This window comes from Ranitomeya variabilis, chromosome 5 (genome assembly GCF_051348905.1).
Source record: "Ranitomeya variabilis isolate aRanVar5 chromosome 5, aRanVar5.hap1, whole genome shotgun sequence".
In the NCBI taxonomy this organism is placed as follows: Eukaryota; Metazoa; Chordata; class Amphibia; order Anura; family Dendrobatidae; genus Ranitomeya; species Ranitomeya variabilis.
In genome coordinates, this window is record NC_135236.1 from 38,458,922 (window position 1) to 38,531,010 (window position 72,089).

At 46.0% G+C, this 72,089-nt stretch overlaps 1 protein-coding gene and 2 non-coding genes across 3 annotated transcripts; all 3 read right to left on the minus strand.

The window, feature by feature from the left end:
• Positions 1–10,930: 10,930 nt before the first annotated feature.
• Positions 10,931–11,012, minus strand: TRNAS-CGA (transfer RNA serine (anticodon CGA)). Its single transcript has one exon. It is a non-coding gene; the product is annotated as a tRNA-Ser (tRNA).
• A 12,858-nt stretch (positions 11,013–23,870) lies between these two features.
• LOC143774822 (transcription factor HES-7.1-B-like) lies at positions 23,871–27,105 on the minus strand. The gene is made up of 3 exons (XM_077262591.1): positions 27,064–27,105; positions 26,700–26,795; positions 23,871–24,770 (listed from the first exon to the last, which is right to left on the minus strand). The coding sequence occupies exons 1-3, from the start codon at positions 27,103–27,105 to the stop codon at positions 24,378–24,380; spliced, it is 531 nt and encodes a 176-aa protein (XP_077118706.1). The 3' UTR covers positions 23,871–24,377.
• A 20,060-nt stretch (positions 27,106–47,165) lies between these two features.
• Positions 47,166–47,237, minus strand: TRNAW-CCA (transfer RNA tryptophan (anticodon CCA)). Its single transcript has one exon. It is a non-coding gene; the product is annotated as a tRNA-Trp (tRNA).
• Positions 47,238–72,089: the final 24,852 nt, after the last annotated feature.

The following is a 72,089-nucleotide window of genomic DNA, read 5'->3' on the forward strand; positions in this document are numbered from 1 at the left end:
GCTGGAAGGTTGATTCCACAGAGGATCCAGGAGCGGCCTCTCTGCACTTTTACACTGACAAAACGGCTCAAAAACAACATGTCCACTTTTTACATGGAGAGGGAAATCAACTTTGGCAGTCAATGACATAAGCCCTTGTGTCTGGACATTGAGGATGGTTTCTGCACCCTGATTGGCTGCCTGAATATCTGCACATTTAGCTAATTTAAAAAAATACAGTTTGCTGCCCCTCTGACCTCCGCATGTGGGGTCTAGGTCCTCATCATTCCTCGCATCATCTTCTACCCACTCCTCACTCCTGCCCTCCTTGCTGGTCTTTACCTTGCAGGAAAATGCTGCAGTTGGCAACTGTGTTGTGTCATCCTCTGACACGTGCTGTGATGGTCAGCTGCTTGTGTGCACTAGCCCTCCCACATACTCAAACTCCAACATAACAAGTGGTTGGGCATCAGTGCACTCAGTCTCTTCTACTTCTGGAGCAGGGGCAGGTAGATAGGCCATGGAACCTCAACCAGTGGAGTCACCAAAAAGAAGAAGAGACTGCTTCATGTATTGGGGCTCAGACTGCTTGGCTAATCTGCAAGGGGGTGAAGTGAAAGCTGGATGACCGTGGTACTGAGATGCCAACTGTGCACTTTCTGCAGTGGATCAGGTGGAAGATAAGGTGAATGAACAGGAGATACTCTCAGTCATGCAATTAAACACTTCTTCAACATCTGAATGATGGACTCATCATTCATGCAGCGGTACTCGACCCTACAAAATGACGCAGAATGTTCTGTCACCTGCATGCACCAGTGGAAGGTGTTTAATTGGGCACATAACAGGCACAGAAAAACCACATCCTCTCCCTGTAGCAACTACACCACCAGCAACAGCTACACCATGGATGGTCTCATCATTTTTGGAAGTGGCTCTTCAGCACACTACTCACACAGAGATGGCTGCAGAGTATATTCATTTTGTAGTCACACAAAAGTAGACAAAGTGGTACAGTAAAATTCTTTGTTTGGCGTACAAATGGCAAAGAGATGTCTGCAGAGTAGAATTATTTTTTTGACACACTACTTGTAATAATAATAATTTTGATCTACATAGCACCAACATATTCTTCAGCACTTTACAATTAAGTAGCGACATGTACAGGCATTTCAACAGTTTCAGGAGAAGCGAGGGTCCTGCTGCTCGCAAGCTTGCAATATGTAAGGAAATAGGGGGACACATTAAGTAGAACGTGCTTGTTGTGTATAGTCCGGACATCATTATAATAAATAAGGGTTTTCCTATTCCTGATTCGGTCTCCGGCCAGGATCTGTCTCGGTACAGTTGTGTGCTATTGGATGCATGGAGGATGTGGAGACTGATGAATTGGAAGGAGCAGATTATGATTAACACTTAGGAGGGAACAGGGGGGAGTTAGGTTAGTGAGGTGAGGTGATTGGCTTGTCTAAACAGATGTGTTTTTAAAGCACATGTAAAAACATGGGGTCTAGATATTAATCTTTTGGAGTAGTGCATTCCAGAAAACTGGCGCAGCACGGGAGAAGTCTTGGAGCGCAAGGTTTGGATTATGGAGGATGTCAGAACTGATGGCACAGGAAGGGTGATGGACAGAAATGAGGGATTAGATATAGGGCAGTAGGGAACTGCGGAGGGCTTCCTGAGAGAAATACAACCCCGAGTGCTGCATTCAGGATGGATCGGAGAGCAGAGAGTTTGGTTAGATAGAGACCGCTCAGAAGAGAGCTGCAGTAGTCCAGATGGGAGTGAAAATCCTCTCTCCAGCCTTGCTGCACAAGATGGTACTGACCACAAAAAACAGGATGTGAGGAAACAAGATAGGAAGAGTTACAGAAAGAGAGAGGCATCTAGGAAAATACAGCTGCAATTACCTGAAAACACCTTATAACAATAGCCAGTAGATGGCAGTAAAGGAACACAAACGCCATCATGACACTAGAGACTGAAGACATGTTATATTGCGCATATGTCTCTATAATGGCTGAACAGCACACATATAATGTGCCGGAATACAAGAAAAAAGTCCAAGCATAATGAATGATGAAAAACGCAATCTTTACTCAGTTCAGTCTACATAGAAAATAACCTGGGGACATGATTTTCCATGTCAGTACGATTACTTATATTCAGAACATTATATAAAAAAAAAAAAGATGTTCTGTGTCGCTATTTTTTGAGCCCCGTAACTTTTTTAATTTTCCACCTTTTTTACTAATGTACTTTGCTGTACATAAATGGCTTTTATTATTTTTCATTGCATTTTTTGGGAGACATTTTGGGACCAAAATACTGCAATTTTGGTTTTCTGATCTTTTTTTCTTTTCTCCATTTTATCGGATAATGTATTGTAAATATTTATTGATCTGACTTTAGTGGTCACAGCGATGCCGAATATGCTGATGTTTTAACCTCTTTCCTACATAGTCAGTAATAATGCGTCCACACGCTGATTCTGACAGCAGACACCCTGCACTAAGTGCCAGGAGGGGTCCCGCACCGCTCCCACCACTTTAACCCCCTAAATTCTGCAATCGAAGAGGCATGACAGCTCCTCTGCCCTTGGATCGGAGACTCCACAGCGGTCCCGATCGTTGCCACGGTGACCCAATGTTGTCATGACGACATCCAAATCCCCAGCTCTAAGAAAGTTGCTGATCATGCGCAGTGCATGATCAGCAACTTTCTCGGTCAGTGCAGAGCGGACAGTTTGCATATCACAGGGATGCTCCTTCATCTCCATGCTATAGAAGTGATCAGCCTGCAAAAACTGATAGTCCCATATTGGGACTAAGTAAAAATTAAAAAAAAGTTTTTTTTAATAATTGTAAAAATATTTTAAAAAATAATGAAAAAATAATAATAAAAAAATCTAAATATATTGTATCCATAAATAAATATTTGTAGGAAAAAAAATATAAACAATGAAAGTACACTTATTTGGTATCACCGCGTCCGCATCAACACGACCTATAAAACTGTCCCACTAGTTAACCCCTTTAGTGGGCAACATAAAAATAATAAATAAAAATCAAGGCAAAAAACAATGCTTTATCATCTAACCGCCGAACAAAGAGTGGAATAATACGCAATTAAACAGACAGATGTAAATAACCATGGTACCGCTGAAAGCATCATCTTGTCCCGCAAAAAACGAGCCGCCATACAACTCTATCAGCAAAAAATAAAAAAGTTATAGTCCTCAGAATAAAGCAAAGCAAAAATTATTATTTCTTTCTAGAAAATACTTGTAGTTTTCATTGTGTGAAAGTGCCAAAACGAATGAGATATCGCTGTAATTGTACTGACCCAAAGAAAAAAACTTACCACACAGAGAACGGCGTAAATCCCCCCTGAATTGCTGATTATTTTCATTCTGCCTCCCAAAAATCGGAACAGAATACGAACAAAAACTGTCATGTGCCCGAAAATGGTATCAATAAAAATGTCAGCTCGTCCCGCAAAAAACAAGCCCTCACATGTGGGCCAAAAAATAAAAAAGTTATAGCTCTCAAAATGTGGTGATGCAAAAACTATTTTTGGTAATAAAAAGCGTCTTTTAGGGTGTGACAGCAGCCAAAAATAAAAACCCGCTATAAATCTGGTATCGCTGTAATCGCACCGACCCGAAGAATAAAGTCACCTAATCACTTATACCACACGAGGAACGGAGTAAAAAATAAATACCATATATACTCGAGTATAAGCCAACACGAGTATAAACCAAAGCACCTAATTTTGCCACGGAAAACTGGGTAAGCTTATTGATTCGAGTAAAAGCCGGGTATGCATCGTCCCCTCATCCCTGTCCTGCTATGCTTCCTCTATCCTGTCCTGGTATGTGGCTCCCCCATTTAGTCCTGGTATATGTGGCTCCCCTGTCCTGTCCTACTGTGTGGCTCCCCCATCCTGGTCCTGCTATGTGGCTCCCCCATCCTGGTCCTGCTATGTGGCTCCCCGTCCTGTCCTATGTGTTGCTCCCCTGTCCTGTCCTGGTATATGTGGCTCCTCCTGTCTTGTCCTGGTAAGTTGCTGCCCCGTCCTGTCCTGGTATGTGGCTCCCCCTGTCTTGTCCTGGTAAGTTGCTGCCCCGTCCAGTCCTGGTACGTGGCTCCCCATCCTGTCCTATGTGTGGCTCCCCCTGTCCTGACCTGGTATATGTGGCTCCTCCAGTCTTGTCCTGGTAAGTTGCTGCCCCGTCCTGTCCTAGTATGTGGTTCCCCTGTCCTGTCCTGGCAAGTGGCTGCCCCGTCCTGTCCTATATGTGGCTCCCCCTCTCCTGTCCTGGTATGTGGCTCCCCCTGTCTTGTCCTGGTAAGTTGCTGCCCTGTCCTGTCCTATTTGTGGCTCCCCCTGTCCTGTCCTGGTAAGTGGCTGCCCCGTCCAGTCCTGGTATGTGGCTCCCCGTCCTGTCCTATGTGTGGCTCCCCCTGTCCTGTCCTGGTATATGTGGCTCCCCTTGTCTTGTCCTGGCAAGTTGCTGCCCCGTCCTGTCCTGGTATACGGCTGCCCCATCCTGTCCTGTCCTGCTATGTGGCCCCCCCTGTCCTGTCCTGGTATGTGGCTCCCCCGTCTTGTCCTGGTATGTGGCTCCCCCTGTCCTGTCCTGCTATGTGGCTCCCCGTCCTGTCCTGGTATGTGGCTCCCCCTGTCTTGTCCTGGTAAGTGGCTGCCCTTTCCTGTCCTGTCCTGCTATGTGGCCCCCCCAGTCCTGTCCTGGTATGTGGCTCCCCATCCTGTCCTGGTATGTGTCTCCCCCTGTCTTGTCCTGGTAAGTGGCTGCCCCATCCTGTCCTGGTATGTGGCTGCCCCGTCCTGTCCTTCTATGTGTGTCTCACCCATCTTATCATTGTATGCATGGCTCACCCACCCCCATCCTACTCACTCTCCTCGTGCTGTCGCTGCATCTCTGTTGTTCCAATGTGGTAATGAATATGTGCTCCACGCCTATGGGAGTGGAGAAGCGTGCATATTCATTACCTTAGTGAGCAGTACCACGTGACCACTCAGCGGAGGAAAGGAGAGCTTCCGGCGCTGGGACAACAGAGATGCAGGGATGGAGATGCAGCGACAGAGGGTGAGAATAACGTCTTCTGTTAGCCAGCGGCTGCAGCTGGCACTGTGCCTCAGCTGCCGGCTCCTGCCGCTGTTCCACCGCTCCCCCTTCCCCAACGGCTTTCTGTTCAATGACTCGTGTATAAGCAGAGGGGGGCATTTTCAGCACAAAAAAAGTGCTGAAAATCTCAGCTTATACATGAGTATATATGGTAAAACCAATTCTTCAACTTTTGTTGATTTTATCATTCTGCCTTCCAAAGATTGCAGTAAGGTTCAGCGCACATTTATCCTGTGCTCTGCTCTGAGCGCTTGCACCGGAGTATCTGTGTAAATCTCTGAAATACGTGATTCAGATGGAACCTCTGGCAGAAGATTCCCTATAATGAGGCAGTTGGAGGCACTGTGGATGCCATTGGACCTGTGATCTGGCGGTGTCCTTCTTTTTAGGATTACATAAAAGTGCCGTCGGCCACAGGTTTGTGCACTTCTAAAAAAGACACCGCTGAACAGAGGCCAGACGGAGCCTCAGTAACTCTGCTGCCTCATTATAGTGAGTGGATCCCTCAGGGATTTCATCTGAATCACATCACTCAGAGATTTAGATGGAAACCCCAAAGTAATTGCTCAGCGTAGAGCGCAGGATAAATGTGATCCCAAACATTATGTAAAATGTTCCCAATAAAAGCTTCAACTCAGTCCACAAAAAAAAGTTCCCACTCAGGTCCATCATCTGTCAATGGAAATATAGGGGGCTTCCATGTTACTGGTATTACAAAGGCTCTGAAAAGTGAAATGGCTCCCCACCTGCCAAAAAAAGGCCGCAAATTTTGAACTCCCAAATCCAAATGCCCCCTCCCTTCTGAGACCCACAGTGTACCAGACAACATATAGCATCCACATGTTTGGAATTTCTGAAGCGATGAGCGCCCACCTAACTTACAAGTACCGTATTTTTCCGACTATAAGACGCACTTTTTTTCCTCCAAATTTGGGAGGAAAGTGTGGGTGCGTCTTATAGTACAGATATAGCATGTGGGGAGGGGGGCAGCAGGGAGTGGGATCGCACTGTTATCCCACTTCAGGATGTCCCCGCTGCCCGGAATCAGCTGCTGTGGAAACCACATGGCCCGCTGATTAAGTGCAGTGAATATTTATTAGCGGCTCTCCGCCCACCGATCAGCTGAGCGGTGAGCGGGGAGCAGCAAATGAATACTGCACTTAAGCAGCGACACACAGTTTCCCCAGCACTGATTCCGGGGAGAATCTGTGTGTCCAGGGGAGGAGGCAGCAGCAGCAGGGGCCAGGAGATAGCTGCATACCTGCCTGTGCTGGACACTGAGCTGTCTGTGGTGCACAGGGAGGACCTGTGTGATGTCAGAAGTGGGCGGGCTGGAGCATCACATGGCAGCTCAGAGCCCTCCCTCTTCTGACATCATCACAGGTCCTTCAGACTATCACCTAGAATCTGCAGCTTCCTTTTATGTCCTGCGCTGTGGAAAGGCAACAACAACAGGGAGGGCTCTGTGTGTGCAGCCATGGGATGCTCCAGCTTTTACCTCACCACAGGCTGGCTGCCACAATTAAGAGGTCAGTCTTTACAAAACACAATAAAGCACTCTGCCACTCCTTTGGTGAACTATAACTCCCAGCATGTCATAGGATCTGCAGGACATGCTGGGTTATAGTTCTCCCATGGGATTTTAAAGCAGCACTCCAGTGTTATTTTGCAGTGCTGGAGTGGTGCTTTCACTATAAGCCCTGTGCACCCATTCTTAGGGCTCATTTCCACATGCGAGGCACACGTCCGTATCTCGCATGTGGAAACCAAGCTGTGGAGCCGGCACTCCAGAGTGGAGCGTGCTGCCGCATAGGAACACATGGAGCTGCACAGCTCCGCTCCAAAGTGCCGGCGCCAGAGCTTGGTTTCCACATGCGAGATACGGACGTGTGCCTCGCATGTGGAAATGAGCCCTTATACTCACCCTCCAGCGTCTTCATATCGTACTTCACAGACACCACACTGGTCCCGCAGCTTCCAACATAATAACATACTATTATATATAATAACACCACATATAATAGTATGTTATTTATGTTATCAAATATTTTACCACATTTTTTTTGCTTCAAATATTTTTTTCCCTATTTTCCACCTCTAAAACCTGGGTGCGCCTTATAGTCCGGTGCGTCCTATAGTCCGAAAAATACGGTATGTGTCTCCAGAAGCATGGATTGGGCTTAACGTGCTGGTGACTGCAATGTACTGGTCACTACAATGCAGTTTGCAATTTTTACTCGACAACATTCATTGCTGCTTGTTTCTTGTTTCTGGAAATTACCCATGGAGTCAAAATTATCACTGCACCTGTAGATAAATTTCCTAAGAGGCATAATTTCCAAGATGGGGAAACTTGAGGGGGGATTCTGCTTGTCTAGCAACTGGGGCTCTGTACATGGAGTCCGCAAACTGTTCTAGGAATATCTATGCTCAGGGGGCAAATAGCGCTGCGTCCCTCCCGAGTCTCCCCGTATAGCTAAGTAGTATTGTACAGCCACATATGGGGTATTGCCAAGTTCAGGAGAAATTGTTGGACAAAATTTGGTGCCATTTTTACTCACTTCTTGTGTGAAACTAAAATCTGGGGCTAAAACAAAATTTGGTATTAAAAATGCAGTTATTTTTTCTTTACTACCCAATGGTAGAAAATCCTGTGACACACCCGTGGTGTCAATACGATCACTGCACCCCTAGATGAATTAATTGAGAGGTGTAGTATATAAAATGGGGTCACTTATGGGGGTTCTGCTGTTCTGGCTCTTCAGGGGCTCTTCCAGTGGGTCATGGCTTCTTGCCTTCGGAGCTTTGCACTGTGCCTGAAAAATATTTCCCGATTACATGTAGTGTTTTGACACTCTGGAAAAAATGGACCTCGGATTGTTGTAAAAAATGTCCTATTAGCCCTTAGAAAAATTAAAATTTAGGACTAAAACAACATTTAATGCTAAAAAATTTAATTTATTCTTTCTTCATGTGGTGTCAACATGATCACTGCACCCATAGATGAATTCATTGGGGAGTGCAGTTTGTAAAATGAGTTCATTTAGGGGGTTTCTGTAGTTCTGGCAACTCAGGGGCTCTGCCAATGTGACATGGCACCCTCAACCATTCCAACAAAATCTGAACTCCAATATGGTGCCTCTTCCCTTTGTATGGGGCAATTTATCCTGTTACCCTTATGAAAGTGCATCATTTGGGGCTAAAACATATTTGTGGGGAAAATGTGATTCTTTCTGTTTTCATAGCTCAATGTTATAAACTTCTATGAAGAACCTGACGGTTCAATGTGCTCACCACACATCTAGATCAGTTCCCTGAGGGGTCTAGTTTCCAAAATGGTGTCACTTGTGGGGGATTTTCATGGTTTCATGGTTTAGGCACATCACTAAACTTGACATGGCGTCCACCAAATCTTCCAGCAAATTTTGCATTGAAAAAGTCAAACGATGCTCCTTCGCTTCCTAGCTCTGCCATGCGCCCAAACAGTGGTTTACCCCCACATATGGGGTATCGGCGTACTCAGGAGAACTTACACAGCATATTTTGGGGTCTGTTTTTTTCCTGTTACCCTTGTCAAAATAAAAAAAATTGTATCTGAAGTAAATTTTTGTGAAAAAAAGTTAAATGTTCATTTTTTTTCATATGCAAATTGCCTCTTCAAAGAAAAAGAGGACTTGAACTCTATAGCGCCACCTGATGGAAGTAGCGATCCTACAAGTCACAATCAACCCTTTATCCAAATCAGTATCTCAATTTTTTCCACATTCCAAAAACTCCTGTGAAACAACTGAAGGGTTAATAAACTTCTTGAATGTGGTTTTGAGCATCTTGAGGGGTGCAGTTTTTAGAATGGTGTCACTTTTGGGAATTTTATATCAAATAGACCCCTCAAAGTGACTTCAAATGTTAGGTGGTCCCTAAAAAAAATGGTTTTGTAAATGTTATTGGAAAAATGAGAAATCGCTGGTCAACTTTTAACCCTTATAACTTCCTAACATAAAAAAAATGTTGTTCCAAAATTGTGCTGATTGTTGTGAATTAGACTTTTTTCGCTCCCTCTAGTGGTTACTAGTGATATGACTCTGGGATTTCCTTCCCTCTGTTTGCACCCAGCTGGGTCGTTACTTCAGGGGTGTTGCTATATAAACCTCCTGGAACCTTAGTCCAGTGCCTGGCATCGGTGTTATCAGACACATTCTGTTTGCTCCTGTTTGCTGGTCCTGGTTCGTGCAAAATTAAGCTAAGTCTTGCTTCTTTGTTTTTTGGGTTATTTGTTTGCTATCATTTTTGTCCAGCTTGTACTAAATGTGATTCCTGACCTTGCTGGAAGCTCTAGGGGGCTGGTGTTCTCCCCCCGGGCCGTTAGACGGTTCGGGGGTTCTTGAATTTCCAGTGTGGATATTTTTTAGGATTTTTTGCTGACCATATAAGTTATCTTCCTATATTCTGCTATTAGCTAGTGGGCCTCTCTTTGCTAAATTCCTAGCTCATTCTTATGTTTGTCTTTTCCTCTTACCTCACCGTTATTATTTGTGGGGGGCTTCTATCCAACTTTTTGGGGTATTTCCTCTGGAGGCAAGAAAGGTCTTTCTTTTCCCTTCTAGGGGTAGTTAGCTCTCCGGCTGGCGCGAGACATCTAGGATCATCGTAGGAACGTTCCCCGGCTGCTGGTATTTGTGGTGCTAGGATTAGTTATATGGTCAGCCCAGTTACCACTGCCCTATGAGCTGGTTTTCTGTATTTACTGACTTAGCATTATTCCTGAGACCCTCTGCCATTGGGGTCATAACAGCTGATGTAAAGTAGACATGTGGGAAATGTTATTTATTAAGCATTTTGTGTGACATATCTCTGTGATTTAAGGGCATGAAAATTCAAAGTTGGAAAGTGGCAAAATTTTCAAAATTTTTGCCAAATTTCTGTTTTTTTCACAAATAAACGCAAGTCACATCAAAGAAATTTTACCATTATCATGAAGTACAATATGTCACAAGAAAATAAAGTCAGAATCAGTGGGATCCGTTGAAGCGTTCCAGAGTTGTAACCTCATAAAGGGACAGTGTCAGAATTGTAAAAATTGGCCCGGTCATTAACGTGCAAACCACCCTTGGGGGTTAAGGGGTTAAACTTCTTTATTTTTGCATTTATAATTTAAGCTTTTCTGCTATTTTTTAGTCCTTTCTTAAACTTTTCTTTCATCGAAGGTTTATACTATACACTGCAATAATTCCTCAAAGTTAAAAATCTCCTATGAAAGCCCAGCTAAGCTTCACACAAATACAAAGATAGCAACCATGGGGGTCTTCAGTAGATCCTCACTTTTCATGGCGATCCATATACCCCCTCCTCAGATTGCAACACTTAAATGTCGCTGTCAGAGATTAACCACAGCATTTGCGTAGTAAAACTGCAGCGAACGGAGCCAGCTCTAGTTGCTGCTGTCAGAGGCAGGTTCTGGCTGTAGAGCACAGCTGGCACCTACCTTGTATGGTGTGGTCTCAGCTCCTGAGCGCCTTCCATACACCAATATCTGTTATACATTTATAGTGGATATCCAGAAGGAGTTAAAACACTTTGTTATCCCGCATGATGAACGCTATAAACAAATGCCAAAAATTTTTTTTTTTTAATTTCTGTGTTTTATTATTTATCCTCCCCACTTGTCACGTTTGGTATTTGTATTTCATCGCAATTTACTTTAACTAATTTCGTAAACCTCTTTTAATTAAGTTCCCTTTATTAATTATCTATGTTTATTTCGTTAGAAAACTTTTAAAAAAAATTCTACAAAATCCACGCTGTGAACAGGATTTGAACCTGTGCGGGGAAACCCCATTGGATTTCGAGTCCAACGCCTTAACCACTCGGCCATCACAGCTTTGTATGTCCATGCTTCACCACGCACTCAACCATGACTGGTCACCGCTGGACTTTGGAGAGACCTAGTCGACCAGTAGAACTGGCTTTTTTAGCCATAGATAAGTTTCGATGCTTTTTTATTTTTTGTTTTTTTTAATTGACTGTGAATGTTTTGCTGTTGGTTATTACCACCACTACATGGTGACAACATTTTTTTTTAAACCCCTTTTTAATTCAGCAAAATGGTAAATTGTTTACATTTTTACTTGGTTTGGCCGAAACAAATTGAGAAAATTTAGATTTCGGCAAATCTGAATTTGCATATTTCAAGCCGAATTCGATTTGTTTCAAATCAATTCAATAATTTAATTATATTCCTTAATAGTGCCAGTATGCTGTCCCCAAAAAATGTAGTATCCCTAGTACTGGGTATTCTAGTACTTACTATAGGGGTCGAATCAAGACTGAAGTAGTGCACACTCTATAAGCGCACATCAATTAATACATTTGCCACATCTTCTGAGTGGTGAGCGCTTCCGTGCGCGGGGCCAGAAAACATTTCTGGCTTACAAAATTTGATAAATTTGATGGGTGGGCATGGTCTACACCCGGTTGGCTCCTCCCATTTAATTGGAGCTTATTCAAACTGGCGGGAAAAGGCCAAGACATTTTGTGTGATTTTCTGTAGGGTAAAAAAAATTGAAAATGTTCTGACAGTTCATGTCACTTGACGAGTCGGCAGCATAGTTGACAACAGTCCCGGTTTTCACAGGACTATTGTGCTGAAAAGGGGTGTGGTGAATGTTAAACTAGCTCCAAAAGTAGGGGTGTTCCCAGGAGAGCCAGAGCTTAAGTGTCCCCTGAAATTACATTTGAAAGCACACAGGCCTATGCTGCCCCCGACCCACAGTCTCGGGTAGGAGTCTTTATCACTATTATTACCTTGCCTGGTGGAAATCAAGATTTACTACCAAAATTTCCAATAATTCGACTGATTACTATTGATCATTACTTACAACCACTGCACAAGAACTGACATCATTGACCACATAATGGTAATATCAGTTCTGCACCAGTGCCCTGCAGACCTTATATGTGTGGACTGGGCAGGTTCTCACCAGTGATATTCTCACTCATTGTTGTCATTCATTTACCTTTTTCTTTTCTATTTGGCCCAGACCATCAAGACTACTTCTTCCATCTATATCTCGTCCCTGCAAAATATAACACAGATACATCTTCCGCTCAGTTTTTTAACCCCCTCTTCGCATTCCACAACCTCTACACAACTCATATACCATTACGAGTGTCCTAGACAGTAATAATGCCCCTATGTGCCCTATATAGTAATAGTATCCACATATTATTACAAGGAGATCATTAATAATATTTTTTTCATAATAACAATGCTGCCTCCTGTGCTCTCCCTATAATGATAATGATTTCCCAGTGTGCCTCCTTATGATAATGCCCCCCCCCCCGTGTGCCTGCTTATAGTGATGTGCCCCTAGTGTGACCATTATAATAATGACCTTTATTGTAATAATGCCCCTAAATGTGGTATACATAGAGGTCATGGGGTCCCAGAGTCCTGTTACGGCACATAGGTGCAGTCACAGAAGGACAAACCTCCCAACTGTTTAGGACATGGAGAGGGGTATATATTGGAGCATTTCCACAGTAATTTTGCCCCTACTGAAGCCACTTAATGTTTTCACCTTCTATGATACCCCATTATGGTCCCCTTAGAGCCACCCACCCACAGGCACAAAGGCTAAACATGCACATTTCCAGGCTGCTTTCCGTGGAAATGTTGCCATTTAGACTTGTTGACATGGAGGATTTTCTGTCAACTCATGGAGGCAGCCATCCCTCAGCACTCGGTACCCAGCTTCCACTTTTTCTCCCAGTATGGCGTCCCCTCCTTTTACGAGCACTTATCCAAGAACATCACCCGTACCCTTACCAATGCTATAGCTGGGATTGTCCACTTAATGACTGACACGTGGACAAGCGCTTGTGAGCAGGGACACTACATTTCCCTGATGGCACACTAGGTGAACATCGTGGAGGCCGGGGCCAAGTCTCACCCTGGCACGGCACATGTGCCCCGGACGCTGGCCCTATTTCTATCAGGATTTTGTCCATATGATACATCAATTTCTGCACCCTCTCTTGCTTCTCCTCTTCCTCCATCTCAGATGTTATCTCAGTCATTCACATCAGCCAGAAGCTGGAAGCTCTGCAGTACTGACTCAGTGAAGCAGCAACAGGCTCTGCTGAAGCTAATTTGCCTAGGAGACAAACCGCATACTGCGGCAGAGTTATTGAAGGAATAACAGATCAGACAGATTTGTGGCTTTTGCCACTGAACCACCAACTAGACATGGTCTTGTGTGATAATGGGCATAACATGGAGGCAGCTGTGAGGCTTGGCAAGCTCACACAAGTACCCTGTTTGGCACCTGTGCTCAACTTGGTAGTACAGCAGGCTCTGAAAACATGCCAAGATTTGCCAGAGGTTTTGGTCAAGGTACGTCTCCTCAATGCCCATTTCCTGCAAGTTGGCACAGCTGCTGACACTCTAGCAATACTAAAGCACATCCAAGTGTCATCTCACCAACTGGTGAGTAACCTGCCCACATGCTGAAACTCTACACTGCATATGCTCGCAAAGCTTTGTGAGTAGCAGAGGCCAGTTGTTGAGTATCAGCTCCAACACACCAGTCGGTATTCTTGTCAGCCTCCGCACGTAACAACTGAAGACTGGGCATGGATGTTTGACATTTGTGTGGTTCCCCAAGACTTTGAGGACTCCACAAATATGGTAAGTGGCAATGACACCATAATCAGTGCAACAATCTCGCTTCTGTGCCTATGTAAATAGATGTTGCTCACAATTAAACATGAAGCTTTGCAATTGACCAAGTTGGGATGGAAGAAGACACAATACAGAAAGATTGTAGCCAGCCCAGCCTCATCTCATCTGCTCAGCGTGGATTGGGTAACAATCAAAAGAGATGGGTGCTGAGGAGGAGGAACAGGAGCTGGTGGCTAGCTGAACAGAGGCTGGAAGCCACAAAACCTTTGCCCCGTCTGTCCTACATGGATGGGCTGAGGATGGGAATGAAGAGGAAGAGGAGGAGATGGAGAGTCATCATCATGGTGGAGACAGGGAAATGTTTGCTGTAGAGAACTTTGCACATATGGCTACCTTTGTATACCGCTACCTTTTTTGTGACACTCGCATTATATTTATCTTGGCCAAAAAAGAGTACTGGTTGTTCACCCTGCTAGATGCACACTACAAGGATAACTTTGCTTCTCCTTCCTGAGGTGGAGAGGTCTTCTAAAATGGTGTTATTCCAGAAGGCCCATGTGGAAAATATGTTGGAAAAATTCACATCAGACAAAGCTAGTTGCAGGGTGCAAGCTTGCTCCTTGCCCAACCAAGGAGGAGGTGCGCTACGGGACCACCATCCAGGGTCACACCATGACTGCAGGTATCGTATGAGCCTTTATGGTGAACTTTAGCGCTTGTATTGGGTGACTATTCGGAAGGTACTATACCGTTGTGCTACCATTTATTTAGCTCTGCTATGCTTTAGGGCGAGTACTTTTTAGGGACCACTGAGCCATTGCCTGGCTTTGCTTATATTTTGACAGTAATTTATAGCCATCACTAGATAGTGCCGCTGGTACTAGGGACCCCATGATTCACATGCTAGATTGAGTCATTGTTGACATACTGACTTGTACTAGTGGTTTAACGTATATGTAGGCAATGGTGTATACTTTTTTGTGGGCACAATTATCTCTTGGTTTCCATTTGCTCTATCTTCAGCAGTGGTGGTGTGAGCCTGGGTTGGTTTTTTTGGCCCCATCGGTTTTTTCTCTGATACACAGCCGACTTTATTCTCCTCCTATTTTTAGGGTATTGTTATGTAATTGTTCTGTACATTATCTATGTTATTTGGTATATATATATATATATGTGATTGTTGATATGCACTATTTCAATAAATTTATACTATTTTAACATATTTGTACCTTCATTGTTCTCAATGGGTTACATATTGATAGTTGAAGGGATCACTTTGTGATCATATGTTGGGTCTATCGCTTTTAGGTGTAGTATATAACATAGCCCACTAGTATATAGCACAGCCATGTAGTATAAAGAACAGCCATGTAGCATATAGCACACCTCACGTAGTATATAACACAGCCCACATAGCATATAGCACAGCCCACGTAGTATATAGCAAAGCCATGTAGTATATAGCACAACCACTTATTATATAACACAGCCCACGTAGTATATAGCACAGCCATGTAGCATATAGCACAGCCCATGCAGCATATAGCACAGCCCACGGGCACATAGTACATAGCACAGCTGAGCCCACCTAGTAAATAGCACAGCCCACGTAGCATATAACACAGCCACATAGTATATAGCAGTGTGGGCACCATAACCCTTTTAAAAAATAATTAAAATAAAAAATAGCTATATACTCACCTTCTGGCGGCCCCCGGATCTAGCCCAGGCCTTAGCGATGCTCACGGCAGCTAGCGTTCCCAGTAATGCCTTGCGAGACAATGACCTGTGATTACCTGTGCGTCATCGGGTCATTTCACAAAACATTACTGGGAATGCTAGCTGCCAGCAGCATCGCGAGCATCGAGAAGGCTGCGGGGGCCACCGGTAGGTGAGTATAGCACGATTTTTTTTTTACTATTATTTTTAACATTATATCTTTTTACTCTTGATGCTGCATAGGCAGCATCAATAGAAAAAGTTGGTCACACTTGTCAAAATGGGCCCCCCATCTCGCTAGGGCCCCGGCACTTGCCTGGGTGCACCAAGTGCTGACGCCAGTCCTCTTTGGGACCCATCATAACATCAACTAGCAAATAGTAGTGATTGAACACTTACCTTAAAGGCTGCAAGAGCTGATGGCTGGAATCAGGGTCACATTAATAATAATAATAATAATCTTTATTTTTATATAGCGCTAACATATTCCGCAGCGCTTTACAGATTGCACACATTATCGTCGCTGTCCCCGTTGGGGCTCACAATCTAAATTCCCTATCAGTATGTCTTTGGAATGTGGGAGGAAACCGGAGTACCCGGAGGAAACCCACGCAAACACGGAGAGAACATACAAACTCTTTGCAGATGTTGTCCTTAGTGGGGCTTGAGCCCAGGACTCCAGCGCTGCAAGGCTGCTGTGCTATCCACTGCGCCACCGTGCTCAAAATGGAGGGGCAACATTGATGGTATGCAGAGGATGTGATCCAAGAAGGCAGGGAGCAGGATGAATCCTTCTTGAGAATTTAACGGGCCTGGGAGAGGCTCCTCGAGGTGGCTCAAGACAGGGCTACAACCACAGAGAGATCAGACTATTCTTGGGGTTTCCCACCTCCTATGTGAGAGCAGGCGATGGTGCAGGTGACACAGGGGGCTGTTGCCCATTTTTACATGCTGGGGATCTAGCACTACCCAAAGCCATAGAAGAAGAAGCTAACACCTGAAGAGGATTACTGTATACGTCCTTATAATTTTTTTCTTTATGTGTAGAAGTGCCACAACTACACTTTCTTAAATTTTTAAGAGGCAATCCAGTTGGTGTATGTATTGGATGTATGGATTACCCTGCTTGTAATTTTGAGCAGGATTTGCACACATTTATGTCTAATACAGGGTGTATCCGAGTCCCCCTTACAACACATTTTTGGCAGTTCTTTCTTCCTTCACAAATTACAATGAAATTACCAATTTTCTTTATATAAAAAATTCAGTTTGGGATTACTTAAATTATGATTATTTTTTTTAATCCTTTTGAAATGTTGCCTTATATACAAATCATTATACAGGATGGAATGTTTCTTAACATTTTTTCCTTTAAAATGCAATTTCTCATCAATTTGAAATATTTTATGGTCAGTCCTCAAAGTACAGTAAAAGCGTGACACTATTGTACTCAGCAGCTATCTGGGGGTCAGAGATGCTTCAAGGGGTCTTCCCCATGTCTTTCTCCTTTCATTCAGCACTTTTTCCATCCATTTCAACATTTTCACTGCCCCCAGACGTATTTGTAGAGTCTGCCGGAAAAATTGGCTTGCCATTGACTCACATTATACTTGTTACTCAATTGGAGTAACGAGCATCTGAACGTTTTAGTGCTCAGCTCGCTCATCTCTAATAACAATCCACCCTTTTCTCTGTTTTACCAAATACTAGCCCTTCTCCTAATGGCCTGCAGGTGTCACTGTTGGATGTATTAAGACAAAGATTCTATCTGCTGCTTTAGCTTTCATGCTGAAAATGGGATCAGACAAATAAAATGACAGAAAAAGCCTAAAGTTCGTGATTCAAGAGTTGGGTAACTCCTAAATGATCTGGGAAGTAAACTTTTTTACCAAAAAATAAAAATTATTTTTACTTTGTATGAAGGCTAGTTTTTCACTGGACAAGTTCCAGTTTTCAAGGGCACCATTTTTGGAGAAAATTGAAATTATTAATAAGCTTTTGTTAATGTTTTTGAAATAAATAAAAAATTAATTTCTCAATTTTTATATAGTGGGTTTTTGTTTTTTTTCCCCTCGTAACTATGTAGTAATAACATAAGTAACCTTCATACTGTTGGCCAGCACAACAAAAAACTTTTTTAAACATCTTTGCTCTTTTCCATTATCTTTCCACTGGTCACAATATATTTTTTTTTATTTTTTGAATGATAAACAACTTTTTTTAAAAAAAATAATTATTTTATGTATTTTTAGAGAAAGAATTGTTTGTTTTTTTTTAAATAAAACTGAACTAAACCTTTTTTTACAACTTTGTTTTTAGAATTTGCTAATATATACACAACACAACAAAAACGAGAATTTACATGGGTTTCAATACTGGAAAGCTTGTAATTGCTCGCTAAATACTTGTGGTAAGAGGACTATGCTGACCATAAGAGCTTACACTGTACAGGAGAGAGAGGACCCCACTGACCATAAGAGCTTACCCTCTACAGGAGAGAGAAAGAGGACCCCACTGGCCATAAGAGCTTACACTGTACAGGAGAGAGAGGACCCCGCTGACCATAAGAGCTTACACTCTACAGGAGAGAGAGGACCCCACTGACCATAAGAGCTTACACTGTACAGGAGAGAGAGGACCTCACTGACCATAAGAGCTTAAACTCTACAGGAGAGAGAGAGATGACCCGGCTGACCATAAGAGCTTACAATCTACAGGAGAGAGAGGATCCCACTGATCATAAGACCTTACACTGTACAGGAGAGGGAGAGAGGACCCCACTGGCCATAAGAGCTTACACTCTACAGGAGAGAGAGGACCCCGCTGGCCATAAGAGCTTACACTGTACAGGAGAGAGAGGACCCCACTGACCATAAGAGCTTACACTCTACAGGAGAGAGAGGACCCCACTGACCATAAGAGCTTACACTCTACAGGAGAGAGAGGACCCCGCTGACCATAAGAGCTTACACTGTACAGGAGAGAGAGGACACCACTGACCATAAGAGCTTACACTCTACAGGAGAGAGAGGACCCCGCTGACCATAAGAGCTTACACTCTACAGGAGAGAGAGGACCCCACTGACCATAAGAGCTTACACTCTACAGGAGAGAGAGGACCCCACTGACCATAAGAGCTTACACTCTACAGGAGAGAGAGGACCCCGCTGACCATAAGAGCTTACACTCTACAGGAGAGAGAGGACTCCACTGACCATAAGAGCTTACACTCTACAGGAGAGAGAGGACCCCGCTGACCATAAGAGCTTACACTCTACAGGAGAGAGAGGACCCCACTGAACATAAGAGCTTACACTCTACAGGAGAGAGAATACCCCACTGATCATAAGAGCTTACACTCTACAGGAGAGAGAGGACCTCACTGACCATAAGAGCTTACACTCTACAGGAGAGAGAGGACCCCGCTGACCATAAGAGCTTACACTCTACAGGAGAAGGAGAGGACCCCACTGACCATAAGAGCTTACACTCTTCAGGAAAGAGAGGACCCCGCTGACCATAAGAGCTTACACTCTACAGGAGAAGGAGAGGACCCCACTGACCATAAGAGCTTACACTCTACAGGAAAGAGAGGACCCCGCTGACCATAAGAGCTTACACTCTACAGGAGAAGGAGAGGACCCCACTGACCATAAGAACTTACACTCTACAGGAGAGAGAGGACCCCACTGAACATAAGAGCTTACACTCTACAGGAGAGAGAATACCCCACTGATCATAAGAGCTTACACTCTACAGGAGATAGAGAGAGAGAACCCCGCTGAACATAAGAGCTTACACTCTACAGGAGAGAGAGGACCCCGCTGACCATAAGAGCTTACACTCTACAGGAGAAGGAAAGGACCCCACTGACCATAAGAGCTTACACTCTACAGGAGAGAGAGGACCCCGCTGACCATAAGAGCTTACACTCTACAGGAGAGAGAGGACCCCACTGAACATAAGAGCTTACACTCTACAGGAGAGAGAATACCCCACTGATCATAAGAGCTTACACTCTACAGGAGAGAGAGGACCTCACTGACCATAAGAGCTTACACTCTACAGGAGAAGGAGAGGACCCCACTGACCATAAGAGCTTACACTCTACAGGAGAGAGAGAGGACCCCGCCGATCAAAAGAGCTTACACTCTACAGGAGAGAGAGAGGACCCCGCTGACCATAAGATCTTACACTCTACAGGAGAGAGGGCCCCACTGACCATAAGAGCTAACACTCTACAGGAGAGAGAGAGGACCCCGCTGACCATAAGAGCTTACACTCTACAGGAGAGAGAGGACCCCGCTGACCATAAGAGCTTACACTCTACAGGAGAGAGAGGACCCCACTGACCATAAGAGCTTACACTCCACTGGAGAGAGAGGACCTCACTGACCATAAGACCTTACACTCTACAGAAGAGAGAGAGGAGATTCCGCTGACCATAAGAGCTTACACTCTACAGGAGAGAGAGGACCCCACTGACCATAAGAGCTTACACTCTACAGGAGAGAGAGGACCCCACTAACCATAAGAGCTTACACTTTACTGGAGAGAGAGTATCCCACTGACCATAAGAGCTTACACTCAACAGGAGAGAGAGAGGACCCTGCTGACCATAAGAGCTTACACTCTACAGGAGAAAGAGGACCCCACTGACCATAAGAGCTTACACTCTACAGGAGAGAGAGGACCCCGCTGACCACAGGAGCTTACTCTCTACAGGAGATAGAGAGAGAGGACCCCGCTGACCATAAGAGCTTACACTCTACAGGAGAAAGAGGTCCTCACTGACCATAAGAGCTTACCCTCTACAGGAGAGAGAGAGAGGACCCCACTGACCATAAGAGCTTACACTCTACAGGAGAGAGAGGACCTCACTGACCATAAGAGCTTACACTCTACAGGAGATAGAGAGAGAGGACCCCGCTGACCATAAGAGCTTACACTCTACAGGAGAGAGAGGACCCCGCTGACCATAAGAGCTTACACTCTACAGGAGAGAGAGGACCTCACTGACCATAAGACCTTACATTCTACAGAAGAGAGAGAGGAGTCCCCGCTGACCATAAGAACTTACACTCTACAGGAGAGAGAGAGGACCCCGCTGACCATAAGAGCTTACACTCTACAGGAGAGAGGGGACCCCGCTGACCATAAGAGCTTACACTCTACAGGAGAGAGAGGACCCCACTGACCATAAGAGCTTACACTCTACAGGAGAGAGGACCCCACTGACCATAAGAGCTTACACTCTACAGGAGAGAGAGGACCCCGCTGACCATAAGAGCTTACACTCTACAGGAGAGAGAGGACCTCACTGACCATAAGACCTTACATTCTACAGAAGAGAGAGAGGAGTCCCCGCTGACCATAAGAACTTACACTCTACAGGAGAGAGAGAGGACCCCGCTGACCATAAGAGCTTACACTCTACAGGAGAGAGGGGACCCCACTGACCATAAGAGCTTACACTCTACAGGAGAGAGAGGACCCCACTGACCATAAGAGCTTACACTCTACAGGAGAGAGGACCCCACTGACCATAAGAGCTTACACTCTACATTAGAGAGAGGATCCCACTGACCATAAGAGCTGACACTCTACAGGAGAGAGAGGATCCCACTGACCATAAGAGCTTACACTCTACAGGAGAGAGAGAGGACCCTGCTGACCATAAGAGCCTACACTCTACAGGATAGAGAGAGGACCCCACTGACTATAAGATCTTACACTCTACAGGAGAGAGAGGACCCCCTTGACCATTAGATCTTACAATCTACAGGAGAGTGAGGACCCCACTGACCATAAGAGCTTACACTCTACAGTAGAGAGAGAAGACCCCGCTGATCATAGCAGCTTATACGCTACAGGAGAGAGAGGGGACCCAACTGACCATATGAGCTTACACAATACAGTAGTGAGGGAAGACCCCGCTGACCATAAGAGCTTATACGCTACAGGAGAGAGAGACTTACCCAGTGACTGTGCTGTACATACTGAGCTGCACTGTACAAGGTGTGATAGTCAGCTCGATGTAGCTGCAGAGCATTATGATAAAGTCCACGTGGCAACGTAAAATGATGAGCGCCGGCAGCTTGATGCCTCAGTAATGTGGGAAATGATGCTGGGTACTTTTTTTTTTTGAGAACCACAAATCACATCTCAAAATGTTGGAATTTATGTGAAACAGTGAATTTCAGAAAATTCAACTTGAACTCAATCCTAATTGAATTAATCTTTTTATCTCTTCCTACTTTGCTTTATCTTCCACTATAAACCATTCATTTCAACCAGTAAAGGCCCCCAAAAACATTAATCTAAAATTGGTGGAACTTGCCAATAATGATGGGAACGGTGTGCACTCTAATCTGTATGATGCCCTTTGACTTTCCCTTAAGGCCAGTCTCACACGTCCAGATAATTCCTGTACCGGAGAAATCGGTAACGGAGTTATCCGTGTCCGTGTGTCCATGTCTTCACGTGGCACATCAGTGTGGCACACGTGCGGCAGCCGTGTGCCGACTGAGGACCACACGGACCGTGCAGGAGACAGCGCTACAGTTAAGCACTGTCCTTTGCTTTTAGTGCTGAAGCCGGCATTCATTCCTTCTCCCCAGCAGCGTTCGCTGGAGAGAAGGAATGAAAAATCAAAGTTTTTTAAATTTTATTTTGTTAAAAATAAAGTTTGGGGTCACCTCCCGCCTCCCACCCCCCGTGCGCCCACCCGCTTGCAGAGAAACACTCACCCAGCTCCTGTGATGCTTCCTCTCAGTGCCAGCAGCCTGTCCTGTGTGAGCAGTCATGTGATACCGCTCATTACAGTGATGAATATGCGTCTCCACCCCTATGGAGCCGCAAACTTTATTTTTAACAAAAAAAATTTAAAAAAACCTTGATTTTTCATTCCTTCTCTCCAGCGAACGCTGCTGGGGAGAAGGAATGAATGCCGGCTTCAGCACCAAAAGCAGGGGACAGCGCTTAACTGTAGTGCTGTTTCTCCTGCGGTGGTACGTGCACACGGAGGAGAGTGCACACTGTTCTCCGTGTGCACATGTGCGGGATGCTTTGCGGACCGTGCTGCTGGAGAAAAGCGGACATGTCTCCTTGTTTTGCACACGGACACAAGGTCCGCGAAAACATGTGCAGAGAAACATTTATTTTAATGTGTCTACGTGAGTCAGTGTCTCCGTTACGTGAGGAAACTGTCACCACACGTACTGGAGCCACTAACGTGTGAAACCGGCCTCACAGATGATTTTGGGGGAGAAAAGGAACCGGCTTTTTGGATTTTCAACAACCAGTCCTTTAATTCTCCTGAAACAATTGGCAGAAAATGTTGGACGATTTAGAGGAATCTGAAGAACACAGAGGATTCTGAAGAAATAAGAATAGTTTGAATAACACACAGCAGTCTGAAGATGCAGAGGAGTCTGAATGACACAGAGGAGTCTGGGGGACACAGAGTGGTCTGGAAGACACAGAGGGGTCTGCAGTATGTAGAGGAGTCTAGAGGACATAGAGGAGTCTGAAGGACACAAAGGAGTTTTGAAGAACTCTAGACTGCTTTGTGTCCTTCAGACTCCTCTGTGTCCTCTAGTAGAGGACACAGAGGAGTCTGAAGGACCCATGGAGTCTGGAGGATACAGAGGAGTCTGGAAGACACAGAGAAGTCTGGAGGACACAGAGGATTCTGGCAATTCTCACATAGAAAACAAAGGAGCTTTTAACCTGTATGCTGGGGAATCACCTAATCAGTTGTTCGCCTGACAACTAATGTTTTTAGGGAGCTTGTGACCCTCAACAATCATGCAGTGAGGGCAAAGTTGTAACTCTGTAACCTCACTGCAAAGTCTGTAACAGGGCCACATACTATGTACCATTACTCATTCTTAATAATTCTTAAGTTGCACACATTGGCCTGTATTCTCCCTTAGGCTATTGGCTACGCTAAGTAAGGGTTTTAAGCTTAGTCACTGAGCAGGATCAGTAGACCCAAAGCTCCTTCATGAAAGTTCTCCCAACAATCAATTCAAATCATGACTCCATAAGTAATATAATTAGCTTTTTTGTTAGACATTCTACATATCTCCATTACACAACGTGAAAAGACTATCATAGAACCTTTGCTCTTTGTCAAAACTTGATGTGGACAACAAGCAATGACTTTGTGCCCCTCTCCCAGGTCTATTTATAGAGCATACTATGAGAGCCAGGGTCTTATGTCTATAGAAATTGTTCGTTACAGTAAGCACAAGACTTTCAATAATTGGAAGCAGTTCTATTCAAAATCAAACCCTTCTTCGTGTTCTTCATGACTTCAGAAAATGCCTTGTTCTTATTACTATCACGATGGTTGCTCAAACTGAGATAAGTGAGATACCAGCCCATAATGTTAGACGTGGTGGGTACAGGTTAATCTCTTCTTGCATTAGATAGGAATATTTGATACATGATGGACATAATAACCCTGGGTAGAAATATTTGTGTTGGAGGCAATATTAGACCTTATAATTTTGACCTTACCTTTAGGTTCTTCTGACATCTTTTCACAGATCTTAGTAACAAGTACGGTACTTTAGCTCAAAAATAAATTCAAAATCTATAATGAAATAGTCATGATGAGCATAGTCAGCATACAAAGTCTCAATAACATCTCAGTCAGAAGTGTCACTCATGCTTCAAGGCAAAATATTGTAACATGGCCCTCTCCAAACATGCACCATTTATGATACTGGTTTCTTAAATGGCCTTCAGACCTCCTTATGCATTAAGGCTCAAGTGCAACCGCAACAGTCTTTAGCTTCAGTTCCTCGGTAGAATTTAATGTATAAAGAAATTTACTTACAGCCACGGTCTCCACGACCTACACATTTGGTCAGAATGGCAGTCACTTTGGTTATCAACATTATTTACAGCAAATGTGTAGCTATGATGATTAAGCCATTTAGATGTTTCAGGAGAAGTGGGGTGCAATGGTCTACGGAGACAATGAGAATAGAGGTGTACTCCAGAAGACAACTGTTTGAAAAATAATTCCTTGCTTGAAGGAGACAACTGTTGATTTTGGGTGATGAAGTTCACAGTGGTTTCAAGACATTTATGAAAGCCAGATCTGAAATCTATGGATTGAAGGACTTCACGGGAACTCTTGACAGATGTCATTCTGGACTGAAGAAATTCAACTGTATATTCCAGAATCTCTGCTTTCTCCATCTTTGGATTTTTTAGCTTCTTCTACAGTAAAGTGAAACCAATAAATTATTTCTCATATATTCGTGATCTCAATGTGTTAAAATACATTTTTGTAACTTTTCAAGCAAGCAATAAACTGAAAAATTCTGTGGGCTAAATAAACATCATACAAGTATCATACATGTTCACACGATCCCAGAGAAATGTACGACTCTCGGAGAAAACGTATCACCTATGACTAAGCCGAGGGAGGAAGATGATGGTGGAGAGGCTTCCCAGCATGCTTTGCTCCATAGTACCGTAAGTTGGTTCAGCTCGATCACAATGGGAAGTCAGTATTGGGGGAGGGGTGGGGGACTGTGCGACGTTTGGATAATCTACCATTTTAGGTCAGTATTTGACCCTTTAACAAGCTTTGCATTAGCAAAAATAGCCAAGCCAGATGACCATTTGTAGACACCTGTTTTGGGGTGCCAGCCCCCAATCACTGTAGGACAAGGTTTAGCTGGCAGACTGAGATACCTTTCAGCTTTGAGGGTGGCACTGTCCTCTCACTAAGTAGGTCAGTCATGCAAGGAGACCAATGTGCCATGGGAAAGTACATCTCATTCGCCAGCCCTACCTTGTCCTATAATAATAAGACACAATCACCCCTCGAATGCTCTGCAGATGGGTATGAGCTTGGTTTAATGGTTGTTAAAGGGTCAAACATTGATTTATGTGATAGCTACCTACAAATTGTAGCAAGGTATATTTTTCCTATGGAGAATTATCAATGGGACTGCATACTAGACTGGTAACCTTAATGAGAATCAATATCCCTCTGCCATTCCCACTCCCAAAACTATAAGGCACGTTTTTTAGCATTTTTTATTCAATAGATTTCCTTAAAGTGGCCATTCCCAATAGCTTAATATTGATAGAGATTGGAGTAAAAAGGATCAGGCTATTGGATGTCAACATGTCCAATTTTTTTTTTCTTCTCCTGCGATATGCAGTTTCTGGAAGCATATTATTTATCTTCTACAATTGATCATTAGATATGGGTAAGCCGAATTCGTTAAGATTTTTTTTTTAAATCGAATTCGGCAGAATACATTTTCTTTTTTGCAATTCAATCAGTTCTACCATTTTTCGGCGTTCTTTTTAGAGCCGAAAAAGAGATAACAAAAATTAAAAAAGGCAAATTATGACAAATAAAATAACAAATCGAAATAAGTTTGATTGCCAGAATTAGAATGTGGCAGATTTGGTCTAATTCAGCTGGAAAATTCGATTTGCGTCAAATATGTTGAATGTGCCACGATTGGCAATAAAACATTTTTTATTATGGTTTGAAATCTCTCGAAACCCCACAGTTTAATATTGCGTCTACCAAGTGTCTGGTTCTTCACATCTACTATCCAAGCGTATAATAATCAGAGGGGTAGAAAAATAGCAAAAATGATACCCACCTTGATTCTCTCATGTCCCAACTCTTAATTTTCCCGCTTGTTCCTACACTGGCTCCTTCCTTGTCTGGTCTTCTTCCATAAGGAGGGAGCCAGGGGAGACCGGATGGGTAGCTTCGGCTAGAGTATAATTTTTTTTTATTTTGTGACACATTTATTTTTTATGCTCTGGGGTCTAAAGAGAACTCAGACCATAATAAACTTCTTTTACCGCCCACTCCGACATATTCAATCCTCATCAAATAAAATTATGCAAATCAAATTTTGTGCCAAATTCGAGAAAATGTGCCAAATTTGAATTTTGGCAAATTTGCTAATTTCCGTTGATAATACCTAAACCATAGATGGAGCCTAATGAGCATATCTATTGGGGCGTTATGGTCCATAAGATCCCACCAGACAGTAAACTTACAGCTCTACATGTATATCATAAACTCATCATATAAAACGCAGATCTGTATCTGCCACAGGTTGATGAGTTCCATAACTTATATGTTAAGTTTGTTTTCTCCGACCTTACCTCATTTTTCATGGCGTCAGCTAAGAGAAGTCTCAGTTTCTCCAGACAGCTGTTAATTCTCTCTCGTCTTCGTCGCTCTACCATTGGTTTCAAGAGCTGCCCAGGATGAAAATATATTACTAGAAATCTGTTCTCCAACCGGCCCGGACCTTAATTAACCCTGGTGTGACCATAAGACATTACATTGGAAAAGCTAATGAGTGTGTTCTGGAAGGTTTTAGAGCTATCAGTTTTACCTTTTTTTCAAGATCTCTGTTTGCCGTAAGTGAATAAGAACTTACAGAGATAGAAAACTTACCAAAACTAATATGATTGTAGCAAACCCTCAGCTATGATAAGAATTAGGTTGGTATGATAGCATTACCTTTCTTCGGGTCCCTGGTGGAGACTTCTTCTCGCCTCTCATGGTCCAGACATACAATGTGTCCTTATCTTGCAGAAATGTACAATTTTCCTACCAGAGCCACACAGACTATTTATATGGACTGGCTCCACCTGAGTATTGTATGCGCTTTACAATCAGATGGCCAATTGGTAATAATTACCCTCCCTGACCAGTCACAGGAGGACGGCCTGGCCAGTAATCCCATTTACTCACTCTCCGCTCCACAGCTCACTGACTTTCCCTGGAGAAATTACCAAGTCTAAAGAGCCTTTTACACAGAGAGATAAGCAGTTTGTAATTTCTGGCCAATGTAGTGGTGATCAGGGCTGGTGGAGAGAAACAGCTCAGACTGGATCCATGTGTGTAGAGGAGGTCTGCCGAGCCTTTATGTGCCCTCTCAGTATAGGGACCGGGCGCTGCCGGAGGTCAGATGTTTCCTCATCATTACAATGATAATTAAACTATTGTGATTTCTGTCAAAAAGCGAAACTTGGCTCAGGTTCATTACTCCCTCTAATGTGAAGGGAATGGACTAAAAGGAGGCGACAAGGGGAAATCCAAAGTATGTGCAACTGTAGATGCTGATGTAATGGTCTTATCTATCTATCTATCTATCTATTATCTATATTATCTATATATCTATCATCTATCTATCCATCTATCTATCTATTATCTATATTATCTTTATATCTATCATCTATCTATCCATCTATCTATATTATCTATATTATCTTTATATCTATCATCTATCTATCCATCTATCTATCTATCTATTATCTATATTATCTATATTATCTTTATATCTATCATCTATCTATCATCTATCTATTATCTATCTATCCATTATCTATCTATCTATCAATCATCTATCTATTATCTGTCTATCATCTATGTATAATCATCTATTAATCTATTATCTATCTATTATCTAGCGTCTATCCATCCATTATCTATAGTTTATTTATTATCTATGTATATATCATCTATTTATATATTATCTATTATCTCTCTATATATCTATCTACCTATATATTATCTATTATCTATGTATCTACCATCTATTATCTATCTATCTATCTATCTATCTATCTATCTATCTATCTGTTATCAATCTCTCTATCTATAATCTATCTGCCTAATACCTATGTATTATCTATCTGTTATCTATTATCTATCTATGTGTTATCAGTCTAACTGTTTTTATCTATTATCTATCTATAATCTGTTATCTATTATCTATCTATTATCTATCTATCTTCTATCTATCTATTATCTATCTATTTATCTATTTTCGATCTATTTTCTATTTGTCATCTATTTATCCTCTACTATCTATCATCTATCTATCTATCTATCTATCTATCTATCTATCTATCTATCTATCTATTATCCATCTATTATCTATCTATCTATCTATCTATCATCTTTCTATCATCTATCTATTTTCTATCTATCGTTATTTATCTATCTAGTATTTAGTGACTTGTGACTTTTTTTGTTGTTATGATATGCCCCAATTTTATTAAACACTTGTGACACATTTTAACAGTTTTTTCTTCTGTTGACAGATTTTTATTCAGTTTTTAAAATTAGGCGCATTTTAGTTTCATAGATTTTTTTCTTAATTAATTTATCTTGCAAAAATGGTTACAAAATCGTCCCAGTAGGTGGGGGGTGAGGTGAGGTGGCATCATAAAATATAGAGTAATAGTTAAAAAACTGATGCAAAACACAATGACTTTAATATTATTTCTATGTCCAATAAAATGACCTTAGAAAGCCCCAGACAATAATTCGTCCCAACTCCCATTGACCGGTGGCTTGGCTTCCAACTGCTTGCCTGTGCCAACCTTATGTGTTACCCTGATGAGTACTGTATGTACTGACATGTCAGACTTCTTATATCAGACCTCGTGGTGCATCTGACTCCAGATCAGAAGGTTGCGTGTTCAAATCATGTTGGGGTCAATTGTCAATTTTTATTTCTGTAACGTCCAGCAGCTGCTGATCGTGGACAGGCCATTGTCAGACCTCCACCGATCCAATATTGATGACCAAATCCTAAGAATTAGGTCATCACCATTTTATGCCCAGAGACCCCTTTAATTCATCATCTATGTATTGTATTGATCCCCCCAGACTCAGGGGCTAGACAGAGGCTCCTCGATGCCAGAAGCCTCCGGTGTAGAGAGAAGATGGTGAGAGAAGATGCCGCACATGGTGCTGAATGATGCCAGAGGCCGCCGGCAGCTACTCACAAGGCTGGATGGGGAACGGTGTGCTGGGGGGCGAGTATTAAGTTTTTTTTTCCCCACTCTCCTTTCCTGGCCCTCTACAAATTCTCGAAATAGTGGCCAGGCAGACACATTTTTGTTGGATTTCCATGAAGATTTTAACAAAGATTTAAGGCAAAATCAACTAAGTCCCATAGATCTTTACTAAATCCTCTTCTTTTTCACTTCCTGGGGTAAACGGAGCTGTTCTTCTGGTGACAAGATCTCTGGTGAGAATCTCCGGGTTCCTGTGATGTCAAGTCAGATTCTCCCTCACTTCCAGGCTCTGGAAACTGACATGAGGGAGTGGCTTGCTGCACGGGTGGGCGGGGCCACATTCAGCAATGTTGGCGCATCTATATTTTCTGGCACCAAGGGCAAGAATTCAGATTGGTGCCCCATTCCTCTTTCCCGACACCTCAGTCGGTTTGAGTAGTCGTCATGTGACTAATCATTCATGTGTGATCATCCTTGAGCATTTATGGCAAAACCAGTTGCTGAGTGGACAGCCTCTTTAACATATTCCTCTCTAAAACTGTGCTGTTTCATGTATGTTGTTCAGTTTGTATGTATGTTGTTATACTTTTCTCTGCTGCCACCCAATGGTCCCTTTCTGTATGGCAGCTTGTTATTCATTTATTCTTGGGCATGTCTTTCCCTTCCAGTTCAGGGGTCAAGTCTTCTCTTCCTCTGGCAGCCATTTCATTTTCAGTTTCATGCTGTTGTGAGAGGACGCTTTTGAACCGGGCTTAGGCTACGTTCACATTTGCGTTGTGCGCCGCAGCGTCGGCGCCGCAACGCACAACGCAAACAAAAACGCAGCAAAACGCATGCACAATGCTGCGTTTTGCGCCGCATGCATCCTTTTTTTCATTGATTTTGGACGCAGCAAAAATGCAACTTGCTGCGTCCTCTGCGCCCGGACGCGGGCGCCACAGGGACACATGCGGCGCAAAACGCAAGTGCGACGCATATCCATGCGCCCCCATGTTAAATATAGGGGCGCATGACGCATGCGGCGACGCTGCGGTGCCCGACGCTGCGGCGCCGACCGCAAATGTGAACGTAGCCTAAAGAAGGCATCAGTCTTTCGACCACACTCTCTCTTGCTGCTCACACTTGCAGCCATACTTGGTGCTACCTCTTACTGTACCTTGTCTACCCCTGCATTTCTGGACAAAGTACTGTATTACCAGTTATACACTGTATGTCCGGATTTACAAATAAACAAGTCTGGATTGCACAATCCCTGGTGTGCTTCATCTCTTCGGACGCTGAGCAGCAGTGGTCCTGTCTGCCTCACAGCAAGGAAAAAACTGAAGGTACGAATCTTTCTCACAACACCTATTAGTCACTCACACCTCCATTCGCCTCATGTGGGGACAGAACAGTCGAAAGACTGCCTTGAAGCCCGGCAAGAATCGTCCGTATATCCCTATCCATGTGCCCACGCTCTGCCTGCTCACAAACTGCAGCCCTGCTCTGCTAAGAAATCTGCAGCATCATCTCAGACCGCATTGTGCACAAAGACTCTCTGTGTATTATACCACATCGCTGCAGATTGTCTAACCGCAGAACCCCACAATTCTCCAAAAACACCTTGGGAATCTTATCAGGGGGTCGCAACTAAGCTGCACCATGATTTCCAGCCCCCAATTAAAAAGTTTAGTTTCTTAAAAGGACAACGCAACTTAAATCAAAATGGCTTACGCAGTTCCCCAATGCTGAAACAGAGCAAATACAACCTGACACTGTCTATTATGAAGACCAGGAAGCAGAGCTGGCTTCTGCATCAGACCCAGATGCACAACCAGTACACTCCATCAAGCCAACATTAAAGGTCCTCGAGAATTACTGTTCCACAAGGGATGAGTTCAATGACAACCTGGACGACCTATGGGAACGAGTCGCTTCCCTCATGTCAAGCGTCCAACGCCACAAAGATGATGCAGTGAGTTTACAGGACACTATAAGACAGCTAGACATGGCCCACAGCAGATACAAGAGACTGTCCACAAAGTATGCTGCCTTCTTAAAAGACTCTAAAATCGATGAAGCCCTATCAGAGTTAAGCAAGGCAGACTCCACAGACAGAGAAAGGGATGCCGACATGTAAGACACCAAAGATAAAGTGGAGCTTCGTATCACCCATCTGCAAGAAACTAGATCGCACAGGTCAGCCTCGTCTAAACACTCTGTCCGGTCATATAAATCATCCTGCTCAAGAACTTCAGCCCTCAGTGACAGAATCCTAGAGGCCCGTTTAAATGCAGAGCGGTCCAAACTAAGACGTTCATACACAGAAAAGAAAGCAGAAGCAGAGGCTAAAGCAGAAGCAAAAAAAGTAGAAGCAGAGGCTCGAGCAAAGATTCTTCAAACAGAAGTAGAAGCGAAGAAAGCAGAAGCAGAGGCTCGAGCAAAGATTCTTCAAACAGAAGTAGAAGCGAAGAAAGCAGGAGCAGAGGCTCGAGCAAAGATTCTTCAAACAGAAGTAGAAGAGAAGAAAGCAGAAGCAGAGGCTCAAGCGAAGATTCTTCATACAGAAGCAGAGGCTAGAGCAAAGATTCTTCAAACAGAAATGGAGGAAGAAATCGCATTAGCTGTAGTAAAAATACTTGAGCAAGCATTGAAGCATAACCTCGACCCAATTTGCCTGCCACCACAGGAAGAAGATGACCCAGCTGTTCGTACCAGAGACTACGTGCAGAAACAGATACCTGCAGCGTACACCTTCTCCAGAGACGTTCAAACCAACATTGTGGAAACATCCAAATCAGCCCAACCTATGGTGCCAGTATCACCCACAGCCCCTACAGAGACCCAAGACCAACGCCGTGATGCACCCCCTCAGGAGCAGTCATCACCGCAAGACGACCACAAGGCACACTCCAGCCTGCCTCCACGGTTCAAGCAGCAGTCATCAGAATCTCCAGAGGTAAAACTACAGCTCAACCCTGCAGCAACATCATTTTACCCGGGAACAATTCACCCTTCCACGTGTTGTGAATTAGACTTTTTGGCTCCCTCTTGTGGTCACTAGTGATATGACACTTTGATATTCCTCCCCTTGCTTGGTACCCACCTGGCCTCGTTAGTCCAGGGGTGTCGCTATTTGAACTTCCTGGATTTTCAGTCTGGTGCCTGGCATCATTGTAATCAGATCCTTCTGTTTGCTCCTTTCTGCTGGTCCTGGTTCTTTGCAAAATTAAGCTAAGTCCTGCTTTCTTGTTTTTGGTTATTTACTGTGCTCTTATTTTTGTCCAGCTTGTACTAAATGTGATTCCTGATACTGCTGGAAGCTCTAGGGGGCGGATGTTCTCCCCCCGTGCCGTTAGACGGTTCGGGGGTTCTGGAATATTCCGCGTGGAGTCTTTGTGAGGGTTTTTGCTGACCATATAAGTCATCTTCCTATATTCTGCTATTAGTTAGTGGGCCTCTCTTTGCTAAAAACCTAGTTCATTTCTTGCGTTTGTCTTTTCTTCTTACCTCACCGTTATTATTTGTTGGGGGCTTGTATCCAACTTTTTGGGGTATTTCCTCTGGAGGCAAGAAAGGTCTTTCTTTTCCCTGCTAGGGTTAGTTAGTTCTCCGGCTGGCGCGAGACGTCTAGAATCAACGTAGGTACGTTCCCCGGCTGCTGTTATTTGTGTGCTAGGTTCAGGTATATGGTCAGCCCAGTTACCACTGCCCTATGAGCTGGGTTTTATGTTTGCAGACTTTGCTATTTGTCTTTGAGACCCCCTGCCATTGGGGTCATAACAGTATGCCAGGCCTTAAGTGAATATTTAATGCATTGCAGAAGTGGGATTATAAGAAAGGAAATTCTGAGGTTTTTTTTTTTCTTTCTTTCCTCCCCTTTATCTCAGAGTGGCTGGAGCCTTGCTGCAGACATGAATGTCCAGACCTTGATTACTAGTGTGGATCAGCTTGCTGCTCGTGTGCAGAGTATTCAAGATTTTGTTACTAGCAGTCCTATGTCAGAACCTAAAATACCTATTCCGGAATTGTTCTCTGGAGACCGATTTAAATTTAGAAATTTCAGGAATAATTGTAAATTGTTTCTATCTCTGAGACCTCGTTCGTCTGGAGACTCAGCTCAGCAAGTAAAAATTGTTATCTCTTTCTTACGGGGCGACCCTCAGGATTGGGCCTTCTCGTTAGCGTCAGGCGATCCGGCTTTGGCAGATGTTGATGCGTTTTTTCTGGCGCTTGGGTTGCTATACGAGGAGCCCAATCTTGAAATTCAGGCAGAAAAGGCCTTGCTGGCTATCTCTCAGGGCCAGGATGAAGCTGAAGTTTATTGCCAAAAATTTCGGAAATGGTCCGTGCTTACTCAGTGGAATGAGTGTGCTCTGGCCGCAAATTTCAGAAATGGCCTTTCTGAAGCCATTAAGAATGTGATGGTGGGTTTCTCCGTTCCTACAAGTCTGAATGATTCCACGGCGTTGGCTATTCAAATTGACCGGCGTTTACGAGAGCGCAAAGTCGCTAATCCTCTGGTGGTGTTGTCTGAACAGACACCTGAGTTAATGCAATGTGATAGAGTTCAGACTAGAATTGAACGGAAAAATCATAGACGTCAGAATGGGTTGTGTTTCTACTGTGGTGATTCTACACATGTTATATCAGCATGCTCTAAACGCTTAACAAAGGTGGTTAGTCCGGTCGCCATTGGTAATTTGCAACCTAAATTTATTTTGTCTGTGACTTTAATTTGCTCATTGTCTTCCTATCCTGATATGGCGTTTGTGGATTCAGGTGCTGCCCTGAGTCTTATGGATCTGTCGTTTGCCAAGCGCTGTGGTTTTGTTCTGGAGCCTTTGGTTAATCCTATTCCTCTGAGAGGTATTGATGCTACGCCATTGGCGGAAAATAAGCCGCAGTTTTGGACACAGGTGACCATGTGCATGTCTCCTGAACATCGAGAGGTGATTCGTTTTCTTGTTTTGCATAAAATGCATGATTTGGTCGTTTTGGGTCTGCCATGGTTACAAACTCACAATCCTGTTTTGGATTGGAAGGCTATGTCTGTGTCAAGTTGGGGCTGTCAGGGAATTCATTGCGATTCCCCGCCGGCGTCTATTGCTTCCTCTACTCCTTCGGATGTTCCTGAGTATTTGTCTGATTATCAGGATGTATTCAGCGAGTCCAGGTCCAGTGCTCTTCCTCCTCATAGGGACTGTGACTGCGCTATAGATTTGATTCCAGGTAGTAAGTTTCCTAAGGGAAGATTATTTAATCTGTCTGTACCTGAGCATACCGCAATGCGTTCGTATATTAAGGAGTCTCTGGAGAAGGGACATATTCGTCCATCCTCTTCCCCTCTTGGTGCGGGATTTTTCTTTGTGGCCAAGAAGGACGGATCTTTGAGACCTTGTATAGACTATCGACTTCTGAATAAAATCACTGTTAAATTTCAGTATCCTTTGCCTCTGTTGTCGGACTTGTTTGCCCGGATTAAGGGTGCCAAGTGGTTCACCAAGATAGACCTTCGTGGTGCGTACAACCTTGTGCGCATTAAGCAGGGAGATGAATGGAAAACTGCATTTAATACGCCCGAAGGTCATTTTGAGTACTTGGTGATGCCTTTTGGGCTCTCTAATGCTCCTTCAGTGTTTCAGTCCTTTATGCATGACATCTTCCGGAAGTATCTGGATAAATTTATGATTGTTTATCTGGATGATATTCTGTTTTTTTCTGATGATTGGGACTCCCATGTAAGGCAGGTCAGGATGGTGTTTCAGGTTTTGCGTGAGAATGCTTTGTTTATTAAGGGCTCAAAGTGTCTCTTTGGTGTGCAGAAGGTTCCCTTTTTGGGTTTTATCTTCTCCCCTTCTGCTGTGGAGATGGACCCAGTCAAGGTCCGAGCTATTCATGATTGGACTCAGCCCACGTCGGTTAAGAGTCTTCAGAAGTTCTTGGGTTTTGCTAACTTCTACCGTCGTTTTATCGCTAATTTTTCTAGCGTTGTTAAACCTTTGACGGATATGACCAAGAAAGGTTCTGATGTTGCTAACTGGGCTCCTGCAGCCAAGGAGGCTTTTCAGGAGCTGAAGCGCCGGTTTACTTTGGCGCCTGTTTTGTGTCAGCCTGATGTCTCGCTTCCCTTTCAGGTTGAAGTGGATGCTTCTGAGATCGGTGCAGGGGCCGTTTTGTCGCAGAGAAGCCATGGTTGCTCAGTAATGAGACCATGTGCTTTTTTTTCTAGGAAATTTTCGCCTGCTGAGCGGAATTATGATGTTGGCAATCGGGAGTTGTTGGCCATGAAGTGGGCATTTGAGGAGTGGCGTCATTGGCTCGAGGGTGCTAAGCATCGTGTGGTGGTTTTGACTGATCACAAAAATCTGATGTATCTCGAGTCTGCTAAACGCCTGAATCCTAGACAGGCCCGTTGGTCATTGTTTTTCTCCTGTTTTGACTTCGTGGTCTCGTACCTGCCTGGTTCAAAGAATGTTAAGGCTGATGCTCTTTCTAGGAGCTTTGTGCCTGACTCTCCTGGAGCCTCAGAGCCAGTTGGTATTCTTAAAGAGGGAGTAATCTTGTCGGCCATTTCTCCGGATTTGCGACGTGTGTTGCAGAGATTTCAGGCTGGTAGACCTGACTCTTGTCCACCTGACAGACTGTTTGTTCCTGATAAATGGACCAGTAGAGTAATTTCCGAGGTTCACTCCTCGGTGTTGTCAGGGCATCCGGGAATTTTTGGCACCAGAGATTTGGTGGCTAGGTCCTTTTGGTGGCCTTCCTTGTCACGGGATGTGCGGTCATTTGTGCAGTCCTGTGGGACTTGTGCTCGGGCTAAGCCTTGCTGTTCTCGTGCCAGCGGGTTGCTTTTGCCCTTGCCTGTCCCGAAGAGGCCTTGGACACACATTTCCATGGATTTCATTTCGGATCTTCCAGTGTCTCGGGGCATGTCTGTCATCTGGGTGGTATGTGATCGCTTTTCCAAGATGGTCCATTTGGTGCCCTTGCCTAAGCTGCCTTCCTCTTCTGATCTGGTTCCGTTATTCTTTCAGAATGTGGTTCATTTGCACAGCATTCCTGAGAATATCGTGTCTGACAGAGGATCCCAGTTTGTTTCCAGGTTCTGGCGATCCTTTTGTGCTAAGATGGGCATTGATTTGTCGTTTTCATCTGCCTTTCATCCTCAGACTAATGGCCAAACTGAGCGAACAAATCAGACTCTAGAGGCTTATTTGAGATGTTTTGTTTCTGCAGATCAGGATGATTGGGTGACCTTCTTGCCGTTGGCTGAGTTTGCCCTTAATAATCGGGCTAGTTCCGCTACCTTGGTTTCGCCATTTTTCTGCAACTCTGGTTTCCATCCTCATTTTTCCTCGGGACATGTGGAGCCGTCTGACTGTCCTGGGGTGGATTCTGTGGTGGATAGGTTGCAGCGGATTTGGGATCATGTGGTGGACAACTTGAAGTTGTCACAGGAGAAGGCTCAGCGTTTTGCCAACCGCCGCCGCGGTGTGGGTCCCCGACTTCGTGTTGGGGATTTGGTGTGGCTGTCTTCTCGGTTTGTTCCTATGAAGGTCTCCTCTCCTAAATTTAAGCCTCGCTTCATCGGTCCTTATAAGATTTTGGAAATTCTTAATCCAGTGTCCTTTCGCTTGGAACTTCCTGTGTCGTTTGCCATTCACAACGTGTTCCATAGGTCTTTGTTGCGGCGGTACGTTGTGCCTGTGGTTCCTTCTGTTGAGCCTCCTGCTCCGGTGTTGGTTGGGGGCGAGTTGGAGTACGTGGTGGAAAAGATCTTGGATTCTCGTCTCTCCAGGCGGAGGCTTCAGTATCTGGTTAAGTGGAAGGGCTATGGTCAGGAGGATAATTCCTGGGTGGTCGCCTCTGATGTGCATGCGGCCGATTTGGTTCGTGCCTTACACGCTGCTCATCCTGATCGCCCTGGTGGTCTTGGTGAGGGTTCGGTGACCCCTCCTTAAGGGAGGGTACTGTTGTGAATTAGACTTTTTGGCTCCCTCTTGTGGTCACTAGTGATATGACACTTTGATATTCCTTCCCTTGCTTGGTACCCACCTGGCCTCATTAGTCCAGGGGTGTCGCTATTTGAACTTCCTGGATTTTCAGTCTGGTGCCTGGCATCGTTGTAATCAGATCCTTCTGTTTGCTCCTTTCTGCTGGTCCTGGTTCTTTGCAAAATTAAGCTAAGTCCTGCTTTCTTGTTTTTGGTTATTTACTGTGCTCTTATTTTTGTCCAGCTTGTACTAAATGTGATTCCTGATACTGCTGGAAGCTGTAGGGGGCGGATGTTCTCCCCCCGTGCCATTAGACGGTTCGGGGGTTCTTGAATATTCCGCGTGGAGTTTTTGTGAGGGTTTTTGCTGACCATATAAGTCATCTTCCTATATTCTGCTATTAGTTAGTGGGCCTCTCTTTGCTAAAAACCTAGTTCATTTCTTGCGTTTGTCTTTTCTTCTTACCTCACCGTTATTATTTGTTGGGGGCTTGTATCCAACTTTTTGGGGTATTTCCTCTGGAGGCAAGAAAGGTCTTTCTTTTCCCTGCTAGGGTTAGTTAGTTCTCCGGCTGGCGCGAGACGTCTAGAATCAACGTAGGTACGTTCCCCGGCTGCTGTTATTTGTGTGCTAGGTTCAGGTATATGGTCAGCCCAGTTACCACTGCCCTATGAGCTGGGTTTTATGTTTGCAGACTTCGCTATTTGTCTTTGAGACCCCCTGCCATTGGGGTCATAACATCCACGCCACCCAGCTGATACGTCCGAGGGGCACCACAAGCTAATACGGTAACAAGGAGTGAAGGATCAGACATGTCTGAGTTTGCCAGGTTCATGGTGAGCAGGGAGCTAATCAGCACTAGCCTCTCAAAATTCGACGACCGTGCAGAGAACTACAGAGCCTGGAAAGCAACCTTCAAGGTCGCCATTGCTGATCTCAACCTATCCGCGGAACAGGAGCTCGACCTCATGGTAAAATGGTTGGGTCCTGAATCCACAAACCGTATCAAGAGTCTTAGGACTGTCTATGTGGGGCAGGCTGAAGCAGGTCTCGCAGCTGCCTGGCAGAGACTCGAAAGAACCTATGGCAGTGCTGAAGCCATAGAAAAGTCCCTATTCAAGAGACTGCAGAATGTTCCAAGGATCAACCTTAAGGAAGCCCACAAGCTTCTGGACTTAAGTGACCTGCTTATGGAGCTGGAACTTGCTAAAAGGGACCCTCGCTTGTCTGGACTGTGCTACCTGGACACTGCCCATGGGGTGAACCCAATCATCTCAATGCTGCCACATAGTCTGCAAGAGAAGTGGGCAGTATGCGTCTCCAGGTATAAAAGGTCACATGACGTCACCTTTCCTCCGTTCATTCAGTTCTGCAAGTTCATTGACGAACAAGCCCAAATGAGGAACGACCCTAGCCTTGACTTCCTGGAGTCTAACACTGCAGCTCCAGCAACACTTTCATCAAGGTATGAAAGCGTCGCACATAGATGCAAGGACTCGAGGAACAGTGTAAGCGTCAGAAAGACTAACCTGCCATCACCAGCAGTAGCTGCCCATAAGCAGTACACTATTCCGTTGAGGGATAAGTCTTTCGATCGTGAGTGTCCCATTCACAAAAGACCACACTCACTCACTCAACAAATGTAGAGGCTTCAGGTCGAAAATCATGCAGGAGCGCCAGAAAATCCTCAGCGAACTTGGGGTATGTTTCAAGTGCTGCGCTTCATCAGAAAACATGGCCAAGGACTGTAAATCTGCCATTAAGTGTGAAGAGTGTCACAGCGACAGACACCCATCAGCCTTGCACCCAGCCTCAGCCACCAGTGATGCAGCAGTCGCAGTTACCTCTAGCCCCGCAACAAGCCATGGCGGGGAGCCACAGAATCATGCCAAGTCCACCACAGCTGTTTCCTGTTCATGCTCAGAGGTATATGCCTAATTAGAGTCTATCCAGAAGGGCAACCAGAAAAGACAGTAAAAATGTATGCCATCATTGATGGTCAGAGCAATCGATCCCTAGCTGGACCTAAGTTCTTTGAAGCCTTTAGAATCAAGGGACCAGCAATGCCCTACACTCTGAATACTTGCTCGGGGCGCATAGAGACTAGCGGCAGAAGAGCACAAGGTTTCATTGCTTCTCCTGTCAATGGAGACGTAGAAATACCCCTACCTACGCTAATCGAATGCGATCAAATACCAGACCAAAGGGATGAGATCCCTACCCCGGAAGCTGCCTTCTACCAACCACACTTAAGGCACCTAGCCAGCGTTATCCCACCTTTGGACACAGATGCTGAAATCCTACTTCTGCTCGGCAGAGACAATTTAAGGATACATAAGGTCCGCCAACAGTGTAATGGTCCTGACTATGCCCCCTACGCCCAGAGACTTGACTTGGGGTGGGTAGTCATAGGAAATGTATGCTTGGACCGAACAGAAGAACATTCCTTTAAGAACTACGTACGCTGAGATGGGCGCACTACTTTCTGCAAACCATGTCTTCATCACTATGAGATAAAGGAAAAGCTTCCAGATCCTGTACAGCTGCCTGATGTTATCCCTTCTCCCTATGCAGACAACTTGGGAAAATCGGTGTTTCGTACCACTAAGGATGACAACAAAGTAGCCCCGTCTATGGAAGACAAGGAATTCGTCAGGATAATGGACAATGAGTTCATTAAGGACGAGACTAATCACTGGGTTTTTCCCCTACCCTTCCGAGCTACCAGGGTAAGGCTCCCGAACAATCGTGAACAAGCCTTGTCCAGATTCAACTCTCTCCAGCGCACACTAAGCAATAAACCAGAGATGAAAGAACACATCATCATCACCTTTATGGGCAAAATATTCCATAACAACCATGCTGAGCCAGCGCCTCCCTTAAAGGAAAATGAGGAGTGCTGGTACCTACCCTCATTTGGAGTATATCACCCGAAGAAACCTAAACAAATTAGAGTTGTCTTTGATTCAAGCGCCAAACATTAAGACGTATCTCTCAACGATGTCCTCCTTACAGGTCCTAATCTGACAAACAACCTGGTAGGAGTGTTGATGAGGTTTACCCCGGGGGTACCCTGCGCCTCCCTTAAAGGAAAACGAGGAGTGCTGGTACCTACCCTCATTTGGAGTATATCGCCCGAAGAAACCTAAACAAATTAGAGTTGTCTTTGATTCAAGCACCAAACATTAAGGCGTATCTCTCAACGATGTCCTCCTTACAGGTCCTAATCTGACAAACAACCTGGTAGGAGTGTTGATGAGAGGTTCAGGAAAGAGCCCATTGCCATCACCGCCAACATTGAACAGATGTTCCACTGTTTCATAGTCAGAGAGGACCACAGGAATTTCCTCAGGTTCCTGTGGTACAAGGACAATGACCCCAGCAAAGAGATGGTGGAGTATCGCATGCGGGTGCACGTATTCGGGAACAGCCCTTCACCCGCAGTGGCAACATATGGCCTGCGGAGAACCACACTAGAAGGAGAGTCCGAGTATGGAACAGACGCCAGAGACTTTGCAGAGAAAGACTTCTACGTAGATGATGGACTAGAATTTCTACCCACAGAAGAAGCGGCAATTGACCTACTTAAAAGGACCCAACGTACGCTGTACCGAGCTAAGCTTAGACTGCACAAAATTGCTTCAAACAGCCTGGCTGTCATGAGAGCCTTTGAGTCAAGTGATCACGCACCTGGATTCAAGGACATAGACCTAGGATCAGACCGTCCGCCTGTGCAGAGAAGCTTAGACCTGAGGTGGAACTTGTCAGCCTTCACCTTCGGTTTCCAAATTAACTGTGCAGACTAAACTAAACGTGGTGTCCTGTCAGTGGTAAATAGCCTATATGACCCACTGGGATTTGTAGCACCAATTACCATAGAAGGTAAATCCCTTCTGAGACGGCTATCCGAAACCGTCAAGGACTGGGATGCCCCTCTCCCTCCTGATAAGGAATCGAAATTGGAAACCTGGAAGCAGTCTTTGTGTGCTTTGGATGAAATCCATATACCGAGATGCTATGCCGGAATCTCACTTGCTGCTAGCACTAGGAAGGAACTCCATGTGTTCTCGGATGCATCCACGGAGGCCATTGCAGCTGTTGCCTACCTGAAGGTGACGGGATCCGACAATCAAGATCATGTTGGTTTCGTTTTCGGCAAGGCTAAGTTGGCCCCCAAGCCTGACCACACTATTCCCAGGCTGGAACTCTGAGGGGCCGTGCTTGCAGTAGAACTTGCAGACTTTATTCAGCATGAGCTGGACACTCACATAGATGACATACAATACTACAGTGACAGCAAAGTTGTCTTAGGTTACATCTACAACCAAACAAGGCGCTTCTACATGTACATCAGTAACCGCATTGAGAGAATAAGAAGGTCTTCCAAACCTGAACAGTGGCACTATATCCCATCTGAACTTAATCCAGCCGACCACGCCATTAGACCTATGTCTATAAATTCTTTTACTAACTGTTCTTGGCTTTCAGGTCCAAAGTTTCTGCTGGAACAGAAGGGAAGTGAATTTGTCCAGGAAGTCTTCAGCATCCAGGATCCGGATGATGATCCAGAAGTCCGCTCCGAGGTCAGTACTCTGGCCACGAATGCTAAACCAACCTCCACACTTGGTTGCTAGCGCTTCGAACGCTTCTCCAATTGGATGAAACTCGTTAAGACTATTGCAAGGTTAGTCCACATTGCGAGATCTTATCTCAACTCACATGGAGACAAAGACTGTCATGGTTGGCACGTCTGCCAAAAACCACTCTCTACTTATCACATTCCGGTAGGATACACCATGAACAGAACTCTGCTATAGTACTTTGTCCATTGGATTACAGTTGGGTCAGAGATAGTTTGGCCTAGTGTGACTTCTCTGATCCGAAGATGAGTTTTCCTTGGGATTATCTCAGGAACTGACTTAATGTCTTATCTCGTTTAAAGTTGTTATTGCATTGCATGCATGTTTGGTTTCATTTTTTAGGTTGTTGGACTTTATTTCAAGGACATTAGTATAGTGAAATCCCTTACGGTATTTCAGACGGGGAGTGTGCTGTTTCATGTATGTTCTTCAGTTTGTATGTATGTTGTTATACTTTTCTCTGCTGCCACCCAATGGCCTTTTTCTGTATGGCAGCTTGTTATTCATTTATTCTTGTGGGAATGTCTTCCACTTCTGGTTCAGGGGTCAAGTCTTCTCTTCCTCTGGCAGCCATTTCATTTTCAGTTTGATGCTGTTGTGAGAGGACACGTTTTAACCCGGCTTAGGAAGACATCAGTCTTTCAACCACACTCACTTTTGCTGCTCACACTTGCAGTCATACTTGGTGCTGCATCTTACTGTACCTTGTCTACACCTGCATTTCTGGAGAAAGTACTGTATTACCAGTTATACGCTGTATGTCCGGATTTCCAAATAAACAAGTCTGGATTGCACAACCCCTAGTGTGCATCATCTCCTCGGACACTGAGCAGCATTGGTCCTGTCTGCCTCACAGCGAGGAAAATACTGAAGGTACGAAATCTTTCTCACAACACCTATTAGTCACTCACACCTCCATTCGCCTCATGTGGGAACAGAACAAAAACATCTATCTCACATCTATCTTTCTTTTTCTCTTTCTCACACACAATTCCTGTGAAAGTTTGGACACCAGTTCATTGAATGGTTTCCTTGTTTTTGAACTTATCCTCTGCAGCAGAGGTAATTCTTGGTTTTCCTTTTTTGAAGGCTAGTTTAATCATACTTGATAGTTCTCATGATTGATGGTTTTCATGACTGCATTGGATGATACCTTCAAGGTTCCAGAAAATTTTTAGTGTGAGGAGTCTAAGGAGTTACACATATTCTGGTTTGTTTTACACGTGTTTGAATTTACAATATACACATTCAAATAAGAACAAGGAAAGCTATTGCATGAACAGTGTGTCCAAACTTTTGGCTGTTACTTTGTATCTATTTATCATTTATCAAATTAACATATATATGATATATATATAGTAACCCACTAGGGAGTTGGAGGGCGACATGGCGGTGACATAGGCAGACACAGTCCATATAAAGGAAGTGTGGGCGCAACTATAATGTGGCCTTAAAAATTAAATCCATCAATCTCTGGAAGGTTGTGGACGCTATGTGTAACCCAAATGGTATGTTTTTGTATTGGTTCAAAGCTATTTTTCCCTTGGCCCCCTTGGTAAGATCCAGAGTCGTCATGTTTCTGGCATTACCAAGTTTATCAATTAATTACCCTAGGCATGGAATATGCATCAAATTTGGAAATGTAATTTAGTTTCCAAAAATCATTGCAAAACCTCCAGGTCCTGTTTGGTATGGAAATTAACAACAACAGACTAGACCCTTCACTTCGGGACACTTAGATCACTCCCAGCTCCAACATACATTTGACTTCAGTTGAGCTTGCTTCTCGGCGATTCCCTGGTATTCTACAGGTTTTAAGGTTCATTTTCATACCCATTTCAGTAACTATATCATATTTTATTTCAACTCCACTAGTTGATCCGCAGTTCGCTGGTTGCCATGACCGACCCAACGCTGCAGTTTAGTGGGAAAGCCCCGGAAAAAAGGCGACGGACACCCATTCCGCAATCTGTGCTGGGCCCAGGAGATCTGTGTGACTAGTATTCCCAGGCCTGGAACCATCTAGCTTGCCCCGTGGCTGTAACCCTTAGGCGAGCAAGAATCTTAGTGTTCAGTTGAGCATATTCTCGCACGTCTTGCTCACTAAAGTCATGGTAGGATTTTTGAGACTCTCCTATCAAGTAGGGTGCATCCAACCATTCTTCAGTGGGCAGCTGCTTTCTTTGGGCTGCCCATTCAAAGATAGTGAGGAAATTCTCCACGTCATCAAGAGTAAATTTTTGTAGAGAGTGTTGTACCACCTCCATAGCACCCCACGATGCGGGCCCCTCTTTCAGCAATGCCATCTGCTGCAACATTAGGAAGGTGGGCCTGGTGCTACTATTCCAAGGCTCGTTCCTGAACCTGGACTTGAGTTTTAACGACTTAATCCATAGTGCGGGCTTGTGACTGCATAATATTTTGCGACTGTACCCAGGACATCAACCGGTACTCCCTGAATCTGCAGGGTAGCCACACCTTTGGGAGCCTGCCGACTCCCCACAAATGCTTCTCCCGCTTCCAAGAGTCATCATGAACTGCTGACTCAAAGAAACAGCAGACTGCAACCCTCACTGTCCGGTGAAGCCTTTAATGTTCACGCTGTTGCCCTTAGCAAACTGCGCTGCCCGCATTCTCCACCATATAATAACAGTGACATAGCCAGACGCAGTTCATGTAAAGGAAACATGGGTCTTTATTTTCAGCCGAAATGTAACAATATAGAAGCCAAAAATAACAAGCACTTGCCTGGCTAGGCGCTAACACATCATACCTCTGACTCACGCTACCAGGGACGCGTGTGAGCTTGGTTCTCCAGTAATTCAGGATTTAACACATTTAACCGCTGTGCATTTCCTTCTCAGAAACACGCCATATCGGTCCTGAGGCTGTGACACTCTGAAGCTTTTTTTTCAGCCTTTTCTGTGTCTGTAATGAGGCAACCTCTCTCGGCTGAGCTGGTTTAGCCTCCAGTCAGGGCCAGACTGGCCATCTGGCATTTTTGGCAAATGCCAGAATGGCCTGTCTGCTCGTGGGCCACCTTGACTGCTATATTGTTAACAGAACTGATGTTCTCAAGACACCCATACTCCGTCACTTACCCCAGCAGGCCACGAGTATCATTAGAAATATTGGTCTTGTAGTAAAATCTTGCTTTCCTCCATCCAGGGTAATATTAGTAACATATCCCATCTGGTGCTTTACGGTGACAACATGGGCCTGTGTGATTTCAAATGCCAGGAATTCAGCCCCAGACGGTACTTCAGTACTGCCTGTACTGGTGCGCGAGTGGGAGAGATAAGTCCCACCACTAAATCCTCCTCATCATTCCAATAAAAACCGGTCCAGAACTACCATGAATAGAATAGCTCAGCACCTAAGCTGCTGAACTAACCATTGCTATCCGGCTTTTAATATTTTGCCCAGCTTAACTTTGAGGGAGAGATATGCACTCCATCCAGTATCGTACCTGTCAGCCACCTACAATAATATATATATATATATATTGTTATCACTGGAGAACTTTGAAATCATTGACCCCTGACTGGATAGTAAATGTTAATAATTATCCAAGTAAACTTCTAAGGAATGTACAGAGATTCCTACTGTCCCCGGACATATTGGTTATCTGGAAGGATGGTGGTTTATGGTTAGGTCAGGGCTGGTGCTCTTTTATGCATCTATCCAGCTTATAATGTAGTCTTCTAGTAAGATGTGTGATTACGTGACCCTCAGCCATAGTCTGTGGACCTCTGGTTTGATCCATGTTGTTCTTTGTGTCTTCTTAGAATTATTCCCTATCTACTCATGATATAGGTATTTCCTCTTTGGGGGGATTTTTCCCTGTAATCTGCTGTTTCTATGGAAGCCTAAACCAATTTTATGGACTTTATAAGGCCGCTGAGATGAGCTTGAAGGAGCTTGATGGGGAATTAAAGCACCGTGAATATCTAAGCAGCTGCCAGGGTGAAGGAAGAGATAGGATTTAAAAGTCTTTAAAGCCAAAAATGAGAGAATCACAAAGGACCCCACAGATAAAATGGATTAAGGGGATAAGCTGTGTTTAATTCCCCCATAGATGGGTCAAAGAGAAGAACAATGGATTTTACAAGTGTCCGACCTTTCGCTTCTGCCCCTCCGTCCAAATGCAAATATTTTACTAGCAGCTAAATCCTATTATTTCCGGATCCAAAAAAGAATCTATCTACCTATTTATCATGTATCTATCATCTATCTATTATCTATCAATTATCTATTATCTATCTATTATCTATTTATTATCTATTATCTATTATCTATCTATTATCTATCTATCTATTATCTATCATCTATCTATTATCTATCATCTATTATCTATCATCTATTATCTATCTATCTATCTATTATCTATCTATAATCTATCTATCTATTATCTATCTATCTATCATCTATTATCTATCTATCTATTATATATCTATTATCTATCATCAATTATCTATTATCTATCTATTATCTATAATCGATCTATTATCTATTATCTATTATCTATCAATTATCTATTATCTATCTATTATCTATCATCTATCTATTATCTATCAATTATCTATTATCTATTTATTATCTATTATCTATTATCTATCTATTATCTATCTATCTATTATCTATCATCTATCTATTATCTATCATCTATTAATTATCTATCTATAATCTATCTATCTATTATCTATCTATCTATCTATCATCTATTATCTATCTATCATCTATTATCTATCTATCTATTATATATCTATTATCTATCATCAATTATCTATTATCTATCTATTATCTATAATCGATCTATTATCTATTATCTATTATCTATCAATATCTATTATCTATCATCTATGTATTATCTATCTTTCTATTATCTATCTATTATCTATCTATCATCTAACTATTATCTATATATAATCTATCTATCTATCTATCTATCATATATGGATAGATATATAGCTAGATAATAGATAGAGCTAAATGGATTGATAGAAAATAGATAGATAATAGATAGTTAGATCTATAGATAGATAATATATAGACAGAGAATGACTCATTAGGGAACAACAGATACATGTCTTATAATTATCTATCCAGAGTGGTAATAATTCAGACTAAGCGCTCATCCTCCAGTATTTGTTCAGTATATTGATTTTGGCAAATATCAGACACAAAAAAACAATTGACCCCGACGTGATTTGAACACGCAACCTTCTGATCTGGAGTCAGACGCGCTACCGTTGCGCCACGAGGTCAGATGAGGGTATTCTGTTGTCTCTATTCATCACACTTTCATTCACCAACAAATTCAGAAACATACTTTTCCTTGGGGGCCCACTTTTCACCTGCATGCAAATATTATACTACGCTCTTTCACAAATGTACCTACACCTCTATATAATAGTAGACTGAGTAGTATGGTAAATGAATGATGATATACTGCTATTTACTATACAGAGTGTATCAAGTGAATTATACCAAGTACTGCCCATATAATGGGGTTGGGGGCCCACCGGGGGATTCCCCTGTTCCCCTATTGGCCAGTCCGAGCCTGCACATGATGCCAGGACACAATTGTGGTTTCCAGCAGAACATTGCCCCATCACATTGGCTCCGCCGGCTTGTCCTCTTCTCTTAGAGCATCCTGGTGTCATCTCTTCCCAGGTTACTGACCAACACGATGGGTTACTTCCGCATCCGTCCACTTGATGAAAAATAGGATTCATCAGATAAGGCTGCCTTCTTCCATTGCTCGATGGGCCACTCCTGATGGTCACGTATGATTGTAGATGTTTTCGGCAGAGGACTGGTGTTATCCTTGACCCAATGACATGAATCCTCGAAGCCCTTGGTCCGGATGAACAGTTGTTATGTGGCATGTACAGATGATGTTGGGGCAGCAGGGAGATCCAGGTGGACCTACGATAGCTGTGGTACCAGAAGGGCAACAGGAGGACCAAACTGGAATCCAGGGATCCAAGGAAGCAAAAAAGACTATAACGAACGGGTGCTTCAGAGCTGAGGTGCACAATGAAATGGCTTAGTAAATTCAGGTATACAGCAGAGCTGAGTTTGTCACATAGTCCAAAGCAGGGCTGGAAAAGGTACAGCAGAGTTGACCCAAAGTTACAGGTGAAGTCAATTTGTTGCAATGTCCAAGGCAGAACTGATCAGCAGTATAGCAGAGCTACACAGTGATGTAGCAAAGATGTGTTTGTCAGAATCTCTAAGGCAGAACTCACCAGAAGAATAGCAGAGCTACCCAGTGTTGTAGCAGATCTGGGTTTGTCATAGGGTTCATGCAGAGCTGGCACAGGTAAGTAGTCTATGGTAGTGACATGGAAGCCGAATACCTAAATACTCAGGTGGAATCCTGCTGCCTAAGCCATCCTATAAGGACACGGAGAATGGTTAACTGATGCGCAAAAGAGCAGAGAGAGCAAGATGTCACACAACGAACATGGAGATCTCGGTGCTGGATCCAGGAGTGCTAAGTAACAACAGGGGGCAGCATTGATATGACCCTATCTACTGTTCATCAGTTGTACTTCCTTGGATGACTTTTAGCAGGTACAGGGAATGCCTCACAAGAAAAACCACTATGGAGATGTTCTAGCATCATAATGGTGAAATTAGCTTTCATCATTACGCTTGCCCATTGTGCCATCACCCACTCATTATCATAAGCAACAGGATGGGATCAACATGATGTGAGAAGAGCTAGGTGCACCCATGTTGTTAAAGAACCAACTAACCAGAAGACACCTTACACATGTACACAAAATTACACAATATTAATCTAGCCACAAAGTACATTTGGTGCTTCTGGGATTGAAGTGTAGCTGATATCTTAGAGAATAGATATGTCCTGATTAGTGTTGAGCGATACCTTCCGATATCGGAAAGTATCGGTATCGGAAAGTATCGGCCGATACCGTCAAAGTATCGGATCTAATCCGATACCGATACCCGATCCCAATGCAAGTCAATGGGACGAAAATATCGGAATTAAAATAAACCCTTTCTTAACTTGTAGGTTCATTCTACATGAAGGAAAACAACTAAGAATAATGTAGGATGTATTGGGGGAGGTGGCGGAGACATTAAAGGCACAGAGGTTTAGCCCAATCAAATAGAATAGCAGGATTTTTATTTTTTTTTATGACGTTCGGCGTTAGAAAGATTTTGACTGTTATTTTTTTTTATTTTATTTTGTCAGATATTGATGTTTCACTACTTCCACGCCCTTCACCTTTTTTTTTACTTCTCCCACACTTTCTTCTTCATTATCCTCATCATCAGCTTCTTTGACATCAACTTCTTCACCTTATTCATCTTCTTCATCTTCTACCTATTATTTTTTTTGTTATTATCTTCTTCATATTCAACTTCTTCATCATATTCTTATTTGTGACAGGCATTCCCGTAGTTGTTATCTATAAAAGTTTGAAGATTACACCTTCCGTTCTGCCTGTCACAAAACAGTTACATTTGTCCGCGTTCAGTTTGGCCTGCAGCATCAGGCTTTATCCAGGGGCACCACGAGGAGGAACGGACTCACCCCCATACACTGCTTAGTCTTCTTCTGCTTATAATTTAGATAATATCTTTTGCTCTGATATTTAGTGTTATGCTTAATGTTCTTCTGCTCTTTGTTCTGCAGCCTCTTGTTCTTCTGCTTCTCGGTCTTCCAGGTCGTCGTCGTCTCCAGGGTCGTCGTCTCCGGGGTCGTCGTCATCGGGGTGGTCTTCAGGGTCATCGTCTCCAGGGTCGTCGTCATCACGGTGGTTGTCGTCTCCGGGGTCGTCGTCATCGGGGTGGTCTTCAGGGTCATCGGCTCCAGGGTCGTCGTCATCACGGTGGTTGTCGTCTCTGGTGTCGTCGTGATCTTAGGGGTGGTCTTGCGGGTCATCGTGTTTAGTCTCTTGAACTTGGAAATGTAGCAGAAGGTACAAGAAGGCTGAGAAAATGCCGAGAAACAGCTGATGGAACTGGAACTCGGATGGCTACCCGAAGGTCCAAGAGCCAATGGAACTACCGAGGACCAGCTGACGTTACTGGAATCCGGTTACTAAGCAGGAGGTACCCGTGCCTGAAAGCACTACCAAGGACCACCTGACGTTGGTGGAACTCGGATACCCAGAGGGAGGCACCTAAGCCAAAGGCTCTGCCCGGAACCAGCTGACGGTACTGGAACCAGGATGGGGAGCAGAAGGTACAAGAGAAAAAGACACTGCCGAGAACCAGCTGACGGTGCTGGAACCCGGATGGGTAGCCAAAGGTCCAAGAGCCAATGGAACTACCGAGGACCAGCTGACGTTACTGGAACCCGGTTACTAAGCAGGAGGTACCCGTGCCTGAAAGCACTACCAAGGACCACCTGATGTTGGTGGAACTCGGATACCCAGAGGGAGGCACCTAAGCCAAAGGCTCTGCCTGGAACCAGCTGACGGTACTGGAACCAGGATGGGGAGCAGAAGGTACAAGAGCAAAAGACACTGCCGACGAGAACCAGCTGACGGTACTGGAACCCGGATGGGTAGCCGAAGGTCCAAGAGCCAATGGAACGACCGAGGACCAGCTGACGTTACTGGAACCCGGTTACTAAGCAGGAGGTACCCATGCCTGAAAGCACTACCAAGGACCACCTGACGTTGGTGGAACTCGGATACCCAGAGGGAGGCACCTAAGCCAAAGGCTCTGCCCGGAACCAGCTGACGGTGCTGGAACCAGGATGGGGACCTATTCAAGCTTGTCTTCCTAGAGCCCCAACTAGCAGTGTTGGAGCCAAGGGTCAGCAGGAGGAGGAGAGGGAGCAGAGTGTAGGCCGAAGCCTGCACTGGCGGCAGCTTTGGGTCTGTTGTGCCTGCGTGGCTGTTGCAGGACACGTTGCCGGCTGCACAGCAGGGGAACAGCTGGCGGTGCTGAACCCCACTGACACATTGGCTGGTGTTTGGCTCTGTGCAGCTAACAGTACCGGGCCCCAACTGGCGGTGTTGGAGCCCGGGCTCTGCAGGGGGAGCAGAGTGTAGGCCGAAGCCTAATTGAACCAATTTTAAAGGTAACCTTTAACCCCCCCTCAGGGGTTACAAAGTAGAAGAGCCACAGCTTATGCAGCAGTAGTGCTGCACAAGTCAAAGGTTGCTCTTTTAATTTTTCTCCTTGCACACGCTGAATGAAACACGTATAACATTTAGCCCTTCATACAGTCAAACTGTGTTGGAGGCGCGAGTTCCCTTCGTAATGAGACGCAGCACAGATGTCAAGAATCCCACCTTGGTGCTGGGTGCAGCCTCCTGAGCGTTGTTATTTGCTGTACAGGAGTCTGCGCTGTCGTGTTATCCCCTGGCCTAGTGCTGTTAGCGCTGCCCATCTTCTGACATCATTTAATGTCGGCCGGTGCGGTTCGCGATGACCATGAATCCCAGCCCCGCAGTGTCTTAACATTGTTAAAACACTGCGGGTCTGGGATTCATGGCCTGGCGCAGCACATATGTTCGCCTCTCACACTCGGGTCCTTACACCCGCTTCAGACTGTGCGGCGTCAGCTGATCCCTTATCGCATGCCACGGCCATGAAGCCGCACAGTCTGAAGAAGGCGGAAGGAGAAGAGGGACAGGCGAACTGATGCACTGCTCATGCACATCAATCACACCCTCGCAGTCCCAAGAAATAAGACACCGAGGGGCGTTGTGTGGGTCAGGGCGGCCGCAGAGGCGCAGGCAGCCAAACAATGATGCCAGAAGACGGTCAGCGCTACCAAGGGGGTTGCAGCGTGTCATTACAAAGGAAAGTCACACCACCGGGACGGTTAAATGGTCACACAGAGGACACATTTCAGACGTGTTTTCAGTTCCACATGGGCGAGGAGAATACGTTTATGAGCCACCTTGCACACATGCAGCATTACCGCTGTACAAGGTGGCCTTAAAAACGTACAAACGCCTGGGGGAGGGGGGACAGGTTCCCTTCAATTTCAGTTCTTGTGTCTGCGTGGCTTTTGCAGGACACGATGCCGGCTACACAGCAGGGGAACAGCTGGCGGTGCTGAACCCCACTGACACATTGGCTGGTGTTTTTCTCTGTGCAGCTAGCAGTACCGGGCCCCAACTGGCGGTGTTGGAGCCCGGGGGTCAGCAGGAGGAGGAGATGGAGCAGAGTGTAGGCCGAAGCCTGCACTGGCGGCAGCTTTGGGTCTGTTGTGCCTGCGTGGCTGTTGCAGGACACGTTGCCGGCTGCACATCAGGGGAACAGCTGGCGGTGCTGAACCCCACTGACACATTGGCTGGTGTTTTTCTCTGTGCAGCTAGCAGTACCGGGCCCCAACTGGCGGTGTTGGAGCCCGGGCTCTGCAGGGGGAGCAGAGTGTAGGCCGAAGCCTAATTGAACCAATTTCAAAGGTAACCTTTAACCCCCCCTCAGGGGTTACAAAGTAGAAGAGCCACAGCTTATGCAGCAGTAGTGCTGCACAAGTCAAAGGTTGCTCTTTTAATTTTTCTCCTTGCACACGCTGAATGAAACACGTATAACATTTAGCCCTTTATACAGTCAAACTGTGTTGGAGGCGCGAGTTCCCTTCGTAATGAGACGCAGCACAGATGTCAAGAATCCCACCTTGGTGCTGGGTGCAGCCTCCTGAGCGTTGTTATTTGCTGTACAGGAGTCTGCGCTGTCGTGTTATCCCCTGGCCTAGTGCTGTTAGCGCTGCCCATCTTCTGACATCATTTAATGTCGGCCGGTGCGGTTCGCGATGACCATGAATCCCAGCCCCGCAGTGTCTTAACATTGTTAAAACACTGCGGGTCTGGGATTCATGGCCTGGCGCAGCACATATGTTCGCCTCTCACACTCGGGTCCTTACATCCGCTTCAGACTGTGCGGCGTCAGCTGATCCCTTATTGCATGCCACGGCCATGAAGCCGCACAGTCTGAAGAAGGCGGAAGGAGATGAGGGACAGGCGAACTGATGCACTGCTCATGCCCATCAATCACACCCTCGCAGTCCCAAGAAATAAGACACCGAGGGGCGTTGTGTGGGTCAGGGCGGCCGCAGAGGCGCAGGCAGCCAAACAATGATGCCAGAAGACGGGCAGCGCTACCAAGGGGGTTGCAGCGTGTCATTACAAAGGAAAGTCACACCACCGGGACGGTTAAATGGTCACACAGAGGACACATTTCAGACGTGTTTTCAGTTCCACATGGGCGAGGAGAATACGTTTATGAGCCACCTTGCACACATGCAGCATTACCGCTGTACAAGGTGGCTGGAAAACGTACAAACGCCTGGGGGAGGGGGGACAGGTTCCCTTCAATTTCAGTTCTTGTGTCTGCATGGCTTTTGCAGGACACGATGCCGGCTACACAGCAGGGGAACAGCTGGCGGTGCTGAACCCCACTGACACATTGGCTGGTGTTTGGCTCTGTGCAGCTAGCACATCTGGGCCCCAACTGGCGGTGTTAGAGCCCAGGGTCAGCAGGAGGAGGAGAGGGAGCAGAGTGTAGGCCGAAGCCTGCACTGGAGCAAGTTGAAAGGGAAACTTTAACCCCCCCCCCCCAGGCGTTTGTAGCTGAAAGAGCCATCGTGTACAGCACTAATGCTGGAAAAGGTAAACTTAGCTCTTTTAATTATGGTCCTTGCACATGCTGAACCTAACACTTATGAAAAGTGTCCCCTCCTACCGTGATACCGTCCGGTTGGTGGAACTTTCCTTTGTGATGTGATGCAGCACAGCCGTCATTCTTACCCCCTTGGCGCCGTGCGCCGCCTCCTCAGCGTTGTTTGAATCAGTCCCGGAGCCTGCGCTGTTAGGTTAGCCCTTGGCCATGCACACATTTTGCGCTGCCTGTCTTCTGACATCATTTGGTGTCAGGCTGGCTGCGCCTGTGCGGCCGCGCTGGCCGAGAGCCCGCCTCGTACAGTCTTCTGATTTAATCCCACTGGGGTCCTGAGATCCATGGACATGCGCAGTGCATATCTGAACCTCCACCTCTCACTCATCTCCCTACGGCTTCTTCAGACTGTGCGGTGTCACGGCCGTGGCATGCTATTAGGGACCAGCTGACACCGCACAGTTTGAAGAAGCCGTAGGGAGATGAGTGAGAGGTGGAGGTTCAGATATGCACTGCGCATGTCCATAGATCTCAGGCCCCCAGTGGGATTAAATCAGAAGACTGTACGAGGCGGGCTCTCGGCCAGCGCGGCCGCACAGGCGCAGCCAGCCTGACACCAAATGATGTCAGAAGACGGGCAGCGCAAAATGTGTGCATGGCCAAGGGATAACCTAACAGCGCAGGCTCCGGGACTGATTCAAACAACGCAGAGGAGGCGGCGCACGGCGCCAAGGGGGTAAGAATGACGGCTGTGCTGCGTCACATCACAAAGGTAAGTTCCACCAACCGGACGGTATCACGGTAGGAGGGGACACTTTTCATAAGTTTTAGGTTCAGCATGTGCAAGGAGCACCACGAAAAGAGGCACTTTTTCCCTTTGCATCATTACTGCTGCACAAGGTGGCTCCTTCAGTAACAAACGCCTGGGGGGGGGGGACAGGTTCCCTTAAATTTAACTTGTTGTGCCCGCATGGCGGTCGCAGTACACGTTGCCGGCTGCACAGCAGGGGAACAGCTGGCGGTGCTGAACCCCACTTACACATTGGCGAGGTGTTTGGCTCTGTGCGGACAGCACTTCTGGACGGCAACTAGCGGTGTTGGAGCCCAGGGACAGGTGGAGGAGGAGGAGGTGGAGGAGGTAGGAGGGATTGCCACACACACAGCAGGGGAACAGCTGACGTTACTGAACCCCAATAACAGAGGAGGGACTGTTGGGACTGTGCGTACAGCACTACCAGGCAACAACTAGCGGTGTTGGAGCCCAGGGACAGGAGGGGGAGGTGGAGGTGGAGGAGATAGGAGGGATTGCCACACACACAGCAGGGGAACAGCTGACGTTACTGAACCCCAATAACAGAGGAGGGACTGTTGGGACTGTGCGTACAGCACTACCAGGCAACAACTAGCGGTGTTGGAGCCCAGGGACAGGAGGTGGAGGTGTAGGAGATAGGAGGGATTGCCACACACACAGCAGGGGAACAGCTGACGTTACTGAACCCCAATAACAGAGGAGGGACTGTTGACTGTGCGTACAGCACTACTGGACGGCAACTAGCGGTGTTGGAGCCCAGGGACAGGTGGAGGAGGAGGAGGTGGAGGAGGTAGGAGGGATTGCCACACACACAGCAGGGGAACAGCTGACGTTACTGAACCCCAATAACAGAGGAGGGACTGTTGACTGCGTACAGCACTACTGGACGGCAACTAGCGGTGTTGGAGCCCAGGGACAGGAGGGGGAGGTGGAGGTGGAGGAGATAGGAGGGATTGCCACACACACAGCAGGGGAACAGCTGACGTTACTGAACCCCAATAACAGATGAGGGACTGTTGACTGTGTGTACAGCACTACTGGACGGCAACTAGCGGTGTTGGAGCCCAGGGACAGGTGGAGGAGGAGGAGGTGGAGGAGGTAGGAGGGATTGCCACACACACAGCAGGGGAACAGCTGACGTTACTGAACCCCAATAACAGAGGAGGGACTGTTGGGACTGTGCGTACAGCACTACCAGGCAACAACTAGCGGTGTTGGAGCCCAGGGACAGGAGAGGAGGTGGAGGTGGAGGAGATAGGAGGGATTGCCACACACACAGCAGGGGAACAGCTGACGTTACTGAACCCCAATAACAGAGGAGGGACTGTTGACTGTGCGTACAGCACTACTGGACGGCAACTAGCGGTGTTGGAGCCCAGGGACAGGTGGAGGAGGAGGAGGTGGAGGAGGTAGGAGGGATTGCCACACACACAGCAGGGGAACAGCTGACGTTACTGAACCCCAATAACAGAGGAGGGACTGTTGGGACTGTGCGTACAGCACTACCAGGCAACAACTAGCGGTGTTGGAGCCCAGGGACAGGAGGGGGAGGTGGAGGTGGAGGAGATAGGAGGGATTGCCACACACAGCAGGGGAACAGCTGACGTTACTGAACCCCAATAACAGAGGAGCGACTGTTGACTGTGCGTACAGCACTACCAGGCAACAACTAGCGGTGTTGGAGCCCAGGGACAGGAGGAGAAGCAGAGGAACACAATGTAGGCCGAAGCCTGATTGGAAAGTCGAAAGTCGAAAGGGAACCTTTAACCCCCCCCAAGGCGTTTGTAGCTGAAAGAGCCAGCTTGTGCAGCAAAAAAGATGCAAAAGGAAAAGGTGGCTCTTTTCATGATGCTCCTTGCAAACACAGAACTAAACACTTATAAAATGTGTCCCCTGATACCGTGTGACCGTCCCGGAGGTGGGACTTTCCTTCGTAATATGACGCAGCACAGCCGTCATTCCTACCTCCTTGGCGCCGTTCCCCGGCTCCTCAGCGTTGTTTGATTCCGTCCCGGAGCCTGCGCTGTTATGTTATCCCTTGGCCAGGCACACTTAGCGCTGCCCGTCTTCTGACATCATTTGGTGTCAGGATGGCTGCGCCTGTGCAGCCGCGCTGGCCGAGAGCCCGCCTCGCAGTGTCGTCTAATGTAATCCCACCGCGGGCCTGGGATCCGTGGCCATGCGCAGTGCATATCCTCGCCTCTCACTCCCCTCCCTACGGCTTCTTAAGACTGTGCGGTGTCACGGCCGTGGCATGCTATTAGGGACCAGCTGACACCGCACAGTCTGAAGAAGCCGTAGGGAGATGAGTGAGAGGTGGAGGTTCAGATATGCACTGCGCATGTCCATGGATCTCAGGCCCCCAGTGGGATGAAATCAGAAGACACTGCGAGGCGGGCTCTCGGCCAGCGCGGCCGCACAGGTGCAGCCATCCTGACACCAAATGATGTCAGAAGACGGGCAGCGCTAAGTGTGCCTGGCCAAGGGATAACATAACAGCGCAGGCTCCGGGACGGAATCAAACAACGCTGAGGAGCCGGGGCACGGCGCCAAGGGGGTAGGAATGACGGCTGTGCTGCGTCATATTACGAAGGAAAGTCCCACCTCCGGGACGGTTTTACGGTATCAGTGGACACATTTTATAAGTGTTAAGTTCTGCGTGTGCAAGGAGCTAAACAAAAATAGCTACCTTTTCCTTGTGCAGCATTACTGCTGTACAAGGTGGCTCTTTCAGTAACAAACGCCTTGGGGGGGGGGGGGGGACAGGTTCCCTTACATTTCAGTTGTTGTGTCAGCGTGGCGGTCGCAGGACACATTGCCGGCTACACAGCTGGGGATCAGCTGACGTTACTGAAACCCAATAACACTGGGTCGTATGTTTTGACTGTGCAGACGGCACTTCTGAGCCTCAACTGGCAGTGTTGGAGCCCAGGAATTTAAGTTCAGGTGGTAGAAAGATGAACACAACAGGAGACCTGGATACTGTAGACAGTCACCTAATTATTTAATCAGGAAGAGGAGTGGCAAATTCCTGCGAGATCCAGGCCTTGTTCATTTTCAGGAAAGTAAGCCGGTCAACGTTATCGGAGGATAGTCGCATGCGACGGTCAGTTAGTACACCACCTGCAGCACTAAAGACACGTTCCGATAATACACTGGCCGCAGGGCAAGACAGCACCTCCAATGCATACTGGCTTAGCTCTGGCCATGTATCCAGCTTTGAGACCCAAAACTTGAAAGGGGAAGAGCCGTCTGGGAGTACAGCAAGAGGGCAAGACATGTAGTCTGTCACCATCTGACGGAACCGTTGCCTCCTGCTGACTGGAGCCGTCTGTGATGGTGTAGACTTTTGTGGCGGGCATAGAAAACTGTGCCACAGTTGGGCCATACTGGTCTTGCCTTGGGCAGAGGCACTGCTTCTGCTCCCTCTTTGTGCAGAGCCTCCACCACTGCCTGGACGCACTGAGCTGCTTTGGAATGCACTAGCAGCACTTCTCTCAGTTGGAATGGAGAAGATGATGGAATTGACCAGTGTGTCTTGGTACTCCCGCATTTTTCGCTCCCGGTTCAACGGTGTGATGAGGCTTTCTACGTTGTCCCGGTAGCGAGGATCGAGGAGGGTGAACACCCAATAATCAGACATGTTGAGAATGTGGGCGATGCGGCGGTCGTTTCTCAGGCACTGCAGCATGTAATCCACCATGTGCTGCAGACTGCCAACTGCCCAAGAAACGCTGTCCCCTGCTGGAGGCGTGATCTCTGCCCGCTCGTCATCACCCCACCCTCGCTGTACACACTGAGTACTGGACAATTGTGTAACTCCCTCCTCTGGACGGATGTCTTCCTCCTCCATTGACTCCTCCTCATCCTCCTCACAAACTGTCCCCTGCCTACGCGTTTGTGAGGAACCACGTGGCGCTGACTGTCCAGAAGATGATGGAAATGCTGAATCCTCATCCTCCACCTCTTCCACAACATCATCCCTTAGCGCTTGCAGTGATTTTTCAAGCAGGCAGATAAGGGGGACAGTCATGCTGACAAGTGCATCATCTGCACTCGCCATCCGCGTGGAATAATCAAAGGGACGCAAAACCTGGCAGACGTCATTCATAGTGGCCCACTCTGTGGTTGTGAAGTCTGTACGGCGCTGACTGCGACTTCTTTGCGCCTGAAGCAGCTGGTACTCCATTACAGCTTGCTGCTGCTCACACAACCGCTCCAACATATGTAACGTGGAATTCCACCTGGTAGGTAGGTCACATATGATGCGATGTTCCGGCAGGCGGTGTCGGCGCTGCAGAGCCGCAATGCGCGCTTTTGCCGTGCTGGAACGCCGCAAGTGAGCACACTCTAGGCGGACCTTGTGCAGCAGTGCATCAAGATCCGGATAGTCCCTCAGAAAACTCTGCACGACCAAATTGAGCACATGTGCCAGACATGGGATGTGAGTGAGGTTGCCGAGGCCCAGAGCTGCCACCAGATTTCGGCCATTATCACACACTACCATGCCTGGCTGGAGATTCGCTGGCACAAACCACACATCGCTCTCCTGCTTGATGGCATTCCAGAGCTCCTGCGCTGTGTGGCTTCGATTTCCCAAATAAATTAATTTCAAGACGGCCTGTTGACGTTTGGCCACGGCTGTGCTCATGTCGGTCGTAACAGGTACACGTTCATCACGGGTCCATGTGGAGGTGGACTGTGACGGCTCCTGCAGCGATGATTCTGAGGAACTGGTGTAGGAGGAGGAGTCAATGCGTACAGAATGGATTCCTGCAATCCTTGGAGTGGGCAGGACACGTCCTGCGCCACTCGCACGGTCTGTACCCGGCTCAACAACATTAACCCAATGGGCAGTGAGGGAAAGGTATCGCCCCTGTCCATGTTGACTGGTCCACGCATCGGTGGTGAGGTGGACCTTGCTACTGACGGCGTTCAGTAGCGCGTGTTTTATGTGTCCCTCCACATGCTTGTGCAGGGCAGGGACGGCTTGCCTGCTGAAGTAAAAGCGGCTGGGCACATTGTACTGTGGGACTGCCAATGACATCAAGTCACGGAAGCTGTCCGTCTCCACCAGCCTGAATGACAGCATTTCCAGTGACAGAAGTTTGGCAATGCCTGCAGTCAGAGCCTGTGCTCGTGGGTGGTTTGACGAGAAAGGCCGCCTTTTCTCCCATGCCTGTACTACCGATGGCTGTAGACTGGGCTGGGAGTGTGTGGATGACTGGGAAAGTGGTGCTGCGGGTGGAATTACAGCGGGTCTCTGGACAACAGGGCCAGAGGTTCTTCCACGGCGATCCTGGGAGGAAGCCGAACCAGCTGCATGTGAGCTGGAGGAAGAGGCAACATGAGCTGAAGAGGTGGTAGCTGCCGCTGTTGTTTGGCCTAGCTCTTCAGTGTGTTTTTGTAACTCCGCCGCGTGCCTGTTGCGCACATGTTTCCACATGTTGGAGGTATTGAGGTTGCTGACATTTCGACCTCTTTTTACTTTGTGATGACACACCTTGCATTTGACATAGCAAATGTCATCTGCAACTGTGTCAAAAAAGGACCAGGCACTGCAAGTCTTGGGAGCGCCCTTTTTGGCTTTTGGAAGAGACATGCTCCTAACGGGTGCCAAAGCGGAGGCTGCAGGATCCGCAGTCTTCCCCCTCCCTCTCCCTCTTTGGGCCGTACGGGGAATCTCTTCCTCAGAGCTGCTCCCACCACCTTCCTGTCCCTCACGCCAAGATGGGTCAAGGACCTCATCATCTACACTACCCTCTGCCCCCAACTGCTCCTCCTGGGTAGTCTCAGCAGCAGAGCACGCACCAGTAAGTGGCACCTGAGTGTCATCATCAGCTGATGCGGCCTGCGATGTGGTGACCGGAGCCACTGGCCCACCCGCCTCTTCAGAGGAAGAGAGAAAAAGCTGTTGGGCATCACTGCACCCTGCCTCTTCTTCCATTTCTCCAATGCTGCTTGGCTGGCCCCCTGTTTCCAAGCCAAGAGATTCAGAGAACAGAAGTAGAGACGGCTCCTGTCCTGGGCTCTCTGTCTGCCTGGGCAATTTGGCAGGTGGTGAAGAGACAGATGGCTGCTCTCCAGTGCTCTGTGTCTGAGAGGATGTGGCACTAATTGAAGTTGATGCATTAGCTGCCATCCATCCGACAACGGCTTCAATTTGTTCTTCACGCAGCAGCGGTGTACGGCGCTCTGCGACAAAGCTGCGCATGAATGACTGTTCCCTTGTGAAAGTGGGTGCTGATGAGTCACCGGTGCCCGCAGCAGGCACAGAATCCCCACGTCCCCTCCCTGCTCCGCGCCCACGCCCACGTGCCTTACTCACTGCCTTCTTCATCTTCGTTGACTGATAAAGATAAGCAGAAAAGTACTAACGGATTTGTGTGCTTATTCCTGAACAACTCCTCCTAACAGGTATAAGAAACACTAATTTTCTAAAGTGTGGACTAGACTTTAATATGAGCTAATGTGGCCTACACAAATGTTAAGTGGTGTCACTGGTGTGTTTGGTGAACTTTATTATTTATTTATTTTTTGGGGGCTGAACTGACAACAGATAGAGCTGCAGTCACACGGAGACCGTGCAGACAGCCGTAAACGGCGCTGCAAGGCCCAAAAACCCTCCTCTACGTTATCCTATGTAGTGTTTTTCCACAAATTAGCTGGAGACGGGTGGAAAGACACCAATAGGATTTTTTGTTAAAAATTAGCAGCAGACTACACTACTTGGAAAAAAAAAAAAAAAAAGAACAGTATGAGGCAATGAACCACCCTCCCTGAACTGAATACAACCAGCTATGGATGGCCTATGTGGCTGCACTCAGACTAGAGAGTGGGCTGCACTCACACACACACACACCCAGACCTTGCAGATCGCTGTGAAAACAGCGCTACAAGGCAAAAGCAAGGTGAATAGTAGGTGAACACAGCGGTTGCTAAATTAGCCTTTGGAAAGCACAAAGAAGCAAATCGCTATCTCTAAACTGGCCCTCAGTCAGCAAACAGCGTCCTGTCACTAACTGAATTCACAGCAGAGTGATCGCAAAATGGCGCCAGCGACTTTTAAACTGCATCATGACATCATTTCAGCAGCCAATCACAGCCATGCCAGTAGTTTCATGCCCTCCATGCTGAACAGGATGTGCCCACACTTGGAATCATTCTCATTGGATGAATTTGTGCATTTTGAATCTGGGAACTTCCGATTCCGGTATCCGATACGCGGCAAGTATCGGAATCCCGGTATCGGAATTCCGATACCGCAAGTATCGGCCGATACCCAATACTTGCGGTATCGGAATGCTCAACACTAGTCCTGATGTAACAGTGTGCAAAGCTTCCTATATCACAGAATCTCAGGCAGCATAATAAAGTACCATTGTGCTAAAATATTCAGGTGTAACAATGTACACCATACTTTATAACTCAAGGTCTTAATACAGAACAATAAGGTGCATCAGTGCATCCTCCCAGAGGACTAGGCCTCACTCAACGTCATGACGTTGCCCTCACCTGTCCTTTCTACAGTTCCCCACTTGATCCTCCATGCAGCCAGTCCACTTCAACCTAGTCTTCAGTCCCTGACGAGCTCACCAGGCCTCACTCAACATCATGAGGCAATGCCAAAACCTTTCCCTCTGCACAGCTGCATAATGGTTCTCCACAGAGTTAACTCCCCTTGGTTCGTTTCTCAATGATCACAGTGCTCTTCAAGCCTCACACGATGTCATAATGTCACCCTCATCTGACATTCCATGCAGCTCCCAACCCGGTCCTCCATTTAGCTAGCTCTCATAATCCAATCTTTGGGGTTTAATAGGTTCATTAGACCTCACTCAACATCATATGGCGACATGTCATGATGTTGCCAAAACCTTTCCCTTTTCAAAGCTTCTTGACCAGTTCTCTGCTCAGCTAAGTCCCTTTCATTCAGTTTTCCATGATCACAGTGCTCTTTGAGCCTAACGCAATGTCGTGACGTCACCCTCACCTGTCCTTCTTATCAGCTCCTGACCTGGTCCTCTATTTAGGTACCTACCATCATCCAGTCATTAGTGTCTAAGCAGTTTATTAGGCCTTACTTGACATCTTGGGGTGACACAAATCACGATGATTCCAAAACCATTCTCTCTGCACAGTATCTTGCCAGGTTCTCCGCACAGCTGACTCTTTGGTCCAGTCCTGCATCTTCACAGTGCTCTTCGAGTCTCCAGCGCTTACTAGGCCTCAGGCAACATCATGACGTCACCCTTATCTGTTCTTCAAAACAGGTCCCCATCCGGTATTGCATTCACTTAGCCCCCCCTATTTGGTCTTTGGTGTCTATGAAGTTCATTAGGCCTTACTTGTCATCATGGGGCTTGGATATTGGTGTCATGATGTTGGCAAAACTTTTCCCTCTGCGCAGCTTCCTGTCAGATTTTCCACAGAACTAACTCACTTTGGTCCAGTTTTCCGTGATCACATTGGACTTTGAGCCTCACTTGATGTCATGATGTCACCCTCACCTGTCGTTCCATGCAGCTCCCCACCCGGTCCTCCATTCAGCTAGCAACCCCTATTCAATCTTTGATGTCTAAGAAGTTCATTAGGCCTCACTTGACATCATGGGTGGACATTCATCGTGATGTTTCCAAAACCTTTCCCTCTGCATAACTTCCTGACTTTGTTCTTCGCACATATAACTCACTTTGGTCCAGTCTTCCATCATCACAGTGCTCTATGAGTCTCTGGCGCTTACTAGGCCATCGTGGTGTCACCCTCACCCGTTTTTCCTTGCATCTCTGGACCTGTTCCTTCATTCATCTAGCTCCCCCAACCCAGTCTTTCAGTTTTCAGTTTATAAGGAGTTTCACATGACATCATGGGGCGACAAGCATCAAGATGTCACTCTCTCCTGTTCCTCTACGCAGTGAGCTCTGTCTGGTCCAGTCTTCCATCTTCACAGTATTCCTCTGCATATCCTGAACTCAGTAGGCCATACAAGACGCCAACAGCAGCGCAGACCGGCAGGTGCGGGCACCACGATGTCATCATGATCTGAGTTGCCTAGCAATGCCATTACATTGCATGAGGCCCAGTGAGCAGTGGAGGTGCCGAAGAGCACCATAAAGATGGAAGATGCTTTTTCCAAAAAGAAAAAAAGCATGAACCGCCCTCCAAAAATCATATGTTGATCTAAAGCCGCTAGGAAAAAATTTATATAACTGAACATAAGGTTTTCAGTTTAACATTCTGATTAGACTGTATGAAGCCCACTGCCATGTCACGTAAAGATGGAAGACCAGACAGGAGGGAGCCGATTGCGTAGAGCACCAGGTGAAATATAAATACAGTATTTATTTTTTTAACCCCTTCTGGGCCTTTAAATGGCTGCGGTAAATTGGTGGCTAGCCAGTCCACCTCTGTTTTGCTTCATTTTAAGGGATTGAACCTTAAAATGTTCTTCTGTTCTTCTCTTCGCCCCGCTGGATGCATCGTTTGATCTTCGAGCATTGACCATTGCCCCAACGTCGGGAGCAGATTGTCACTTTCATTCCAGGATTAGGCACAAGTCACTGAGGCTGAATGTTTGGGCAGGAGGCAGATTCCATAGGAATTGTTCTGGGCGGCTTGGCGGGTGGGCATGTGGCCACAATGAACAGCCTTCACGGGAGGCCAGACCGGAAGGGTAGGGGGTCAGCGGCCATTGAATTATCAGCTGAATGGTTGGGAAGACTTCCTGAAGAGAAGGAGGAGAGGAACGGAGCAGTGAGGCAGAGGAGACCGAGCAGAGGGCCTCACTAATTATCCCATGACAAGGCCACATGGGAGAGGGCTACAGTACCACACAGTACCATACATACACAGTACCATACATACACAGTACCATACATCAGCACATAAAGCATCACAACAACACATGGTATCATCAGCATTACCAGTCATGATAGACTTGGGCTATATTCACATGTTGAGTTTTTCCAGCTTTTACTTTTTTTAATGTGATTTTAATGCCAATTTTCAGCTGCGTTTCACAGTACAGCAAAGTCTATGAAATGTCAGAAATCTTCTGCAAACACATCGGGTTCATTCCTGACTGTTTTGTCAAACAGAAGCTGTTTTGCAAAATGCCGGAGTCACTTCTGTCAGCGTTTGTGCAGTGTTCTTCACCCATTGAAAGCAATGAGAAGTGCAAAAACGCTGCAAAAATGCAGGGATCAATTTTTGCTGTGTTTTTGGTGCCAAGACCTGAAGAAGTTGAATCGCATCAAACACTCAGCAAAAACTGCTTCTCTACTACCACTGCGGGGGGGAGGAACACAACGTGTGAACATAGCCTTAGATACACAGCTCATCAGAACGTATCACCCAGAAGAGCCTAAGACACATAAGCTTAGCTGCAAAGTATCACCCTAGAAAGACATGGATACACAGCTCAGCAGACAGTATCACACAGGATAGGATTAGATACACGGCTCAGCAGACGGTATCACACAGGATAGGATTAGATACACAGCTCAGCAGTCAGTATCACACAGGATAGGATTAGATACACGGCTCAGCAGTCAGTATCACACAGGATAGGATTAGATACACGGCTCAGCAGACGGTATCACACAGGATAGGATTAGATACACAGCTCAGCAGATGGTATCACACAGGAGAGGATTAGATACACAGCTCAGCAGTCAGTATCACACAGGAGAGGATTAGATAAACAACTCAGCAGTCAGTATCACACAGGAGAGGATTAGATACACAGCTCAGCAGTCAGTATCACACAGGAGAGGATTAGATACACAACTCAGCAGTCAGTATCACACAGGAGAGGATTAGATACACAGCTCAGCAGTCAGTATCATACAGGATAGGATTAGATACACAGCTCAGCAGTCAGTATCACACATGATAGGATTAGATACACGGCTCAGCAGTCAGTATCACACAGAATAGGATTAGATACACGGCTCAGCAGTCAGTATCACACAGGAGAGGATTAGATACACAGCTCAGCAGTCAGTATCACACAGGATAGGATTAGATACACGGCTCAGCAGTCAGTATCACACAGGAAAGGATTAGATACACAGCTCAGCAGTCAGTATCACACAGGATAGGATTAGATACGCTGCTCAGCAGGCAGTAACACACAGAAGAGAATTAGATACACGGCTCAGCAGACAGTATTACACAGGATAGGATTAGATACACAGCTCAGCAGGCAGTATCACACAGAAGAGAAATAGATACACGGCTCAGCAGACAGTATTACACAAGATAGGCTTAGATACACACCTCAGCAGTCAGTATCACACAGAATAGGATTAGATACACGGCTCAGCAGTCAGTATCACACAGGATAGGATTAGATACATGGCTCAGCAGTCACTATCACACAGGACAGGATTAGATGCACCACTCAGCAGTCAGTATCACACAGGAGAGATTAGATACACAGCTCAGCAGTCAGTATCACACAGGACAGGATTAGATACACGGCTCAGTAGACAGTATCACACAGGATAGGATTAGATACACGGCTCAGCAGACAGTATCACACAGGATAGGATTAGATACATGGCTCAGCAGACAGTATCACACCGGATAGGATTAGATACACAGCTCAGCAGACAGTATCACACAGGATAGGATTAGATACACGGCTCATCAATCAGTATCACACAGGATAGGATTAGATACACAGCTCAGCAGTCAGTATCACACAGGATAGGATTAGATACACAGCTCAGAAATCAATATCACACAGGATAGGATTAGATACACGGATCCGCAGTCAGTATCACACAGGATAGGATAAGATACAGCTCAGCAGACAGTATCACACAGGATAGGATTATATACGGAGCTCAGCGGACAGTATCGCAGAGTAGGATTAGATACACGGCTCAGTACACAGTATCTCAGGATAGGATTAGATACACGGCTCAGCAGTGAGTATCACACAGGAGAGGATTAGATACACAGCTCAGCAGTCAGTATCACACAGGAGAGGATTAGATACACGGCTCAGCAGTCAGTATCACACAGGATTGGATTAGATACACAGCAACAGCAGTCAGTATCACATATGGTAGGATTAGATACAAGACTCAGCAGTCAGTATCACACAGGATAGGATTAGATACACGGCTCAGCAGTCAGTATCACACAGGATAGGATTAGATACACGGCTCAGCAGTCAGTATTACACAGGATAGGATTAGATACACGGCTCAGCAGTCAGTATCACACAGGATATGATTAGATACATGGCTCAGTAGACAGTATCACACAGGATAGGATTAGATACACGGCTCAGCGGACAGTATCACACAGGATAGGATTAGCTACATGGCCAAGTAGTCAGTATCACACAGGATAGGATTAGATACACGGCTCAGCAGTCATTATCACACAGGATAGGATTAGATACACAGCTCAGCAGTCAGTATCACAAAGGATAGGATTAGATACACAGCTCAGAAATCAGTATCACACAGGATAGGATTAGATACACGGATCCGCAGTCAGTATCACACAGGATAGGATTAGATACACGGTTCCGCAGTCAGTATCACACAGGATAGGATAAGATACAGCTCAGCAGACAGTATCACACAGGATAGGATTAGATACATGGCTCAGCAGTCAGTATCACACAGGATAGGATTATATACGGAGCTCAGCGGACAGTATCACAGAGTAGGATTAGATACACGGCTCAGTACACAGTATCTCAGGATAGGATTAGATACACGGCTCAGCAGTGAGTATCACACAGGATGGGATTAGATACACGGCTCAGCTGTCAGTATCACACTGGATAGGATTAGATACACAGCTCAGAAGTCAGTATCACACAGGACAGGATTTGATACACGGCTCAGCGGACAGTATCACACAGGAGAGAATTAGATACAAGGCTCAGCAGTCAGTATCACACAGGATTGGATTAGATACACAGCAACAGCAGTCAGTATCACATATGGTAGGATTAGATACACGACTCAGCAGTCAGTATCACACAGGATAGGATTAGATACACGGCTCAGCAGTCAGTATCACACAGGATAGGATTAGATACACGGCTCCACAGTCAGTATCACCCAGGATAGGATTAGATACACGGCTCAGCAGTCAGTATTACACAGGATAGGATTAGATACACGGCTCAGCAGTCAGTATCACACAGGACAGGATTAGATACACAGCTCAGTAGTCAATGTCACATATGGTAGGATTAGATACACAGCTCCGTAGTCAGTATCACACAGGATAGGATTATATACGGAGCTCAGCGGACAGTATCACAGAGTAGGATTAGATACACGGCTCAGTACACAGTATCTCAGGATAGGATTAGATACACGGCTCAGCAGTGAGTATCACACAGGATAGGATTAGATACACAGCTCAGAAGTCAGTATCACACAGGATAGGATTAGATACACGGCTCAGCAGTCAGTATTACACAGGATAGGATTAGATACACGGCTCAGCAGTCAGTATCACACAGGATATGATTAGATACATGGCTCAGTAGACAGTATCACACAGGATAGGATTAGATACACGGCTCAGCGGACAGTATCACACAGGATAGGATTAGCTACATGGCCAAGTAGTCAGTATCACACAGGATAGGATTAGATACACGGCTCAGCAGTCATTATCACACAGGATAGGATTAGATACACAGCTCAGCAGTCAGTATTACACAGGAGAGGATTAGATACATGGCTCAGCAGTCAGTATCACACAGGATAGGATTAGATACACAGCTCAGAAATCAGTATCACACAGGATAGGATTAGATACACAGCTCAGCAGTCAGTATTACACAGGAGAGGATTAGATACAGCTCAGCAGACAGTATCACACAGGATAGGATTAGATACATGGCTCAGCAGTCAGTATCACACGGGATAGGATTATATACGGAGCTCAGCGGACAGTATCACAGAGTAGGATTAGATACACGGCTCAGTACACAGTATCTCAGGATAGGATTAGATACACGGCTCAGCAGTGAGTATCACACAGGATAGGATTAGATACACGGCTCAGCTGTCAGTATCACACTGGATAGGATTAGATACACAGCTCAGAAGTCAGTATCACACAGGATAGGATTAGATACACGGATCCGCAGTCAGTATCACACAGGATAGGATTAGATACACGGTTCCGCAGTCAGTATCACACAGGATAGGATTAGATACATGGCTCAGCAGTCAGTATCACACAGGATAGGATTATATACGGAGCTCAGCGGACAGTATCACAGAGTAGGATTAGATACACGGCTCAGTACACAGTATCTCAGGATAGGATTAGATACACGGCTCAGCAGTGAGTATCACACAGGACAGGATTTGATACACGGCTCAGCGGACAGTATCACACAGGAGAGAATTAGATACACGGCTCAGCAGTCAGTATCACACAGGATTGGATTAGATACACAGCAACAGCAGTCAGTATCACATATGGTAGGATTAGATACACGACTCAGCAGTCAGTATCACACAGGATAGGATTAGATACACGGCTCAGCAGTCAGTATCACACAGGATAGGATTAGATACACGGCTCCACAGTCAGTATCACCCAGGATAGGATTAGATACACGGCTCAGCAGTCAGTATTACACAGGATAGGATTAGATACACGGCTCAGCAGTCAGTATCACACAGGACAGGATTAGATACACAGCTCAGTAGTCAATGTCACATATGGTAGGATTAGATACACAGCTCCGTAGTCAGTATCACACAGGATAGGATTAGATACACGGCTCAGCAGTCAGTATCACACAGGATATGATTAGATACACGGCTCAGTAGACAGTATCACACAGGATAGGATTAGATACACGGCTCAGCAGACAGTATCACACAGGATAGGATTAGCTACATGGCTCAGTAGTCAGTATCACACAGGATAGGATTAGATACACGGATCAGCAGTCAGTATCACACAGGATAGGATTAGATACACAGCTCAGCAGTCAGTATTACACAGGAGAGGATTAGATACACGGCTCAGCAGTCAGTATCACACAGGGTAGGATTAGATACACGGATCAGCAGTCAGTATCGCACAGGATAGGATTAGATACACAGCTCAGCAGTCAGTATCACACAGGATAGGATTAGATACACGGCTCAGTAGTCAGTATCACACAGGATAGGATTAGATACACGGATCAGCAGTCAGTATCACACAGGATAGGATTAGATACACAGCTCAGCAGACAGTATCACACAGGATAGGATTAGATACACGGCTCAGCAGTCAGTATCACACAGGACAGGATTAGATACACAGCTCAGCAGTCAGTATCACACAGGAGAGGGTTAGATACACGGCTTAGCAGTCAGTTTCACATGGTATAGGATTAGTTACCAAGATACTGGTCCTGGCTTAGATGTAATGCCGCCATACACATCACATGGTGCCGCTGTAAGGAGGAATACCGGGCTGCGGGCACCTGTACTGAGTGGAGTCCAGAACTGTTGAGGCTGCGTCCCATGTTGCCCGGGTGAAGAAATAGGGCCCAGAAAGGCCCCATGAGTCGGAACGAGGGGGGTGTGGTTAAACCGGAAACAGAGCCGAAAGCGCGTGAAGCTGCAGTTAGTTTTCCGCAGTCAGGGAGAGTGCAGCGGGGTGAGCAGCGCGCTCTGAACCCCGAGCATCAGTGCCGCGACGTGCTGCAGCCGACTTCTCCTGGACGCTTGCGCAGACCGGTGAGACTGGAGAGCACCGTGAGCCCGGCTGAAAGCGAGACCGCTCTTGCGGAGGAAAACGAGGGACGGCTGCAGGACATTATGTTGTGATCTCCTCTGCCGGCCAAAGCGCAGCAGCTCATGCTTGACACCGAGATTTCGGCAGCTCTCTTTGCTTTAGCTGCACAGGCATATGGACTAGGGGCTCAGTGGGTAAAACTGGTGACCGCCCGCTGCTGCCAGAAGTTGGACCATAATCTGTGGGACCCCGGACTTAGGACAGTCAACCGGCCGTTGCCAGTACTACAACCCCAAACGAATCACCTGCGGCTGAGGACCTTAAAGACACAATAAGATTGATTACTGGGCTGTTCTTATGTAAGCATCCTGCAGGATGCAGTGACAGACAGAAGGCAGAGCAAGGGTTAACAAATATAATTTAATTTAACAGGGGGTTAACTCCAAGCAGGGAGGTGCAGGGTTAAATGGGGAGAATAACAGTTCAGTTGTAAAGGATATGCAGAGTTAAGGAGCAATGAATCAGATAACGGCAGTTCTGTTGTTCACTTATCGTGTTGGAAGATCCTCCGACTGTAGATGCTGCTTGAAAGTCAGTAGTGCCAACAACAGCTGGCGCGGTGCTTGTCCAAGAAGGTCCTGCTGGTAACAGTGGTCCGTCTTTTGGCGGCAGTGGTTGGTGTCCGGTACCTTCCACTGGGCCCCTAGTCCATAAGTGGCTGCAGGCAAGGCCGCAATACTGGACGAAAGGAGTGGCAACGTACGGCAATGTGGGCAGCAGCAAACAGTCCTGCACACTGCCCTGGCTCTGAAGCTTACGTGCGGTGCTCAGCTGAACAGGGCTCCCAGCTTTCTCCCTGTCACTGCAGCAGGCTCCGGCAGCGTCCTGGCATAGGGCCGGCCCCGTTTCGTCTCAGCCTGGCTGCACACCTCGCAGAGCACGTTGCGCACTCACCTTGCCCCTCTCACGACTGGCGGGAAATTCTCCGACGTTCTGCGCACTTTTACTTATAACCGTGCCCCCAACTTCCGGTTCAGAGCCCAAGTCCGGTCCTTTATCTTTCCCCTAGGAAACAAGGGACGCAGCTTCGACAGTTCCGATTGCTAATTTGTTAACCCTTGCTCTGCATCCCTTGCATCACTGCATCACGCAACCTGCTTACAGAGACAAGGATGGATATAACTGTGTGCAAAGCCTGAGGCCGGCATCACACATGCGAGTTTTACGGACGTAAGAGCGCAGAAACTACGTCCGTAAAACTCGCATAACATACGGCACAATTATTCTCAATGGGGCTGCTCCTATCAGCCGTATATTACGGATCCGTAATATACGGCTTTCTACGGCCGTACAAAATCGCAGCATGCTGCGTTTGTCAGCGTATTGCGCAAAAAAATCGCCAATGAAAGTCTATGGGGGCAAGAAAAATACTGATTCCACACGGACCAGCAGTGTGACTTGCGAGAAATACGCATCGGTGTTAGTGAAAAGTCGGTAATTCAATTGCCGGCTTTTCATTTCTCCTTCCCAAACCCGACAGGATAGGAGACATGATTACATACAGTAAACCATCTCATATCCCCATTTTTTTTGCATATTCCACACTACTAATGTTAGTAGTGTGTATGTGCAAAATTTCAGCGCTGTAGCTGCTAAAATAAAGGGTTAAATGGCGGAAAAAATTGGCGTGGGCTCCGCCAGAATGGTAAAGCCAGTGACTGAGGGCAGATATTAATAGCCAGGAGAGGGTCCATGGTTATTGGCCCCCCCTGGCTACAAACATCTGCCCCCAGCCACCCCAGAAAAGGCACATCTGGAAGATGCGCCTATTCTGGCACTTGGCCACTCTCTTCCCACTCCCTGTAGCGGTGGGATATGGGGTAATAAAGGGTTAATGCCACCTTGCTATTGTAAGGTGACATTAAGCCAGATTAATAATGGAGAGGCGTCAATT

Coding starts and splice junctions, on each gene's coding strand:
- LOC143774822 (XM_077262591.1), bottom strand. CDS start 27,105: ATGAGAGGCGAGAAGAAGTCTCCACCAGGGACCCGAAGAAAG. Junction 26,796..27,063: donor CACCAGGGACCCGAAGAAAG/GTAATGCTATCA, acceptor CATCCTGGGCAG/CTCTTGAAACCAATGGTAGA. Junction 24,771..26,699: donor CTGACGCCATGAAAAATGAG/GTAAGGTCGGAG, acceptor ACTTTACTGTAG/AAGAAGCTAAAAAATCCAAA.